At 34.3% G+C, this 72089-nt stretch overlaps 1 pseudogene; it reads right to left on the reverse strand.

The window, feature by feature from the left end:
- Window positions 1–12275: 12275 nt before the first annotated feature.
- Window positions 12276–32769, reverse strand: LOC112679160 (mediator of RNA polymerase II transcription subunit 21-like; annotated as a pseudogene).
- Window positions 32770–72089: the final 39320 nt, after the last annotated feature.

Genomic DNA, 72089 nt, shown 5'->3' on the forward strand with positions numbered 1-72089 from the left:
ACAAAATAATTTTTACAAGTCTTATTAATTGTGTTTTAGGTAAAAAATGTGCCACTAAACAATGAATGGATCAATCAGGAAATGAAAGAAGAAATTTAAAAATAAAAATACATGGAAACAAATAAACATGAAAACACACAGTCCCAAACCTTTAGGATGTAGCAAAAAGAGTCAAAGAGGTAAGTATATAGCACCTACAGGCTACCTCAAGAAGCAAGAAAAAACTCACATACACAACCTAACCTTTCACCTAAAGGAATTAGAAAAAGAACAAATGAAGCCTAAAGCCAGCAGAAGAAGGGAAATAATGAAGATTAGGGTGAATAAACAATACAGAAATTTAAAAAAAAGCAAACAAACAGTAAAACAAATTGATGAAACCAGGCGGTGGTCCTTTGAAAAAAATTAATAAAATTGATAAACCCCTAGCCAGATTTATCAAAAAGAAAAGAGAAAGGACCCAAAATAAATAAAATCACAAATGAGAGAGGAGAAATCACAAGCAATACCACAGAAATACAAACAATTATAAGAGAATCTTGTGAAAAATTATATGCCAAAAAATTGGGCAATTTGGAAGAAATGGATAAATTCCTAGAAACATAAATTACCAACACTAAAACAGGAAGAAATAGAAAATTTGAACAGACTGATGAGCAGCAAAGAAATTGAATTAGCAATAAAAAATCCTCCCAACCAACAAAAGTACAGGGACAGATGGCTTCCCAGGGGAATTCTGAGAAACATTTAAAGAAGAGTTATTACCTATTTTCAAACTATTCCAAAAGACAGAAATGGAAGGAAAACTTTCAAACTCATTCTATGAGGCCAGCATTTCCCTGATTTCCAAAACCAGACAAAGACCCCACTAAAGAGAACTACAGGCCACATCTGTGATGAACATGTTTGCAAACATTCTCAACAAAATACTAACAAATCGAATCCAAAAGTACATTAAAAGAATCATTCATTATGGTCAACTGGGATTTATTCCTGGGTTGCCAGGGTTGTTCAATATTCACAAATCAAAAGCAATGTGATACAACACATTAATAAAAGAAAGGATAAGTATCATCTGATTCTCTCAATAGATGCAGAAAAAGAATTTGAAAAAGTACAGCATCCATTCTTTTTTTTTTAAAAATTATTCTCACTTTTTAAAAAAGATTTTATTTATTTATTCATGAGAGATACAGAGAGAGAGGCAGAGACACAGGCAGAGGGAGAAGCAGGCTCCATGCAGGGAGCCCAACATGGGATTTGATCCCGGGTCTCCAGGGTCACGTCCTGGGCTGAAGGCAGTGCTAAACTGCTGAGCCACCAGGGCTGCCCTGGTGTAGCATCCATTCTTGATAGAAACTCGCAACAAAGAAAGGATAGAGGGAACATCCTCAACATTGTAAAGGCCACATATGAAAGATCCACAGTTAATATCATCCACAATGGGGAAAAACAGAGAGCTTTTCCTCTGTGGTCAGGAACAAGATAGGGATGTCCACTTTGACCATTGTTATTTAACATAGTACTAGAAATCAGACGACAAAAAGAAATAAAAGGCATCCAAATTGGCAAGGTAGAAGTCAGACTCTCACTATTTGCAGATGACATGATACTCTATATAGAAAATCCAAAAGACTCCACCAAAAAATTGCAAGAACTGATATACAAATTCAGTAAAGTTGCAGGATACAAAATTAATGTACAGAAATCTGTTGTGTTTCTATAACCAATAAGGAAGCAGCAAAAAGAGAAACCAAAGAAACAATCCCATTTACAACTGCACCAAAAGCCAGAAGATACCTGGGAATAAGCCTAACCAAAGAGTTAAAAGATCTATACTCCAAAAACTATAAAGCACTTATTAAAGAAATTGAAGATGATACAAAGAAATGCAGAAACATTCCATGATCATGGATTGGAAGAACAAGTATTGTTAAAATGTCTATACTACCCAAAGCAATCTATACATTTAATGCAATCCCTATCAAAATATCATCAGCATTTTTCACAGAGCTAGGATAAACAATCCTAATTTTTTAAAGGATTTTATTTATTTACATATTCATGAGAGACATAAAGAGGCAGAGACATAGGTAGAGGGAGAAGCAAACTCCTCACAGGGAGCCTGATGCGGGACTTGATCCCCAGACCCAGGATTATGCTCTGAGCCAAAGGCACTCAACTACTCAGCCCCAACAATCCTAAAATTTGTATGGAACCACAAAAGGTCCTGAATACCCAAAGCAATCTTGAAAAATAAATCTGGAGACGTCACAGTTCCAGACTTCAAATTATATTACAAAGCTGTAGTCATCAAGACAGTATGGTACTGGCACAAAAACAGACATGGAGATCAATGAAACAGACTAGAACACCCAGAAATGGGCCCACAACCAGATGCTCAACTAATCTTCAACAAAGCAGGAAATGGAAAAAATGACAATAGAAAAAAGGCAATCTCTTCAACAAATGGCGCTGGGAAAACTGGACAGCAACATGCAGAAGAATGAAACTGGATCACTACTTTACACCATAGACAAAGATAAATTCAAAATGAATGGAAGACCTAACTGTGAGACAGGAAACCATAAAACATACTCTAAGCTACAGAGAGCAAACTGAGAGTTGCTGGAGGGGAGGTGGGCAGGAGGACGGGTTAAATGGTTGACTCATATTAAGGAGGGCACTTGTTTTGATGAGCACTAGGTATTGTTTGTAAATAATGACTCACTCAGTTCTATACCTGAAACTAATATTACACTGTAGGTTAATTAACTGGAATTTAAATAAAAATGTGAAATATAAATAAATAAATAATTCTTAAAAACCCAACTCCTCCCCCCAACCCCCTCCCCCCGAGACACACAAGAAAGTGGGGTTTTACAGCAACTTCTGCAAATCTCTGACATCTGCCTGTGGGAGCTGGGACAACTGAGAGAGATTACCACAGTTCTTGGCCTTGGCAAGAGTAGCAACTTCCTGGTTCCCCGAAGCCCAGCGGTGAGGCTCAGAGCCTCAGTGACCTTTCCTGACTTTTTTCTCAGCTATTTCAATGAGAATGTAAGCACTTGATTTCCTGTAATAGATTTCTTCCTGTTAGAAACGCTTGTTGTGATTTCTGTTTTCACTACCTGATAGATTATTTTCCATGGTGATAGGCCATTTATATTTCCTTGTTCATCAAATCCCTATTCATAATCACTTTTACCCTATTGTTCTTTAAAATTAATTTTAGGATGATTAATTCTTCTTCCCTTTTGCTAACTTCTTTTTCCTTTTTTGTTTTTGACTTTAGTAATATTCTCTTGTCATACAGAAATTTTCATTTTCATTTTTATATATTCAAATCAACTATTGTTTTTCTTTACAGCTCTCGGTTTCCTTTAATGCTTAGGAAGATCTTCCTCACTTCAAGTTATAAATATACATGGCCGTGAATTTTTTGTTGTTGTTGTACTTTGTTACTTTATTTTTTTATCTTTTCTAAATTTGGAATTTATTTTTAAGTGTAGTCTAAAATAGGGCCATATATTTATTTTCTTCTGAATTAAGAGCCACTTGTCCTAAAATATTATTTTAATAACACTTTCTCTCATTTGTGAATTGTTTTACATATTCTTGAATCCATTATTAGGACTTCTTTTCTCTTTCACTGATTATTTTGGTGTATTTTTCTGTTCACTACTATATTTTTTCATCACCGTTGCTTTTTTAATTTTATTTATTTTTTATTGGAGTTCAATTTGCCAACATATAGCATATCACCCAGTGCTCATCCCGCCAAGTGCCCCCCTCAGTGCCTGTCACTCAGTTACCCCATCCCCCTGCTCACCTCCCTTTCTACTACCCCTTGTTTGTTTCCCAGAGTTAGGAGTGTCTCATGTTCCATCACCCTCACTGATATTTTCACTCATTTTCTCTCCTTTCCCCTTTATTCCCTTTCACTATTTTTTATATTCCCCGAATGAATGAGATCATATGATGTTTGTCCTTCTCTGACTGACTTACTTCACTCAACATAATACTCTCCAGTTCCATCCACGTCAAAGCAAATGGTGGGTATTTGTCTCTTCTGATGGCTGAGGAATATTCCATTGTATACATAGACCACATCTTCTTTATCCATTCATCTGTGGATGGACACCGAGGCTCCTTCCACAGATTGGCTACTGTAGACATTGCTACTATAAATATTGGGGTGTAGGTGTCTTGGCTTTTCACTGCATCTGTATCTTTGTGGTATATCCCCAGTAGTGCAATTGCTGGGTCATAGGGTAGCTCTATTTTTAACTCTTTGAGGAACTTCTACACAGTTCTCCAGAGTGGCTGCACCAGTTCACATTCCCAAGAACAGTGCAAGAGGGTTTCCCTTTCTCCACATCCTCTCCAACATTTGTTATTTCCTGTCTTGTTAGTTTTCCCCATTCTCACTGGTGTGAGGTGGTATCTCATTGTGATTTTGATTTCTATTTCCCTGATGGCAAGTGATGCGGAGCATTTTCTCATGTGCTTGTTGGCCATGTGTATGTCTTTCTCTGTGAAATTTCTGTTCATGTCTTTCACCCATTTCATGATTGGATTGTTTGTTTCTTTGCTGTTGAGTTTAATAAGTTCTTTATAGATCTTGGATACTAGCACTTTATCTGATATGTCATTTGCAAATATCTTCTCTCATTCTGTAGGTTGTCTTTTAGTTTTGTTGACTGTTTCTTTTGCTGTGCAGAAGCTTTTTAGCTTGATTAAGTCCCCCATAATTCATTTTTGCTTTTGTTTCTCTTGCCTTCATAGATGTATCTTGCAAGAAGTTGCTGTGGCCAAGTTCAAAAAGGATGTTGCTTGTGTTCTTCTCTAGGATTTTGATGGATTCTCGTCTCACATTTAGATCTTTCATCCATTTTGAGTTTATCTTTGTGTCTGGTGTAAGAGAATGGTCCAGTTTCTTTCTTCTGCATGTGGCTGTCTGATTTTCCCAGCACTATTTATTGAAGAGAGTGTCTTTTTTTCCAGTGGATAGTCTTTCCTGCTTTGTCGAATATTAGTTGACCATAGAGTTGAGGGCCCATTTCCGGGTTCTCTATTCTGTTCCATTGATCTATGTGTCTGTTTTTGTGTCAGTACCACAGTGTTTTGATGATCACAGCTTTGTAGTACAACCTGAAATCTGGCATCGTGATGCCCCCAGCTCTGGTTTTCTTTTTTAACATTCCCCTGGCTATTCGGGGTCTTTTCTGATTCCATACAAATCTTAAGATGATTTGTTCCAACTCTCTGAAGAAAGTCCATGGTATTTTGATAGGGATTGCATTAAATGTGTAAATTGTCCTGGATAGCATTGACATTTTCACAATATTAATTCTTCCAATCCATGAGCATGGAATATTTTCCCATCTCTTAGTGTCTTCCTCATTTTCTTTCAGAAGTGTTCTGTAGTTTTTAGGGTATAGATCCTTTACCTCTTTGGTTAGGTTTATTCCTAGGTATCTTATGCTTTTGGGTGCAATTGTAAATTGAATTGACTCCTTAATTTCTCTTTCTTCAGTCTCATTGTTAGTGTATACAAATGCCACTGATTTCTGTGCATTGATTTTGTATCCTGCCATGCCGCTGAATTGCTGTATGAGTTCTAGCAATCTTGGGGTGGGGTCTTTTGGGTTTTCTATGTACAGTATCATGTCATCTGCAAAGAGGGAGAGTTTGACTTCTTTGCCGATTTGAATGCCTTTTACTTCGTTTTGTTGCCTGATTCCTGAGGCTAGGACTTCTAGTACTATGTTGAATAGCAGTGGTGAGAGTGAACATCCCTGTCGTGTTCCTGATCTTAGGGGAAAGGCTCCCAGTGTTTCCCCATTGAGAATTATATTTGCTGTGGGCTTTTTGTAGATGGCTTTTAAGATGCTGAGGAATGTTCCCTCTATCCCTACACTCTGAAGAGTTTTGATCAGGAATGGATGCTGTATTTTGTCGAATGCTTTCTCTGCATCTATTGAGAGGATCATATGGTTCTTGTTTTTTCTCTTGTTGATATGATCTATCACATTGATTTTGTTGAACCAGCCTTGCATCCCAGGGATAAATCCCACTTGGTCATGGTGAAAAATCTTAATGTACTGTTGGATCCTATGGGCTAGTATCTTGTTGAGAATTTCTGCATCTGTGTTCATCAGGAATATTGGTCTATAAATCTTCTTTTTGGTGGAGTCTTTGGTCTTGGAATTAAGGTGATGCTGGCCTCATAGAACGAGTTTGAAAGTATTCCATCTCTTTCTATCTTTCGGAACAGCTTTAACCATTGCTTTTTAATAAGATTTATTTTCTGATAAGATGATTTTCTTTAATATTCTCACACATCTATTTTTTTTCTATTAACTTTAGAATGATTTTGTCCTGTTCAAAAATTTTGTTAAGCATTACATCAAATGTAATTTAATTGTATTAAATATGAGATAAAAATATAATATTGTAAGGAATAATATTACTTGGAAGTAGATTGGGATGAGCTAAACATATGCTCCCTAAATGCTGATCCAACCACTAAAATAACAGAAGTCAGTGATAGAACCAATAACTGAACAAAAAAAGATGAAATGAAGTAATAAAAAATACACAATCCAAAAGAAGGCAAATAGAGGAAAAAACGGAGAAAAAGCAGGTGAGACAAATAGAAAACAAATAACAAGAAAGAAAAAAGAACAAATGGAATAAATAGAAAGCTAATAGAAGATAGATGATAGATAGATAGATAGATACATAGATAGATAGATACTGCTATTCAGAAGTAAGCTGAAGTGGCAATATTAATATCAGAAAAGGCAGATTCAGATCAATAAAAATATTGTCATGCATAAAATCATTTCATAAAGGTAAAGGGGTCAATTTATAAACTTATGAGCAGCATTCCTAAACATTTATAAATTTGTGAGCAGAATTTGAAGCAAAAAAATCTGTAAGGAGAACTAAGAAAATTCATAACTGCAGTGGAAGATTTCAGTTTCCCTCTTGCAAAATGGACAAAACAGTATTCTATATTACAGAATACTAAATCAGTAAAGGTATAGAAATTTGAACAACACTCCCAGTAACTTGATCTAGTAGACATTTCTGGAACATTTCCCCCAATGACAGCAGAATACACATTATTTTCAAATGCACACCTAACATTTGCCAAGACTGTCATATTTGGGGCAATAAAACAATTCTCACTAAATTTAAAAGGATTTAAATCACATAAACTATGTTGTCTGACTACAGTGGGACAAATTAGATCTTTCAAAAATAGAAAGATCTCTGGAAAATCCCCAAATATTTGAAAACTGTTTTAGTCAAGATTCTCCAAAGAAACAGAACCAATACACTATATCTCTATCTCTATCTACCTTTTTATCTATCACTTGTGTATCCATATCTATTTATCTATCAACCTATGTATCTTATCTAAATGTTCATTCACTGTCATACCATATATTAACTCTTCATTCTTTTTTATTATACCAATGATCCTGGACCTCTTCTGGATTTAAGGGGTCTTTTGAGAATCTCCTGAAAGTTGAGAATCCTCTTCCTGCAAATAGATAGATATAGATAGATATAGATATAGATATAGATATAGATATAGATATAGATATAGATAGATATAATGGTTTATAAGTGTTCCTGGATCCCTTGGATCCCATCCATGGAACCCATATACATATGAGAGAGAAAGAGAGAAAGATTTTAAAGATTTAGCTCATCGGCTCATGTAATTATGAGACAGGCAAGTCCTGTCCCTGAAATCTGTCAAGCTAGCAGACTAAAAATTCAGATAAGAGATAATGTTGCATTTTTGAGTCTGAAGGCTGCAAAGTCAGGCAGGATTTTTATGTTGCAATCTGGAGGGAGAATTCCTTCTTCTTTGGGATACCTCTCTTTTCTCTTAAGACCTTCAACTAATGGTAAAAAGCCCACCCATGTTATCGAGGATAATCTGCTTTACTTTGAGTCAACTGATTGTAAATATAAATTACACCTAAAAATATCTTTCCAGCAAAATCTAGACTAGTATTTGCCCAACAAACTATAGTCACTGTAGTCTAGCCAAGTTGACATATAAAAATATAACTTTTTATAGAAAAAAGAAAGTAAATTCACAGAAAATTATCCATCTAAATTATCCATTGGTCAAAGAAAAAAATCAAAAGGGGAATTTAAAATATATTTTTATCTGAATGAAAATTACACACAATATGCTAAAATTGAGAGGATGAACCAAAAGCAATGTTTAGGGGGGAAATTATGCCACTAACCCTTTAATGGGAATGAATGAAGAATCTAAATCAACTGCTTCAGCTTCCATCTTAACAAACTAGGAAAAAAGGGAAAAACCAAATGAACCCAAATTAAGCAGAAGAAATAATAGAGGTCATGGTGAATATCAATGAAATATAAATCAGACCTAAATGCTAGGCCTGCTGTCATATCTGAGAAGATTAATAAGATCAAGAAGATTGATAAACCTCTGTTTAGACCAATAAAGAAAAAAAATACATTTTTTACATATATTACCAATATCAGGTAATTAATCCATCCTGTTCCGTCTATTCTTTCACCAATACCATATATTCTTTCTTTTTTTCGTTACTATGACTTACATGTCGTCCTGAAATCAGGTGGTGTGAGTCTGCTATTTTTATCTTTTTCAGAATTGTTTTATGATGTTTCTTTGTCTTTCTGTTTACATTTTAGAAGCTACTTGTAAATATTAAAAAAAAAAAAAAACCCTTGGGGTTTTGATTAGAATTGCATTGAATCTACAGATTAAATTGAAGAGAATTTACATCTTAGCCATATTGTGTTTTCAAAACATAAACACAGTGTATCTCTACTTATTTAGGTTTTCTTGATTTCTTTCATCAATTTTTTTTTTGGTTTTCTGCATATAAATTCTGTATAAATTTTGTTAGCTTTACTCATATTTAGAGTGCTAGTATAAATGGTATTTTTAAAATTTAAAATTCCGATTTTGCTGGTAATTAAGATTGTGATTGACTTTTGTTTATTGATCTTGTATCATGAGACCATTCTAAAACTGGTTTTTAGTTTCAGAAAATGTTTTTGCAGACTTTTGGGGTTTTCCTACATACATCATCATATATTTGGATATTATAACTTTATGTAGTTACAAAGGTAAGAAATAATACTGTCTTCCAAATAATTTGGAAGAGAGAAGGTTATCCTCTTTAAGAAAAAAGTAAAATCAATATAAAATTCTAAACAGGATAAAACTGTAGCCTAACTGATGTTTTTAAACATAGCCAAAGAAAATGTTAATAGATATGGGAATTTAGAAAATATAAGCCAAAGGGCAAAGTGTTGACATTTAGAGACTAGTAATTAAACAACCAGCACATTTCGGGGATGACAGACACTGAATTTTAAGGAAAACGAATAAGGTTTCTGTTGTAGACAGGAATGATTCATCATATCTGAACATGGCCTGGATGAAATTACCTCCATTTGTCTGAATTCATTTCCTCCAAGCATCATATTGATTATCATTTGGCTTCAGGTTCTAAAGTCAGAGGGTTTTGGTTCTATTCAGCCCCAGCATTCAATCGTTAGCTGCAGGCTTTTCAGTATCTTTAAGTTCCACTTCTCTCATTTGCAAAATAAAGTTAAAAATAGTACTTACCCCATAGGATTGCCATGAGCATTAAATAAGATAATATAAGCCAATATGCTAAAGTCTGCATCCCATAAGCGAAATGGACATGACAGATATTAGGTTTCCACTTTTTTTCCTGGCATTCCTCTTAAAAACATGGCCAGATGAGAGAACTCTAGCAACCGGAAGCTATGGAATATACTTCACAAAACCCGGGAGCTTCCCAGGTGTAATAGGAAACATGCTCCATACTGGGAGGAAGAGGCCTGAGAGACACCAAGGAAAGAGACCCCTCCACATTGGTAGGCAGAAGGCTTAATAAGTGAGGGAATTTACTTAGGAGGCTTACCTTGGGCAGCCAAAAGATGAGTAGATTTCCACATTTGCCTCCCAAATCTTAACAGTTCATATAGAGGCCTTAACTGTATTCAGTCATACATACTATCCAGATAGTCTCAGCAATGTGTTGCTCTCCTAAGGCCATGTCCTTGAAAATGGCTCCCATTGTGGGAACAGCATGGGAAGAACTTCTATTTCAAGCTCTGGGGAGGAGTTAGGAGCCTCTAATTGCCTGGGTCCAGTTCTCCAGTTAACTGGCAGCCACATCCTCTCAATGACCTCCTCTAATATGTACCAAAGGCCGTGGGAGCAGAGGGGGGCTGGAGATGACAGTGTGTTTTCCACATGAGGAAAGTGAGCAATGGCAATCAGACTCTGGAATGGCTTGGCAAGAATCAAATGGGCACCTACTTGTGTCAAGGACATCATCAACCAAAAGTGGACTATAACAACTAATAAGATCTTCCTTTACTCCTTCTCTCTAATGCCTCCTTTCTTTTCCCAACCCTGGAGATGCTTGAAGGAGGAGAGACATTGTGGGACAAGAGGAATAAGATATCCAGCATGTGGCACTTCTTTTCCATTTGATATCTCGCAGGCACTTGCAATGAGAGGGAGAGCACCGAATTATCTAGAAGATGCAATCAAATGGACTTTTAATATCTGAAAATGAATGCATGGTTATATATTCTGCCCAAAATATCTTAAGAGACCAAAAAGGAACAGTAAATTATTGAAGAAAAAAAAAAGCACGATCATATTTGTACTCTGCTAAAAACAGACTGGGCAATTAACAGGTTTTTGTAACTAGAAATATTTTGTTTTCCTAATTGGAAACTCTTTTTTTTTTTAAACTTACTTTTTCATGTCAAGAAAAGTGTTTCATTTTGCCTTTTATCATACTAATGAAGTGTTGTAAAATATATGTAGTATAAGGAAGCATCACTTTTTATGCTTTTAATAGTATTAAAATTAACAACACAAACCAGCTGAAATTTAAGAACTAGAAGGTCACAGATACATGCTAAGTGCTCTCCCCTATTGCATACACCTGTTTCTGCTCTAGAAGACATTGCTCTCCTCAACTTATGTTCATATGCCTTCGTGTAGCAGACATTGTCAGTGCCTCACCTGCATCCTCTTGGCATTCACCATTCCTGTAAATGCAGATGGAGTATTAACAGCAAGTGTCTGCGATGATCTACCTAGGGGATTTCTTTGGACTGGACCAGAAGTTCCAGAGGACTCACTTTTTCATTCAACATTATGTTTCCAGAATTCATCTGCGTTTTTTTTCGTATGTCCGCAATTAATTAATCTTACACTATCTTGTGAATAAAGTTGAATCAATATAGTTTTCTTCATGTTCATTCTTTATTTATTGATTGATTGCTACTTGGATTGGTTCCATATTCTTTCCATTATGTACGTAGTGCTGCTATAAGCATAGTTATGTAAGAATCTCAGGGCACCTGTGCAAAAGTTGTATAATAGTGCATGAGAATGTTCATTCCAAATTACCTTCCAAAGTGGTTGTAGTAATTTACACTCCCTCTGGTATAAGAATTCCCATTGAACCAAATCCTCTGCAACATTTAGTCTTGACAGATTTCTTCATTGTTTTGTAGTGCTGCCTTTATTGTACATTAAGTTAATATATATAGATATAGACTCATTGGAATAGTCTGGGGTTCATTTATATGTTACTGTACCAATAGCATTTAACAATTATTGCTATTTTGTAGAATATCTTAATATATCTGGTAGAGTAAGTTTCCTTTTTTTATTTTTCTGTTTTTTTTTCATTTAAAGTACATCTATTTAATTACAACCATTAATGTAATATCTGCCTCAATAATTTCATTCTGATAATAAAAAATGATAGTATAATGATGGTTTAAAGCTAGTTCAATTGGAGTTTTAGAGGCTTATTTATCAAGAGTTAAAATAGACTATTAAAAACAGCTAAAAAGATAACATGTGTCATAGTGCTTAATGTTTCTGTAACTGCTGGTAAGGCTTACATCTAGATTTGATGAAGAATTTTTTAAAAGATTTTATTTATTTGAGAGAAAGAGAGAGAGTGCACAGGTGGAGGGGAGGGGCAGAGGCAGAGGGAGATGCAGGCTGTCCGCCAAGAGGGGAGCTCGATGTGGGGCTCGATCCCAGGACCCTGAGATCATGACCTGAGATGAAGGAAGACGCTTATCCAGCTGAGCCACCCAGGTGCCTCTGATGCAGAATTCTTCAAGGCACTCAAATAGTTCTTTTCCCAGCCGCATGGTATATACTGGTACTATGAATCTGGAAGAGACTGGCTATGGGTATCACTCTTTGTCTTCAGTTGTGATTGTGCAATATCAGCAAGTACATTTTGTTTGTTTTCCAGAAGCATGTCCCCTGATAAACAATATCTTCCAGACATGAAGCAGCTTCGTGGTTTTCTTCTTCCAGTTTATACAAGCTAGCGGCCTGTAGAGCAGCTGCAGATTCTTCGCTGGGTAATGAAGCCATCAAAACATCAATGTCTTTGCGGCTCATGCCATCCATGCTGCAAAAACTGGACATATTCTTCGGTAGGATTAGCTGACTGATCTTGGTTAATTGCTGTCTGAATGTTAGTAAAGAAGCAGGAGGGCTACAGTGCTAAGACACTCCAATAGTATTAGAAAACTGATCTGCAAGTGAATTCATCACGTCCTGCACTGTACGAGCCCATCCACCACGTTCTTCCACAAGCCAAGGGAGGCTAAAGCCCCTCTTTTGTTTTTAAAGGTTGAATTAACTATTTGTAGGTCATTTCTTTCTTTAAAGTACACTATAGAGTATTCCTAAGAAAATACATCAAATTTTGTTTGTGGTTCCCTTGAATATATAGGTTGATTTAGACAGCAGAGACTTTTTATAATATTGAGACATTATCCAAGAGCATGGAACACCAATGATTTAAATCTTCATCTATGTTATTTAGAGCTTTGAGGCTTTGTCCACAGAGATCTTATGTATTCTTTTAAGGCTATTCCCAGGCAATTTATTGTTATTGTTGCCATTGAGTTATCCTCTGAATTTCTATTTGGCTCTTGGCGTAGAGAACCAAATCTCTCTTAAGTAGATGTTCATATTATCTGAAAATTATGTCAATTTTATGTATTACTTTCTAATGCTTATTTCTTTCTCATCCTTTATAGTCTTTGCCAGAACCTCCAATAGCATGTTAAATAGTAGCAGTGTTACCACTGTTCCTCATCTTAAAGCAAATGCATTAGAAGTATTTCTATTAGGTACAAAGTTTGTTGTAGGCTTTGGTATATATACCTTACTATGTTAAAGATAGTATTTTTCATTTTTAAAGATTTATTTATTTATTTATTTATTTATTTATTTAGAGAGGGAGGGAGGAGAGAGACAGTGTATGCTCGGGGTGGGGGAGAGGCAGAGGGAGAGAGAGAATCTCAAGTAGACTCCCCACTGAGCAAGGAGCCTGACACGGGGCTCCATCTCACAACCCTGAGTCATGACCTGAGCTGAAATCAAGAGTCAGATGTTCAAAAATTTTTAAAAATAATAAAAAAGTCAGATGTTCAACAGACTGAGCCACATTGGTGCCCCAAGATAGTCTTCTTCTATTCCTAATTTGCTAATGCCTTTTGGAAAACTATAGTTTGCTTTTTATCAAATGCCTCTTTAGCCTCAATTGTAAAAATTACATAATTTTTCTCTTTAAGTCTACTAATATCATGAATTATATTTGATAGATGAAATTCAGTTCATTTTAAATGATAATACTATTCATTGGATATGAAAAGAGACATATGATGTTTAGAGCTAGCTTAGGCTTAGGCATAGACCTTGTCTAACAATGAAACCAGCACACAGAATAAAAGCAAAATAAAACCAAGAAAGGAAGAGAATCAGATCTGGATAATACTGTATGTATTGTGGCATGGCATCAAGCCACACGGGAACTCAGTACTTCCCTAAACATTTGTTAGGTAAGCCAATAAATTATCTGAAACCAGTTTGAGTTTCCTTTTGAGGTACCTGATTTTGAAAAGATTACTCACAAAATTCAGGTCTTATTTTTTTCAACTCTCTAACACTGTTTATGAAATAGCCAATTCTATCTTCATCATTTGGGTGACTACTTTGATATCAATTTGCAAAAATTCATGAGTCTGTTGCTTAACAATACTCCACTTCTTTGTCTATTTTGTTTATTCATATACCAATGGCATTTTATTTTTTTTGAAAGATTGTTTTATTATTAGGTAATATCTACCCCCAACATGGGTTTCTTTTTTTAGTTTTATGGTTTTATTAACACAAATATGACACGCACATAAGCTGTGTATTCATTTTCTTCGCTATGCAGCCTGGCATTGGGATTTGTGACTCTGATGGCCAGCTGGGCTGCTCTTTCCACAATGGCTTTGTGGTTCTTGGAGAATACTTGTGAGCAATCTCTGCACAATAAGATTTGTTACACATTGGCAGCCCTTCCAGCTCCTTGAGCTGTGGACTAGGAACTTCCTGAAGCCACTGGGCAGCATGTGCTTTGTTTCCTTGTTGCTCCCATAACTAGTGTTGGGCACCAAGATCTGGCCCTTGAATCTTCTGTCAATGCCTCTGGGTTTCTGCCAGTTGCACTTAATTTTGCTCAAACTCAGAACCCTGAGATCAAGAGTTGCATGCTCTACTGACTGAGCCAGACAGGTGCCCCATATTGTCTTTTAATTCTATTTATTTTTTAAATGGTTAAAAGTCAGAAAGTTTAGAACTGTATTCATTAAAAATTCTCCTCCAACTTCTGACTCCCAGTGTTTTCCATTTAGAAGATCCCCCTGAGAACTTTAAGCACGCACAAGCAAATACATTATAAGCCCAACACAGTGTACTATAAAAATTGATCTGCACCTTGCTTTTTAAAAATAGTGTGTCTTACAGATTATTCCACTTCAAAAATAAAGGACATTGTCATCTTTTTTTTTTACATATATAGCTGGATAGTATTCCATTAAATGAATATATCCTCATTTGTTTTACTAACCAATCTTCTATTGACAGACATTTGGGTTCTTTCTTTTTTTTACTATTACAAACAGTTATGGAATGAAAACCTTATACATATGTCACATCGAACATGGAAGTGTGTATCTCTAGTATACATTTTTTATTCTGGAAGTACTGAGTCAGAAAATGTGTGTATATATATATATATATTTAATTTTTGAAAAATATTGTGAAAAAATATTATGAAATTGCCTCAGCTTAAAGTTACACATTTCATATATCAGGCAATATGTTTGAAACATCTATTTTCTGAAGCCTATTATCAATATTTTTTATTGAAGCATAGTTGACATACAATGTTACATTAATTTCAGGTGTACAACTGAACTGTACCAATAGCATTACATAGTAATTTGACAAATCTATGCCTATTTTCAAAAATTTTATCTACTCTAATATTTTTAAATCAACTTTATTGAGATATAATTTACATAACAAAATGTACCCATTTTAAGTGTAGACATCACTATGCTTTAATAAATTTGTACATCTGTAAATCACCTCCACATTAGAGATAAAAAATATTTTTACCTCTCCAAGCATTCCCTTAAGCCTTACCAAATGATTCTCATACCCATCTTTTAGCACCTGGAAGCCATTTATCTGGTTTCTGTTACTATGTAATAGATATGGTGCTTGTTAGGTTTCACATAAATGAAATTGGACAGTATGTATTCATTTGTACCCTGATTCAATCATGGTTTTGTATTTATTGATAGTTCATCCTTTTTTATTGCTGAGTAGTATTCAATTGTAAAAATACAATTCATTTATCAACACACCTATTCATGGATATGAGTTATTTTTACTTTTTGATATTTGAGTAAAGTTTTCATAAACATTTGTGTACAAAATTTAATGTGCACGTATTTTTCATATTGGGGGGTGCAGCAACTTAACAGTAGAATCTCTAGGTCAAACTTTATTGTCAGATGGATTGCCAAATGGAGCAAACAGGTTATACAATTTTATATTTCCTACACTAATATAGAAATTTCCAGTTGCTCAACATTCTTGCAAACACTTGGTATCATCAGTCATTTACATTTTGCCATTCTAGTGAATGTGTAAGTTATTTTATTACAGTTTTAATTTGCACTTCTCTGATGATGGATGTTGGGCATCTTTACCTGTTTTCATTGACCATTTTTATATCTTCTTTTCTGAGCTTCCATTCAAACTTATGCTACTTAAACAAATTTAGTTTGTTTCTTATACAGTTGTAGGAGTTTATAACTACATCTATATCTAGTGTCTATATCATTTATCTACCTCTACCTACCTACTTACCTACCTACTTACCTATCTTCTATCATCATCTTATCTATCTATCTAGTTTGGATACAAGTCTTTCATCAGATAAATGTATCGTAAATACTTTTTCCCAGTTTGTGGCTTGCTTTCTCATTTTCGTAACCATGTCTTTTGAAGAACAGAAGGTTTTCATTTTGATTAAGACCAATTTATCATTTTTAGGGGTGCCTAGGTGGTCAGTCTGTTAAGCATCTAACTCTTGATTCTGGCTCAGGTCATAATCTCAGGGTCATGAGATCAAGTCCCTCATTGGCTCTATGCTGGGTATGGAGCCTGCTTAAGATTCTTTCTCTGTCTCCGCCCCCCCCCCCCGCCCCAATCTTCTCTCTCTCTCTCTTAAAAAAAGAAAAAAGAACTTACTAGTTTTTAAAAGTGCTATTTGTTTTAGCTGAGAAATCTTAGTATGTCCCCAAATAATGAAGATTTTCTCCTATATTTTCTTCTATGTGTTTTATAATTTGGCTTTTATGAACTTTATTAAATTATTATTTTTTTGCATGTGGAGGGAGATAAAGTTCATCAAGATCAGATTCATTTTCTTACATATGGATATGTATTTTTTCCAGGCCCATTTGTTGAAAATATTATCCATTATCCACAAAATCACCTTGTCAACTTAAAAAAATAATTTGCTATACATTGTGGATCTTCTTCTAAATTCTCAATTTAATTGCATTGATTTATATACCTAACCTCATACCAATATTGTACTGTCTTCATGGTTGTAGCTATGACGTGAATCTGAAATAATATGGTATAACTCCTCCAAATTTTTTCTGCTTTTTTCAAAATTGTTTTGTCTATCTGGCTTCTTGCAATTTCAATATTAATTTTAGAATCAACTTGTCAATTTCTATAAAAAGTCTTGCTGGGCTTTTGATCAAGACTGTCTTAAATCACTTGATCAATTTGGTAGACGATATTTTAAAAATACTGGCTTTTACAGGATGCTTGGGTGGCTCAGTCAGTTAAGTGTCTGGCTCTTGATCTCAGCTCAGGTCTTACTCAAGTTCAAGCCCTGTGTTGGAATCCACCCTAGACATGGACCTTACTTAAAAAAAAAAAAAAATGAAAATACTGATTCTTTCAATCCACGAATATATCTCTTCATTTATTTCAGTCTTTTCTCAGCCATGATTTACAGTTGTCATTGTGCAGATTTTGTACATATTGCTACCCAGAAAATATTCGTGTTTTGTAATGATATTATAAATCGTATTTTTAAAATTTCAATTTCTAATTTTTCATTACTAATACAGAAATGCAATTGCGTTTTCTATATGAGGCCTCTAATCTTGTGACCATACAAGCTTACTTTTTACTTCTCCTGGATTTTTCACAGATTTCTTAGGAGTGTTCATGTACTTTCTATCATCTGGATAAAGAATAAGAGATTTCTACACTTTTATTTCCAAGCTGTATGCCTCTTTTTAGATTTATATTTTTTATATTTATAAACCATTTATAAAAATATACCTATTGTATATTTGCAGAAATATTTATGAAAATATACATATATGTTTCATACAGAAAACAAGTTGATAAGGATGTGGTAAAATAACAAACCTCACATGTTGCTGGTGGATTTGTAAAAGGTGCAGCTACTTTAGAAAATAATTTGTGTGCTTCTTTTTCTGTATTCTTATATATTGTACTAAATAAGACTTACTTGTTCCTAATATTAACAGGAAAGCATCCAGTGTTTCACTATTAATTATGAGGTTAAAAAAAGATTTAAATAAAACTCTATATCCAATTAAAGAGACTCCCTCCTGTTACTTTTTTTTTAAAGATTTATTTATTTTAGAGAGAAAGCATGGGATGGGAGGGGCAGGGAGAGAGGGATAGGGAGAATTTCAAGCAGTCTCCCCAGTGAGCAGGGAGCCCAACATGAGGCTCCATCTCACCATCCTGAGATCATGACCTGAACCAAAACCAAGATTCCCAGGCTTAACTGAGCCACCTAGGTGTCCCTCCTGTTTCATTTTTTTGTTTGTTTGTTTTGTTTTTCCAATGGCTCATCATCAATGGATGTCAAATTCTGTTAAATGAATTTCTACATCTATTGAGATTATTCTGTAAATTTTCTTCTTATTTTGTTAAAATGGTAAATTATTATTGATGTTTATCTTTTTAAAGAGATTTTATGTATTCATATGAGAGTGCATGTGTCAGAGAAAGAGAGAGAGAGATGGAACACACAAGCAGGAAGGAGAGAGGGAGAAGCAGCTACCTGCTAAGCAGAGAGCCTTATTGAGGGCTCGATCCCAGAACTCTGAGATCATGACCTGAGCCCAAGGCAAATGCCTACCTGACTGACCCACTCAAGCACCCCTACAATTGATGTTTAAATGTTAAATAAAACTTGAGATAAAGTTTTATTTTAAAGATAAAAACGACTTGATATTAATCACCAATGAAAGTTTCTGGGCTGAGAGTTTTTTGTAGGAAGCTTATGTATCACAATTCCAATTTCTTTAACAGATATGTGCGTATTCAGATTTTTAAGTTTTTTGAAGCAGTTTTGATAATTTTGTTTTTAAATGAAAGTTTTATTGATCTAGGTTATTGAATTTATTAAGTTTATAGCTTTCTATTATTGTCCTTCTAATGTCTATACAATCTGTATCAAGAACCCCTTTTATGTTCCTTAATTAATAAGTTGTGTTCTCCCTCTTTTTCTTCTTCAGTCTAACAGTTTATTAATTTTGTTTACATTTTCAAAGAAATAACATGTGGTTTTGCTTTTAAAAAATTCTTTATCTCTTTGAATTAGTATTTTTGTATTCTTTAGGCAAATAGCTAGTATTTTTTAACTTTTTTGAAGAACTTCCATACTGTTTTTCAGAGTAGCTGCACCAGGTTACATTCCCAACAGTGCAAGAGGGTTCCTCTTTCTCCACACCTTTGCCAATACTTGCTGTTTCCTGTGCTCTTGATTTTTCTCATATGTGGAACTTATTTTTTTTAAGATTTTATTTATTTATTCATGAGTGATGCAGAGAGAGAGAGAGGCAGAGACATAAGCAGAGGGAAAAGCAGGCTCCCACTGGGGAGCCTGATGCGGGACTCAATCCCAGGACCCTCGGATCATGACCTGAGTCGAAGGCAGATGCTCAACACTGAGCCATCCAGGTGCCCCTCATTTGTGGAATTTAAAAAACAAATAATCATAGGGAAATAGAGAGAGAGGCTAACCAAGAAACAGATTCTTAACTATTAAGAACAAACTGATGGTTACAAGAGGGGAGGTGGGTGGGTTAAACAGGTGATGGAGATTGAGGAGTGTCCTTGTGATGAGTACCTGGTATTGTATGGAGTGTTGAATCACTAAATTCTATACCCGCAACTAATATTATACTGTATGTTAACTAACTGGAATTTCAATAAAAACTTTAAAATTTTAAAAAAATGTTTTATTTTTTTTATTTTTATTTTTAGCTTTTTTTCCCCCAGCTTCTTAAGGTGAAAGCTTAGATAATTCATTTTAGGTATTTCTTTTTATAATGTCAACATTTATAGTTATATATTGCTCTCTAGTTACTGCTTTAGCTGCATTTCATGGATATTCATGTTGTATTTTCATTTAGTTAATTCATTTCAAAATATATTCTTTCTTTTAATTTCTTCTTTGATAAAAAAATATTTAGAAATATATTGTTTAATCTCCAAATATTAAGGTTTTCTAGGAAGATTTCTATTATGATTTTTAACTTAAATTCATAGTAGTCAAGTTTTATGATTTAATTTTTTTTAATTGCTGAGATTTATCTTATGAATGAGCATGAATATGGTCTATCTTGGTAAATGTCCCACGTAAAATATGAAAATAGCATATTCAGCTGTTGTTGGTAGATTATTCAGATGTATAGTAATTATAAATTATAATTCTTTTATTATTATATCACTTATTCATTATTATTATATTATATATTTTTATATATATGGTCCAGTAGGTTGATGGTTTTATTAGAATATTCTGTAACTTTATTGCTTTTCTGTTTTATGAATTGCTGAGACAATATGGTTGAACTCAAACTATAATTGATTTGTCTATTTCTCCCTTGAGTTGTCAATTTTAGCTTCATTTGTTTTCAGACTCTATAATTATGTATATAAGCATTTACGATTGTATATTTTTGGTAAATTGATCCTTTGTCATAACTGAACGAATATCATTTTCTCTGGTAATGTTTCTTGTTTTGAAATTTACTTTGGCATTAGTAAAGCCACTCCAGATTTTTATGCTTAGCATTAGCATGGTGTATCTTTTTCTTTTTACTTTTACCTATGTATGTCTTTATTTTCAAAAAGCTTTTATTTATTTATTTGAGAGAGAGAGAGAGCGGCGGGGGGCGGGGGGACAAAAGGAGAGGGAGAGAGAGAATCTCAAGCAGACCCTGTGCTGAGCATGGAGTCCCACGTAGGGCTTGATCTCGTGCTGGGGTCATGGCTGAGGTAACAAGGTCTCGATGCTGACAGACCTTATGACCCCAGCCAAAATCAGTAGTCAGAGGCTTAACCCACTGAGCTACCTGGGCACCCCTGTGTCTTTATATTTGAATAGGTTACTTAAATCAGTATGGAGTTTGGTCTTTTTTTTTAATCCACTCTAAAAATCTTTGTCTTTTACCTTCAGAGTATAGGCCATTTTCATTTACTATAATTATTGTTTTCTTTGGTTTACATCTACAATATTGCTATGAATTGTTTTACTTTTCTTTTCTAAAATAAAGATCTGGGGGTGCCTGGGTGGCCCAGTTGCTTAAGCATCTGCCTTCGGCTCAGGTCATGATCCGAGGATCCTGGGATCCTGTCCCGCATCAGGCTTTCTGCTCAGCAGGGAGCCTGCTTCTCCCTCTTCCTCTGCTGTTTCCCCTGCTTGTGCTCTCTCTGTCAAATAAATAAATAAAGTCTTTTTAAAAAAATAAATAAAATAAAGATCCATCATCTTTGCCAATTATTTTCTTTTTTTTTTTTTAATAAATTTTTATTTATTTATGATAGTCTCACAGAGAGAGAGAGAGGCAGAGACACAGGCAGAGGGAGAAGCAGGCTCCAAGCACCGGGAGCCCGATGGGGGATTCGATCCCGGGTCTCCAGGATCACGCCCTGGGCTAAAGGCAGGCGCCAAACCGCTGCGCCACCCAGGGATCCCTGCTAATTATTTTCTAACGAAAAATTAAACTTATTATTTCTATTTGATAAATTCTACTAAATATGCAGAAAAATTTAACTCTTCTGGGAAATTTTTTATTTTATTTATTTTTTTAAGATTTTATTTATTTATTCATGAGAGACAGTGAGGGGGCGGGGCAAAGACACAGGCAGAGGGAGAAGCAAGCTCCATGCAGGAAGTCTGACGTGGGACTTGATCCTGAGTCTCCAGGATCAGGCCCTGGGGTGAAGGCGGCACTAAACCACTGAGCCACCCGGGCTGCCCTGGGAAAATTTTTATTGCTATAAGTATTTGATATATCATTACAATTTTTATTTTATCTTACTATTAGTTGTAAAAAGTTAAAAATAGTATAATCATTCTTTGTGTGTAGAGAGACCTATGCTCTACAAAAGCAGTAATAATGATATTGATTGTTATTAGATAAAGGCTAAATCAATGGGAATTCCAGCTAAAACAATAACATGGAATTATTTAATAAATGTAAAGCAACTTGAGCTATATTATCAAGGACTGAAATTATATTAGCATATAATCTCTGTTTTTAAAGATCTTATTTACTTTTGTCATATTTTATCAATGTCTAAACAAATAACTTCAGTATGTTTGAAGGCAACTGAATTTTTCTCTACTACAGCACTTAAACGAACACTTATTAATTTTGACATGACTCTTGAAGGTTTCTATTTAATAATGTTTCTTTATATTTCATCTAAGATGTGAGGTGCGTTCTGGGGGCGACTGAATCATATTTCTAAAGGGTTGCGTTTGTCATTCATTCTTGCTATTCACTTTCAATGTTAAGCAAAACCAACAGTCTAGCTTTAAGACACATTTTATAATAGAGAAGTAATAAGGCTCTTTGAATGTTTTTCAGCATTTGCCTGACAAAAGTGACAAGAAGAACAGATCATTAAGATCCAAGCATATACTATAATCTAATGTACTCTTCTGTATTTTATCACAAAGGATTGTCCAGAATGAGCTAGTCTACATCTTTACATTTTATTTTGAACTTATTTTAGAACATTGTTGTTTAAAATAATGCTTATTAAAACAAACACCTCATCTTATTTCAGCTCCCTCTTCATTTTCAATAGAAGGCTTTACAGCATAGTCATTGTGAGGCTTTGAGTGAGATTGTCCGGCTTTGTTACATCCTACTTCTGGGACCTTAGTCAAATTAGTTGAGGTCTTGGGCCCCTGGCTTCTTATATATATTAAAAAGGAACAATAACATGATTTATTTCTTAAGGCTATGCTTCATGAAATAATATATGTTAGGGGCTATAAAGCTGACAGATAGGTAAAACCTAAATGAAATTAGGAACTTGTTATTACTCTGAATTCATACAAAATGTTTAGTCATACATTGTTGCTGTATTTGACAAAGGAAAAAAGACACTGTTAGGAAAATATTTCTTTTATTTACTCAACAAGGATATATTGAGAGCTTACTATCTGAGAACACACGGGCAGTGTGCAAAGCATTAAAGGAAGGAAAAAACACGGTTTCTGACCTCAAGGAGGTCATCGGTGTGGAGAGACAAGTGAACAGACAATACAGGATGGCCACTGCTAGGATAGGTAGAGCAGGGATCGGCAAACTGTTTTCTGAAAAGAGTCAGAGAGCTAATATTTTTGACTTTGTGGGGCACACATTTTCTGTTGCAACTACTCCGTTCTGCTGTTCCGTTAAAGCGTCCATGGACAATTTGTAAACAAACAGGCATTGCTGTGTTCCCCTAAAACTTTATTTATGGGCACTGAGGATTGAATTTTATATGATTTCCATGTATCTTCCTTTGATTTCTTTCTAAACCATTTAAAAATATAAAAAACATCCTTTACTTACATCCTATACAAAATAGGTAATAGGTCAGATTTGGTCTGTAGGCCATAGTTGGTGACCCCTGACATAGAAGAAAGATTAGGGTTCCTGTGAAAAGTGGTTGTAAGGGAAGACTTCCTGGAGGAAAATATGACTAGCTAAGGCTTAAATATCAAGTGGAGGATAATTCAGGTGAAAAAGAGTGAAGGAATACATTCTAAGCAGAAAAGAACGCGTGTAAATAATAGCCACCAGTAATAGTCACCCAAACTGGGTATTTATTTTGTGTCATGAACTTTAGATAAATTATTTAATTTACTCATCTCAATATCCATATAAAGTAGTCATTATTATATCCATTTTGCAGAGAAGAAAATTGAGAGATTTAGAAAATTAAGTATCTTGCTGTGGACAAGTAGATAGTAAGTACCAAGGTGGTATATTGAAACCAGATCTAAATGATTCCATGCATAAGCTCTTCAATATTATATTAGATGATCTCATTAGATTTTTAGCTATTTAGAAAACAGCAAATACCTTGGCTGGGTATTGAATGGATTTGAGTTAGTAAAAAAAATGGGGCAAGATCATGCTCTGTTAATGAGTTTGGAGTTTATTCTGAGGGTGTAAAAAAGAACCATTACAAGGATTTTAAACAACAGAACATCATGATAAGACTTGCATTAAAAAAAAAAAATGATTCTAGCAGCATGGTGGAGAAAAACTCCTTACTGAGCAAGGCCTCCAATCAATATTCATTTTAATTAATTAATTGATTGATTGATTTAAAAAAATGGACAGTGTATTTAAAAGGGTTGAAACAGGATTCACGAAGGCAGTTGGAATCTGCAGCAATGATCTAGGCAAGAGGCAATGAGGTCTAAATGGAACCAGTGTGACTGAAGAAATGAGAGACATATCCTAGTTCTCAAATTAATTCCCCAGCATAATTACTGTGGTGCTTTTAAAAATTACACCTAGTTAACCTCATCCCTGGAAATTCTGATTTAATAGGCCTCGGTGGGTATTAAGCATCTGCATTCTGTAAGGCTTTCGTGGATGATTGTGTCAGCCAGCACAGAGAAGCAGGTACATAGGAAACAGAATGAAGAGCACATAAAGAATGACACATTTACTAAGATTAGGAATAAATGAAAGGGGAGAAGAAATAAGTTACTGACTTACAGCTGAGTCACTGATGTTGCCTTCAAATGGTGACATATGACAAACACTAGATAGAGTGGCCCAGAGCTCTGGAAGAGAGCCAGAGGACTGACAGAGAGAGGCAAGCCAGTAATCATTCATAGAAAGAGTATGAAACACATGTTCTTTGAGTTAAGTAATGTTACATGCTGAATTCAAGATCAGAATAGCTCAGAGGGTAATCAGACATTTGAACTTAGGCCTACTGGCTTCCTGGTGTCTTTAAAACACATCACATTTCAACTTTAGGGCTGTCCTTAATTAGGGTCAGCAAGGTTCTGCATGCCAGCATGGCACCATAAAATTTCCAGAAAAGAGAAAATTTTCTAAGACTGTAGTCAGACACGAAGTATAAGCTGAGTTGGCCAAGAGGAGACAACCAGCAGCAGCAATAACACTCGGTGCACACCCACTGATCAGCAGCACCCCGGGGAAGGCGGTTGCCACAATTAGTGAAATTTCTTGCAAAGCCGAAGCAGAAGCTGGTACAAAAGGGAATGGGCTGCACACTTAGTCAACACCTACAGCAATTTCTAAAATGTTTCACTTAATAGAAATAGTTCATGACACCAGGATGAAGGATAATGTCTGTCTTTTGTTTGAGAGAAAACATATGCCCAACTCTTATAAAGTTAAGTAAAGCCATTTTGATTAATAAAGGGAAGACAAAGCAGAGACGGGCTTGGCCACTTGCAAGTTTGGACAGCACCTGTCTTGAAATGCTTGATACTGAGTCACATTAACAATAAGCTTTTGATAACTACTCTGAGGAAGCATTATCGAATTGTATTTCCATGCATTCTGGCTCAAGGATAATTATCTAGTAAATCAATGAGTGATGGTGAATAAATAATGCACAAAGAGCCTCTATCTATCATCTATCTATCATCTATCTATCTATCTATCTATCTATCTATCTATCTATCTATCATCTTTTCCACTTATTTGATACCCAAAAGAATTTGAGATGATTTACAATAAAAATGCTTAAATGAATATTTTAATATAAATTTTTAATTTGATCAAGGTAAAAATGAAACAGTTAGTGTTAAAAGGTCCTCTTTGCTTTATCTTTCAGTCCTTCTCCTCAGGAACAATCATTTTTCAACTCTTTCCCATGTTTTTCCCAGTATTTATATATAATATACTTTTGTTGCTATTACTTGGCTTGATTTTTAATATATAATTACCTTCATTTTATATTCATTCCCCTTCCCCCATTGATTCTCTTCTGCAATCCTTATAAAAATAGTTATATCACATTTGATTAAGTCAATAGGCAGTGCCGACCTCATGTCGATAGGAGCATTACTCATTGTGGAGCCGAGCAGCATGTTATGATTGTTTCCTTTCTAGCACAATCTTCTCTATCTTCCACATCCCTTGAAAAACAATTCTCTTGTTTTTTCATTTCATTTACCCTAAGTGTGTGTTGCTAATTCTTCCCAAAAGTACCAACAAGTTCATATGGCTTTCCAAATATTTAACAATGAAACTGTGTGTGAGTGTGTGTGTGTGTGTGTGTGTGTGTGTGTGTATACTTTCTTTCTGGAGAGTATCCTCCAGACCCTTCCATTTATCCTCTATTCTGGACAGGTTTTATCTATTGCACAGATGTCCCTTTGGTGACTTCTTTTTCTACTATCCTGCCTTCGATCCTTGTTTCTTGGATCCCATAGTTTCCAATTTGTGGATTATTGCTTTGTTTTTCTGTATAACGTCCTTCACTAGCTTTCAGGGAAATGGTGCCTGACAAAGTATACCTATTAGTCTTACTGTTTTCAAGGTATCTTTTGCCATTCTGTGGAATTAAACATTTTTTGTTATCATATTTTTAATTTCCAAGTGCTTTGTGTGTGTGTGTGTGTGTGTGTCTTTATCATAGAAATTAGATAAATCGTGTATTTTTTGGTGATATTAGTTGTAGTGATTTGCTAAAGTTTTCTTATTTGTTTCTTATCCCTGTGGAAGTGCTGCTGTCAGCACATGAAGAGAGTAAACCCAGGAGGTAACCGGTAGTGGCTAGAGAGTAGGAAGGTTAAAACTGGTGTTATGGAAGGAGTACAGTTATTGGTAGACAAGAGAAGAACACTTAGCTGAGACTGGGTTGGGGGGCAAGGCAGTGTGAGAACTGGGCATTGCTCCCTTTCTTCCTTCAGATGATTCTATCCCCAACCTTGGGTAGTTTCCTCACATGCGCACAGTGACCTACAGAATTCTCTGTGGGACCTTCTGTAGATATCCTGTGCCCCAGCTGCCTTAGTGTTTCCAGGCTTCAGCTCTGCCTCCTTAGCTCAGGAAGTCACCTGGATTCTGCTTCAGTCTCCCCTTTCAAGCACTGCCTCCCAGAAATTCAAAGCAGTAAGCTGTAGCAATTGCAGAGCTCATCTCTTTTTGTTTCCCACCCCTTGGAGATCACTAGCCTTTGCTGTATGGTGTAAACATACATATCATCTGTTATTTGTTTCAAGTGGGGGGAAATCTGGTCCCTGTTACTCCATCTTGACTAAAAGTAGAGGTCTCTTGAGAATATTGAACTGCACAATATTTTGAAAATTGAAAACAGAACAATATTATTTAGGTGCCTGCTTAAGAAGCAGAGGGGATTCTGCTGAGAGTGCCCAAAGGAGTCTTGAAACATGACCTGATTTTTATCTACGAGGTATCAAAAAGCAAGTCCTATTTGTTCAATGTAAAAGTTAGCACAAGTAATTTAACAGTGAGCATCTGTATTAATTTTCTTGAGCCTGTGTGCACAATTTGAGAAGCAGTTTGTTTCGGATGCTTTATGTAATCTAAGTCTACTAGATGTAGAAAAGATGTAGAGAAGGTGGTTAACTGAATTATAGTCAGAATTTGTAAAGAAATATCACCTATATATCTATCATCATCACCACCATCTATTTATCTGATCTGTCTATGTATCAGCTATCTGGCTTATATTCTTGGTAAATGAGTTGGGATATTTCCCCCTTCTGTTCCTTATAAAATATTATAGTGCCTAGGTTTCACACACAGAAAAATAATTCGTATGTCAAGTTTGACCAATACTTCTTTTATAATCTAGTCTTGCTGCTTTAGTTAAGGAAGGCTTCTTATTTTAGGTGTATACAATTAATCTCATATTTTTTTCAATTATTTAAAAATTTCTTACATTTAGGTTTTTAATTCAACTGGAAATTGTTTCTCTGCATAGTTTGAGTTAATGCTATGATTTCACCATTTTTTTCCCACAGAAAAAGCCAATTGGGTCAATGCTTTTAATGGAATATAGTCTATCCTTAATTAATTTGAAGTGTCCCATTTATCTTATGGCAGGTTTTGCAAGAATTATGACTCTTTCCAAGTTCTTTATTCTCTTCTATTGATCTAACTACTGACTCCTGTGCCAAAAATACACTGTTTTAGTACCTGTAATTTTGTAACATATCTTGGTATATGGTAAGTCCCTTTTCCACATTCCTTTCAGAACTTTCTTATTTTGTGTGAGTTTTAGAATGATTTTGTCAAGTGCCCTCAGAATGATTCTTTGAATTTCTAATGGAACAGCACTGAATTTATTACTTAATTTGAGTGAACTGACATCTTTACAGTATTGAATCTTAACATTCATGAAAAATGTTTCTTTCAACTTACTTAGATCTTTTTATATCACTTAGTAAAATTTTGTAACTTTCCCTATAATGTTATATAGTTTTTATTGCTAGTGAGTACATGATCTTTGTTTCTATTACATTTTCTATGTGGTTATTGCTGGTATACAGGAGATATATGTTTTCATATACTGATCTATGCTTAGAAATCATGCTAAACTCTCTCAATATTATTCCACAGTTTGTCTATGACATTACTAGCATTTACTATGTAGAAATATATATATATCACCTGCAAATAATGGTGATCTCATCTTTTCCTTCCCAGTCCTTATGTCACTTATCTCTTTATCCAGTTTTTATTGCATCAGTGAGGTCTGCCAATATAATACTGACTTGCATCAGTGATAGTAGATATTTTTGTCTTATTTCTAATTTTAAGGTAACTGCTTCTAAATTTTCACCAATAGGAATGATATCGTCTACATGTTTTTCACGTTGTAGAAATGCTCTCTTCTAGTTTGTTAAGTGTAGTAGTCCTGTCCTGTCTATACCCTTCGGTTGTAAAATATCTAGTCACATCAGCAATGTGTCCAGCTTCCAGCATATACAGACTTTTGTTCAAGGACTTTCTCTTTTTTCCAGTGTTTATGGCAAATCAGGAGCACCAGACAATGATAACATCTGGAGGCACCTTCCAGCAATGACTGATAGGAATTGATAGGAAACTATTCAGATCTCTTGCCCTTTAAGTGGGCTGACTTTGAAATGGGTGTTCTGTTATGCCTCCCTGAATTTCGTGGTGAAATTCAGTTCAACCACCCATAGCAGTAACTTTTTTTAATTTTACATAATTTATTGGCTTGCTTCCTTTTCTGCCACATTTTGTCTCTCCTCTATTAGTTTTTTTCTGAGATCCCTTACTAATCAAAAGATTTCTACTTAAATACTTGTCTCAGTGTTCTTCGGAGGGAATCTAAACTAAAATGCAATAAATATCTATATATGTCTTTCTATGAAATAAAAGGGATTTGAGTTCAATGAATATTGAAAAATACAGTAATGGTACTATGATTGTCATAACCAAGAATTAGAACATTACATTGCCCCCCAAAAGTTCACGTGTGACCCTTTCTTGTCAATCCCTTCCCTGCTTTTTAGTCCTTGACAATGACTGATTTGTTTTCTGCCCCAACAGACATTTCTTTTCCAGGATGTAATATAAATGACATAATAAAATATACAGAACATTCAAGTATAGTTCTTTTACAGATCATAATGCTTTTGAGATTTATTCATATTGTTGCATGTATGAATAGTTTATTTCTTTTTATTACTCAGTCGGGTTCCATTGTATGAATTTACATATGTTTAATCCCCAGTTGATGGACAGTTTAGGTTATTTCAAGTTTTTGATGACCATGAATAAAGCCACCATAATTATGATCACACAGGTTTTCATGTGAAAGTATGTTTTCATTTGGCTTGGGTTGGTTAACACATATTTTGCTGAGTCATACGGCTTTTAACTTCCACAAATCTACAAAATTGTTTTTAATTGTGAATCAAATTTCATATTTATTTAACCATTCAACTTGTCTAGTTCACCTTGAGTGAATGTCTCTCAGTGAACTTGTCCATTTCATTATTGTGAAATTTATACAAAAAAAGTCATTCATAATATTTCCTTATATTTTAATGTCTGCGGGATCTGTAGTGATGCTGTTCTTTTATTCCTCATATTTTTAACTTGTGTCTCCTCCTTTTAAGGAAAAATATGGCTATAAGTCTGCCAATTTTATCAATCTCAAATAAACAGGTCTGGTTACATTAATTTTTCTCTACTATATTTCAATTCCATTGATTACTGCTCCTGTCTTTGTTATTTCCCTCTTCTTGCTTGATTTTAGTTTTTCTCATCCTAGTTTCCTAAGGCGGAATTTTAGATTATTGATTTGGATATCTTTTCCTTTCCTAATCATTTAATGCTATAAATTTTCCTCTAAGTATTTCTGACGCATCCATTTTTAAATGTGATATGTTTTAATTTGCATTCAATTAAAAATACTTATTGATATCTTTTGATTTTCTTGATGATCAAGCAATTATTTGGAAGTACATTGTTTAATTACAATCTTTGGGTGTTTTCCAAGTATCTTTTGACTATTCATTTCTAGTTAAATTCTACTGTGATTAAATAATATGCATAGTATGCTTTTAATTCTTTTAAATTTTTGTTGAAGTTTGTTTTATGGTCTAATATGCTATTTTGGCAAATGCCTCTATATACCTGAAAAGCACATGTAACCGATTAGCTTTTGTTCAAAAAAGTGTTCTATACATGTCAATTAGTTCAAGCTGGTTGATGGTGTTGTTCAATTCTTCTATATCCTTATTGATTTCCAGCATATATATTCTATCAATTACTGAGAGAGATGTGTGAAGTCTCCAACCAAAATTATAGATTTATTGATTTCTACTTTTAGCTCTATCAGTTTTGACACATGCATTTTCAGAAGCTCTATTATTAGATGCACATGCATTTAGCATTATAGTACCTTCTTAATAAATTAACCCTATTATTAGTGATGATAATAGTTGACATTATGTAATTTCTCTTTATTTCTTGTTTTGAAACAAGAGAGATTTTTTCTTCAAAATCAAGAGATTTTGTCTTCAAAATCTTATTTTGAAGTCCACTTTGTCTGATATTAGTATAACATATCAACTTTTCTTTTGACTCTATTTTACTTGTCATATATTCTTTTTCCATTCTTTTATTCTTAACATATCACTATTTTTATATTTATTTATTTTAAATATTTTATTGATTATTATTTGTTTAGAGAGTGCACAGGGGGAGGAAAAGATAGAATCTCAAGCAGACTCCACACTGAGTGTGGAGCTCGATGTGGGGCTTGATCTCACAACCCTGAGATCATGACCTGAGCTGAAAGCAAGACTTGGGCACTTAACCAACTAAGCCACCCAGGTGCCCCACTATTTTCATATTTCAAGTTGGGTTCTTGCCACCTCTGCTTTTTAATTGGAGTGCTTAGGTCATTTTTATTCAATGTAATTATTATTATTGTTAGATTTAAATCAATACCCTTTTTTTCTATTTTTGTATCTGTTATTTGTTTCTTTCCCTTTATTTTTTGTGTATTTACTGTAGGTCTTTACTTTGTGGCTACCACGAGACTTACATACAATAACTTATATTTATAACAGTTAATTTTAGGTTGGTAACAAGTTTGAACACATTCTAAAGCTCTACATTTTTACCCCCCAACATACTTTATGCTTTTGATGTCAAAATATATACCTTTTTATCTTGTGTATCCATGAACAAATTACTGAAGATATAGTTATTTTTACTACTTTTGACTTTTAAGTAACTAACTTTCTAAGTAACTAACCCACAAACTCTGGAACATTAGGTTATTCTGAATTTTACTATATATCTACCTTTATCTGTGAAATTATTACTTCCATATGATTTCCTGTTACCAATTAGTGCACTTTTATTTCTGCTTAAAGGAGTTCTTCTTTCATTTCTTGAGAGACCTATTTTTTCTTTTGTTTTCTTTTTCTGTTTTTTGACTAGTTGAATATTTTCTATGATTATACTTTATTTCCACAATTGTGTTATTAAACTACCTCCTCCATTTTTTTAATGGTTGCCCAAGTTTACAGTATATATCCCTAATGTATCGCAATCTAACTTCAAATTTTGAATATCACTTTGTTTATCCTGTAAGAAACTTTTAACAGTAACTTTTAATTCCTCTTTCCCTTCTATTGTGTTATTATTATCATACCTTTATTTTACCTATGTTATAAATTAAAATACATTGTTACTGCTTTTTTTTGTGTTAGATAATTTTAAGTTACATTAAAAAATATTATTTTATATTGACTTTAATTTTCACTATTCTCAGGGCAATTAATTTTTTTATACATTTCTAAGTTTCTGTCTGAAGGACTCCATCTACTAATATTCCTTAAAGTGTATGAGTGCTGGTAATTAATTTATTATCTCTCGTTTATAATACAAAGATCTTTATTTTTACTTGGTCTATAATTCTGGGTTGACAGGTTTCTTTTCTTCCTTTCTGTCTTTTAATACTTTAAAGATGACATGGTCTTGTGGCTTGTATAATTTCTAACAAGGTCCGTTGTTCCTCTATGCAATTTGTCTTTTCTCCCTATTAGTCTTCAAATTTTGTCATTATTTTTATTGTCTTTCTCCATTTTAGCAATTTGAATATGTATTGTCTTTGGGATTTTAAAAAATTATTTACACTGCTTCAGTTTCTCTGAGAATCTTGGATACGCTGTTTGTGATGTTTTGCTATTTTAGGAAAATCTGTGGCTTTTACCTCTTTGCATATTTTTTTCTGACTATGTCCTTCTGTTGGGACTGAACAAGTTACAAGTTTGTTAGATATTGCCCCACAAATGTGGAATGCTTTTTTCTGGGTGTTTTTTTTTCCACACATCAAATAATTTCTACTGACTTTTCTTCAAGTTCTCTAATTCTTTCCTCAATCTTTCGAAGGATCTGTCTTCGAAAGGATCTGTCAGAGAAGTTCTTCATCTCTAATGCTCCTGTGTGTAATTTTCTAGTATTTCCATTTATCTGTTTTTTGTTCCTGTTTTTGTGCTGAAATTCCATATCTGTTTATACATATTGTCCATATTTCCACAAAATCTTTAATACACTAGTTACACTAACTTGAAGTCCCTGTTTCATAGTGCTAGCATTTGGCTTTCCTCTGAGTCTGGGTCTCGATTGCTTTGTATCTTGATAATGATTTATTTAAATCTTCCTTTTTAGTGTGTCTCATAAGGTTTTTAAAGATTTAATGATATATATCATAAGTAGAATAATAGTAGCTTTTATGCTTCTAATGGATACTCTTCTTCTGTTAGGGTGGGGGAATGAGTAAATGTAATTATGAAATGAGTTTGATTTTGTTACTGCTATGGTCATCTACAATGCACTACAAACTTCACATTGGTCTAGAAATATCTTGCACATAGGGTGCAGGCTGGAGTGCTGCTGAATTTTTCTCAATATTTGTGCTCTCTCTACCCTCAATATTTACGCATCCCTATATATCTGATCATGGGAAGGGGGTGGTGGGAGGTTTCTCCACTGTCTTACCTCTACCCAGTAGTAGACTATTATCTTTTGTTACTTTGCATTTGATAGCCTAGTTGTAGTCACAGGGGAGGTTTTCTGCTTTCCTGGTTTAACCTGAGTCTTAGTTTTGTTCTGTGCCTGGCCCTTAGAGGCTCTATTGTCTGTGTTACTAACCATTTCATTTTACTAATCTACTGTTTATTTGTACTTAAAAAAAAAATCTGTCCTTTATTTTAACAAGATATGTCTGAGAGACACTTTGTTTCATAATTAAGTCTATTTTACAAAATAAAAAAAGTTTTCTATTGTTTCTATTTTGTTATTTTGAGATTTTTGGACTATGTTATCATTTCTTTGTCTTTAGTTTTACTCTTTTTGTAACCCTAGTTTACTGAATGGAATGCTCCACTCATTTTTAAAAAATTTCCTTTTTGGAAACTGCTTAGCAATAGCCCATAAGTTTTGATACACAATGCTTTCCATCTTTGTTCAGTTTTTAACTATCATTTCATTTCCATTATCATTTCTTTTTTAAAGATTCTTTTCATTGTTATTTCTTCTTTAAATTGTAATCTTATAATCTTCAAATGTTTTTGGGGGGCCATTTTTTTAAATTGTTGAGAGTTTAAAAAGAGGAGCCCTGTTAGCAATGGGAATCAGATTTATACAGCATACTTGTTGAAAACTATAGACAGTTATATATATTTCATTTGTAGCAAACCTTGGCCTTGTAATTCTAGTCTTCTACCATAAGTGCACCAAATGTTCATATTCAAGTTAGTGAGAAGTTATAAAACAAAACATAGGAGAGGCCAGGAAATACAAAAATAGAATAAAAAATAAGGTTAAGAAAAAATTTAGTCTGTTAATGTTTTAGCTGTGGTCCTAAAGCTGAACTTCATGGTAGTCAAAACACAAATAGTGAACACTAATCTAAATTTTCTATGAGGAAAATGCAAACATATTCTTTAGAAAAGAAGTTTTTTAGGGCACGTGGGTGGCTCAGTTGGTTAAGTATCTGACTCCTAATTTCAGCTCAGGTCATGATCTCAGAGTAGTGAGGGCAGTGCGATTGAGCCTCATGTTGGGGTCTATGCTGGGCGTGGAGCCTGCTTAAGAATCTCTCTTTCCTTCTCTCTCTGCCCCTTCCTTCCATCTCAAAAACAAAAATAAGGTTTTTTCCCCAGTATTCATGAAATTACTTGTCTCAAAAAATTTTCATAAAAGAGACACTTCATTGTATAAATGAGTTATTCAAAAACACCCCCATAATAAATGCAGTAGTGTTATCATATGGTAGTTTCTATTTCCATGTGTTTCCATAGGAGGCATCACTGCAATGTCTTCTATGCCACGGCTCTCACTGACCTAGACTGCCCAACTGTACACATATGCCCTGCAATATGTAAGCCAAGGCCATACCACTGATGCAACTTAGCTAAAGGCATCATTCTTCAGTAGACAAAATTATTGTGATTCCTGAACAATGGTCCCAAAACTAAAGGCCATAGAAAAACTCTATTATGCAGAACAACCTAATTTCTTGCTCTTCTAAGTGGCTCCACAATTTTACTAGCTGTGGGGTCCTAGGGAAGTCAGTTACCTTTTTATGCCTCAATTTGTGTATATATAATGTAGAGATACCGTTTATACTTTCCTCATAGAGTATTTTGAGGTTTAAACAAGAACGATTACATAAAACACTGAGCATATTATTATTTTACAATTGAGGTAGTCCTTAGACTTCAATACATAGGGTTTCCAGATGCAAGTGGAAATACAAATATATAATTCTCTATACTCTCCTATATTGGTTTTACTTTTAACAAAGGTAGAATTATTTAACTAAAAGCAAATGAGTGATTAAACCCTATAAAGGAGGCATACTAGATTACTAACACATGCCCATATTTAGTGTAGGGAAAGTCATCTGTAGTATTGCACCCTGGAGAGGAAATCATAAAGCCCGATTTCTTGTGTGCTCGTCACTACTTAGTAAGTATGTATCCTTACATGCATAACTTAATATTTTTTGGTTCACTTCTTCATCTGTAGAACTGGTGGATATGAGTGGATGATTTCTGAGGTCCCATCTGTGCATTTACCCTAGAAGACTCTTTACCTCTTGCTCCCTTGTTACTTTTTAAATAGTTCAAGACAACAAGATCATCAAATTTGGAATCCATCATAGCCCAGAAGTCTGAGATTAGTGGGATGTGTGGTAGTAAAGTTCCAGTGTATCAACAAATCAATATCTAACTGCCATTTTGCTGTCTTCAAAATGCAGCCCTTTATATCAACAGAAGGATACACAGCTCTGTTTATTGGAAAGCAATCTATAAAAGAGTGATTTAGAGAGAAAAGCTCAAGGAAAGATAAGCAAAGTCAAGGAGAAATACAAAGGTGACTTATAAAATTGACCCAAATCAAGAATCAAATTGATGTTAGGATTTGAGCTAATATTTACTAGTTGCTTACAAAAAAATTTCCTTGCAAGAAGAAAACAAGGTTTGAAAGGAAATAAATTTGTTAGATGTCTATAAGTATTTATAAAAGGATGTAGAAAAATAAAAAAGGAAAAAAAAAAGAATTGAAAGCCCTGAATCTCTCAGGTTATTTTAGAGTAGAAATTAAGTGCACAGATTGAATGAGGCTTTTACAAGCAGCTGAAACAGCCACGCCTACCCAGCATTTTCCTTTGTTCCTCTTAGCCAGCTTAATTGTTTCATATAATAAAAACATCAGTTACTTTCAGTTTTTTTTAAGTTACAAGCAAAAGATATCATTAGTGTTGCTAATAATCCCTTTCATATTTCATGAACAAATAAATTGTGCAGGTGTCCAATCAGAATGAAATAATCCTGCGCCCTAGGGGAAATTCCATGTAATTCCCTCAAACCACCTTGCCTCTGTGACTCACCTTTCTAAGCAGAATTGACATATGTGTTCTATTTGGTTTTTATTTCCTATAACTCATAAAATGGTAAGATGGGAGAATGTGGCAAGTTCCCTTCTATTTTATTGTGAGGGGTAGATCTGTTGATATATGGTGAGCTGAAGGGGAAAAAAACAAACACATTTAACTGATTCCAAATACGTTATTTTCATTGATGATTCCTTGGTTTTAAAGCAGGGATATTTTGATTGAGCCTTAGAAGAATTGGACTTTTCATTCTTTAGCTTACCATGGAATTATCCCAGCTGGGGATCCAAAATAAAATTTGCTGCTTGTTCTTGGCTCAGCTTTCTGTAGATTTCAAATAGAAACATTGAAGCCCTGTGGGGAATGATGAACTGTCATTGATTTTGAACTGAATTATCAAATATGCCACTGGAATGATAGATAAACCTCTAGCATTGAATATTACCCTCAAAAATGGCAAGACTTTATTTTTTTTAAATGGCAAGACTTTAAAATTTTTCCAAATTCTCTCAAAAACCCCGAAAACAAAGAATCAGTGCCACCTTTAAGAACTCATTCAACTTGTATTATTGGGGAAACTAAGCTCATGTTTTCTCATTTAGTCTTTAGTATAAGAAGAAAAGATTATGGGACGCCTGGGTGGCTCCACAGTTTGGCACCTGCCTTCAGCCCAGAGCATGGTCCTGAGGTCTCTGTATTGAGTCCCACATCAGGCTCCCTGCTTGGAGCCTGCTTCTCCCTCTGCCTATGTCTCTGCCTCTCTCTCTTTCTTTGTCTCTCATGAATAAATAAATAAATAATAAATTAAATCTTAAAAAAAATAAGAAGAAATTACATTAGTAAATAATATGCATCCTCCCTTCTGACTTAGATAATTCTATTATAGGTATGATTATACAGCTTGTTTCTATAGATACTACTTTTATGATATTTTGATTCTGCACAGTCTTTGTCCATCTTAAGTTTAAAAGTCTGACAAATTTTAAGCTTAAAATGTTTGCCAGGTGAAATGCTCTCAAGTTCTTAATTTTTTTTTGGCAGGATCTGAAAACATTTGCTCTGACCCCCTAGAGCTAGAAGTATTGATTTTTTAATGGGTACACTTTTCTCAAATGGAGTCCATCGCTTAAATCCAACATCCGCTCCTTTGTTGAAGGAGCAGTTTCTTGTTTCCAAGTAATTACTGTTCCCTTTTTTTGCCACTGATATTGCTGTGTTTAAAAATCTATATATTCTCTCAAGGAAATTTAAAGTTAGTCTCTCATGCCAGAAAGCAAAGAGGCAATTGGATGTTAATAATTGATGTTATTATAAAAGTTATAACAGAGTTCTAAAATACAGAATTTTGTAACATAAAATTTTGAATTTTATTCTATAATAAACATATCTTATATCTTTTGAGATCAGGTGGGTATATCTCTCCAGATTGGTGTACATAGGCCACTTCTCTCTCTCTTTTTTTTCATTTTATACAGATTCTTTCAAGAAGTTAGGGTTTGCAGAAACTGCCAGAAATTAAGATTTCTTATTCTACCTTTATAAAAAATAAGAGTATTATCTTGAGAGTAAAAAAGTCATGGTACCCATTTAACCAGAAGTTCTAATCATTTACATTGTTGTTCACATAATATTAGGTATCTGCCAATAATCTAAGATGTATGATGGTAGATGGTGATAGAAGAAAGTAATCTTTTATGAATTAGCAATATATTGCCTTAGGCAAGATTGAGTTGAAACTTGCCTGTTCTCTTAGTTGTTCTGCAATCCTGGACAAGGTGTAGCTCATCCATCCATTTTGTCATCTACCTCTTAAGATGGCCTTGGTCATAGACCTAGGCTACTGGCCAATACTCATTAATTAAAAAATAGCTACCTGATAGTTTATTAATTCAAGGACAGTCTATTCCAGCTCTCCACAGTTTTGAAAAAGTATTTCAACCATAGAAAGGTGAGAGTACATGGTATGTTAGAAAATCAACAAATAGCTCAGTGGATCTAAAACACAGCATTCAAGAGTTTCATTCATTATGACAGATGAGGCTTGAGAAGTTGGAAGGAGAGGTCAGCAAAAGATGGAAGGCATATTGTTAGGTGTCTTATACTCCTTGGGGAAGACTTTGGACTTGATTCTGAAAGTTGGAGAGGCACTGAGTGACACTGAGCAGGACAGTAACATATTAATGAATTATTGCTTTTGTATGTTTTGTTATTTTGTGAAAGTTCACTCTGGAAACTCTATGAAGTCAAACTTAGAGCAGGAGAAACCAGAGGCCATCTGACCAGTTAGATAGCTCTGTATCAACTTATTTAAGAAATCTGAATGCATAATGGAAGCAGGAACTGTGGACTGATGTAAAAAGACTGGAAAGATGTTGAGAATAGAATAGGTAACACTAATTGCTTAATTAGGGGGATATAGAAAAAAGTTGATATCAAAACTGACTACAGACTGATTTCGGTAACTGAGTGGAACTCGAAGTCTGTTTCTTTACCTTATATATCAACACACAATTTTTCAAATATATTTAAGGGGGCTTACAAAGAATTGTAATTAAGATTACTAAATATCAGTGGCAAAATATTTTTAAAAGATCAAAGGAAAAAGAAAAGAAAAAGGGGCAAATAGAAAAGTATGGTCTTATAACAAAGTAAAATAAAACCCGAAGTGGCATGAGTACATGAACAAATTTAATGAATGCCCGAAAACTTGTTAGAGATGGGTCACAAATCAGTGTAGCACAAGGTTATTCAGTAAGAAGAACATGATCAGTTACAACATCCACTACAACTGTTTGTAAGGTAGCAACAAATCTACTGCCACAGAAACTCACAAGCACTTGGAGTCCTGCAAACAGAGAAATTCACATCCAGGAAGTAGTGCTGTTCCCCAAAAGAGGAATGAGGGAAGGAACCCACTTTAGAGGGAAATGCTAATTCAGTCTAATAAATGTTAATTTACACCCTCTTTATTAAATGGATTTCTTACTTCTTCCAAATACTCTTTCCTTATTGTCCATCACTTGCACTCTTTTTGACTCCTGACTTAGTAGACCAGGAAACAAACATTTTTTGAGCATCCACAATATATTTTGCCAAAGCAATTTCCCTTGTATGGACTGCTTCCCTCTTTGTCTTAACAGCCTTGCTTCTCTTTTAAGCCCTGACTCATTTCCTAACTTTTTTTATAGTGTAAGTAATCTGTACTACATTTTAACAATTGTGTGGGCTGGGCCTCTCAGGCCTTAAATATTTTAAGTCTTTCCTATCTATTTGTTATCATCTCCACCACCAAAATTCTGTAAATCAGCTTTTCTAAAATGTGAGATGTGTCCCCAGGTAGTACTTGAAACGATTTTGGGAAATATACGAACATGGTCTTAAATAAGATGGAACCACATAGCAAGAAAATATTACTCTTCCAATTCTCGTTCATATATTCAGACTATTTCAAGAGCAAAGGCTCATTTTTGTTTGTTTTTAACACTAAGTTCCTTTAAATCGAAAGCTAATAGAGCTCCTTTTACTGACTTTTAATAGTCAATAATGTATAGAGTTAAATAATTTATTTTAGTTTTATTATTACTTTTTATTTTAAAAAGATGATATTTAAAAAATTTAGGAAAGTGTAATAGAACTTTGTTTTAAAATAAAATTATTTTATAAAAAAAATTATTTTATTTAAGAAGTGAATTGACTTGTTTAATGAAAATACTAAGGAACAAATATAAATGATGTGCAAATATGGGAAAAAATCTTGAAAGTATTATTCTTGTTCTATAGATATGACAAAAATCAGAACCTAAGACACAAATCACTAAGTTTGGAAAACATAATTCTGATTCCCACCAAACCAGACTTACCTGCCATTCTGCAAATATACTTTGCTGTTTCAGACTTTTATCCTTTACTGCACTGGTACCTTAGCTTGGATATCTCCCCCAGCCTTTTCCACTTAACTTAGCTTCTGCATCTGCTCCCATATGAAGGCTTTACTTACCTTCTTCTATTTACCTTGTATAAACTGTCCTTTATTAAACTATAGTGCAAAAAATAAAAAATGAACTATAGTTCAAGTATTTGTCCAAATATCAAACCCCCTGATTGCAAATTCTTTGTAGGCAGGGACAAGATGTTGTTCATCTTCAAATCTCTAATTTCTAGCAGAGTGACAGATACAAAATAAACAAATGTTTGAAGAATGAATTAATAAAATTTTGCTTATCTCTTTCAGATTAATAAGTTTCTAAATTGTTAGTTTTTAAGTATTCAGTGAAAATAGTAATAATAATTCCAATCTGTGTGCAAGTGCTGTATGTGGTGTGATTTTTAACAGAACAGTGTGGATATACTTCATGAACCAAACTGTATACTTAAGAATGTTACAATGGTAAATTTTATGTTTATGGATACTTAACTACAATTTTAAAAACTTTACAGAAGATAAAAACAAAACAAAACAAAACGAAGATAAAAACAATATTTAAGGTTTTAATGTTATTAATTGGGTCATAATTTTCCATGTGCACACATGCCCTTTAAGGATGGACTAACTATAGATCAATTTAGGAATTCACCAGAAATTATTACATTAAATGTTAGAATCCAGCTGGGCTTGTTTTGGGGGATACAAATAAAATCAAATAATGAAAGGTTAATCACATGCAGTAGAGTCATTTTGTAAGTAGTATGAATAATTCTTTAGGCTTAAGTGGTGAGTGTGTTAAATGTTACTCATTTATGACTTTCATGTGCATGTTAAATTATTTTTTCAATATTAAGATGAAATATGCATTGTCATTAATATATTTTTTCAGCATAGGCTATTTGATAATAGAAACCAGTGGAAACTAGACTTAGTTTTTAAAAATACTCTTTTCTGATAAGAATTGGGGGTTAGAATGTGGCTACAATGCCTAACTAGGCTTGAATTTGAACACCTGAAGGCAGTTGAGACCAGTAACTCACTGAGAACTCTGTCCTCTGTTGATGCTTCTCTCAGCATATCTGCTTCATCTTTCTTCTTCAATTGGCTTCCACACGGTAAATCAAAGTTGGCGGCTCATAACTCCTATTCCATTTCCAACCATATTGAGGAATAAGTCAATAACTTGGTCTTGACCTAGTCCAATCAACTACGCCCAGGGCAGGAGGGTCTTATTTTATAAATATGACTATAAGACTCAAATCCTAGGGGTTGGGAAGGAACAATACAAGGGTCATTGTGAGTGAGCATAAAACCCAAAAGTTATCTACTATTTGTGTTCAGGTTTCTATCAAGTGCTAACCACCCTGACCATGTCTAATGTGCTAGGTCTGTCTAGCCACTATGTCTCAATAATATTAAGATTATTATTTCAATAATTTCAGAAAAAGATTCAGTATTCCAACATTCCAACAACAAAAGATTCCAAGATTCCAACATTCTCCTCCCAAAACTTGAAGAGATGGAGAAATATCACCTATCTGAAAAGTAATGTTTCCCACTCCATAAGCCAGATATTCTCTATCATACCCTTTTCCTTGTATTTCCTTCCTATGTATTTCCTGTATGTGTTTTTATAACAACTATCCTGTCTATATATGTTAGTTTACTGTTATCTCCACTTTCCACTCCAAGAATGTAAGCTTTGTGAAATACCTTACCTGCTTTCTTCACTATTAAATCCTTGGTGCCTAGAAGAGTTTCTGGCATATAATTACTATTTAGCAAACACAGTCCCCAACTTAAAATGATTCAATGTAGTTTTCAACCTTACAATGGTGTAAAAGTAATACATGTTCAGTAGAAGCCAGTAGGATTCAGAATGTTGATCTTTTCCCTAGCTAGCAATATGTAGTGAGATCCTCTCTCATGATGCTGGGCAGCAGCAGCCATAGCTCCTAGTCTCCTGGTCACAAGGGTAAACAACTCATACAATTACAACCATTCTGTAACATGCAACAATTCCGATTCTTACTTTCAGTACAGTGTCCAATAAATTACATGAAATTTTCAGCACTTTATCATAAAATAGGCTTTGTGTTAGATGATTTTGCCCAACTGTAGGTTAATATAAGTGCTCTGAAGACATTTAAGGCATTCTAGGTTAAGCTATGATGTCTGGTAGGTTTGGTGTATTAAATGCATTTTGACTTACAATATTGTCAATTTTAAGATAGATTTATTGAGACATTACCTCATCATAAGTTGAGGAAGATCTATATTTGTTAAATCAAGTAATTTAAAAATATCATATTCAAAATGCAACTTAAGAAATAGTGAATGTTAAAATAGGATTTACAAATAATAGAGCTATTAAAGTTTCACCAACATCAGAAAGGCCTACATGGCATCTCACTGAGCACTTTATAAAATTTATTAAATCACAAATTCTTTTCAGAGTAAAATTTATTATGTGATGTTTTAAAAACTTTTATATAAAAACTCTGCATAGCATATGATGAAATTATTTAAAAGCAAATGTTTTAGACCAATTTATTATTAAAGATTTTTATATGATTAGTTTTAATGTATTCATAATTTCTAGTATTCATAATACATAATACACAAAGAAAATTTTGAATTTGGTCTATTAAAAATTTTCCCATTCTCCTTACTTTAAAATAATTGTAACAGAAAGTATATGATATAAATATGCATTTCAAAATAAAATAAACTTATTCAATTTTTATCATTGTAAATATATTTATAATTTAACTATTTGCTATAGTATCAAGGTAAACAGAAACAGCTTTCATGACTTAATACTTGGAATTCTTATATTTTTTACTCTTGCAAAAACGAGGGTTTTTTTTAGTGTTTGCATCTTGTTCCTAAATAATAAAAAAAAGGAGAAGTTTTTTCAGGTACCCATGTGTAAGTACTTCTCAAAAAAAAGATATCGGGGATTCCTGGCCAAATAAGGTAAATTGATTATGTGCATTTTCCTCCTCTCCTCTTCCTTTCCCACTAAAAGATGAATAAAGGAACAAAAACATGTAGTCATGAAGACAAAGAATAAGAGAAGATGCTTTAATGGACCAGTGATTTCAACAAAAGTTTGTATGCCTTAAAGCAGGTGGATGGCAACTGAAAGAGCTGGACAGAAGGTTTTTCAATCTTGTGTTCCTGCAGATTGGATAAGGACTTAACCACAAGCAGCTCTTGACTTGCCACCAAGAACCGCCGAGGGGATTGAGGCTTGGAGTGAGTTGGTATAGCAGATATGTGACGGAGGTGCCTAGCTGAACATAAACAGATTAAGACTCTGTAGATGGAATGGGACCTACAATGCCCTCTTCTCCTACAGACAAATTCCAAATCTCTTGGGGATAGTCTGGAGGTGTGTTCTTGGTATAAAAAATTGAAATAGATACCTTTATTGTCTTATACAACCTGAATTTATTATAAGAACAATTAATGTTTGAGAATCACAATTTAGGGTACATTGTTCTAAGGCAACACCTTTATTTTATAGGATAAAATTTGGGTCCAGTGAAGTAAACTGATGTACAAAAGACATGTATTATAAATTAGTGGTAGAGCTGAATTGCAGTGGAAATCTTTATTCTGTGTTCTTTCTTGTAAAACATTATTGAACTATGTTAAATTTTAAGGGAAGAATTTCATTGTAACCAGAACCTTTGGATTAAAGTAATTTTCTGTGACAATTTTCTCCTCTTATTTAAGAATTGCCAAAAATTGCATGGAACATATTTACATTCATTTTTTAGGATTTTACTTCAAGTTTAAAAAGTAATAGAATTAGGACAGATATCTCAACAAAAATAGTGAAAATTAAAATGATTTTATAAAGATCAGTGATATTTCAATTTCAAAATTTATAAAAATAATTTTCAACTTTACAAATTAATTAGGCTTGCAAGTTTCAGCTTTCAGTAGATTTTAAAAGTTCAGGTATTTATTTGATCTTTGGCACTATAAAAAACTCAGGCAATATCCTATTTTCTCCTACTGTAGGGAACTTGTACTTGATTTTAATTTCCTTATCAATATCAAAATTCATTCTAAATTCTTAATGTCATCAAAGGCACTTTGTCAACTGAATTTCTATCAATTTCAAAATGGTATGCATTCAATACTAAGATTTTTAAAATCACAAATGAAAGTTTCAATGATTAATTTTTTAAAAACCCTGAACTTGTTGCAACTTGTTGAACTTTTTGAATATATATTATTCAAAAATCCTTGAATAATATATATGACAAGGCATGACTGCCTTTGGAACACATTTCAATATATACAACATATCTGTGTGTTTAAAATCATGCATCTGTAGTATTTAGGGAGAAATGCATCTTTACAATCCTGCTGTACATTTCCTATGTTTTACATGAAGAAACTAAGCATAACAGACATTATATGGCTCATAAAAGGTCACAGCATGATGGGATCATTTTAAAGGACTGCTATACTTGAAAGTTTGTAAAAATTCTAAAATTGATTTGACACTATTCTGTTCTTTCTTTCTTTTTATCCATGAGAAAAGAACAAAGTCACTTAGGGCATCAAGTGACTTCTTTTTTCTAAATTTTAAAAATGTTTTAAATATGACCGAATTTGCTTTTAACGGGGCCATTTGATTCCTGAAATGTCAAAAGTGGCAATCATAATAGTAATAACAAATACTTATTGAACACTTGCTGTTGAGATCTTTGGTCCTGGGGACAGTGGGTTTTATTTTGAACTTAACACTTCTTTGTCTCCCTGTCTTTTTAATACTAAGTAGACAAAACCAGTTCAATCATCCAAAGCTCAATTTAGCTTATTTTGCAAGGCTAACTTGACCTAGATCACTTCTTGCTTGTGCCTCTGGAAATAATAAGCAAAACTTGAATGCTTTCCCAAGGTTGATATGAAGCAATCATTGAAAATTGAAAATTCTAATATTGTAACCAATATTAGAATAAACAGTGACTGCTTTCTCACAATATAAGCTTTTATTTATTTATTTATTTATTTATTTATTTATTTATTTACTGGAATGAGAGAGAGAGAAACAGAGAGAGAGCACAAGCAGGGGGTAGGAGCAGAGGAAGAAGCACAAGCAGACTGCACTGAGCGCAGAGCCTGACATGGGGTTGGATCCGATGACCCTTAAGACTTGAGTTGAAATCAAGAGTTGGATGCCCAAGCAATTGAGCCACCCAGGCGCCCCTAAGTGGCTTTATAACAATATACCCCTGAGCCTTACTGCATGTTCTGGTTTGAGGACTCTGAGTCTGCAAACTTTTTGGTGTGTGTACAATTTTTACTAATTATTTCTTCAGAGATCCATTGGTTTTACTCTGGCTGTTTTGAACTTTTGCTCTTACCACTTTTCTTAGAAACAAGGACAAATTCAGGTAGTTAAGCTGGAAGGGAGAGCTGGAGGGAAAGTAGACCTTTACTGTAAAACAAGCAACCAACCTACCACTTTCTGGGATTTCTATCCATACGTATGCTATTCATTCCTTCATCCACTTTAAGTTCCCAGTACTATTTCGTTTTAAATACATGTAAGCAGGGATACCTGCGTGGCTCAGTGGTTGAGCATCTGCCTTCGGCTCAGGGTGTGATCCTGGGCTTCCTGAGAGCTTTCTTCTCCCTCTGCCTATATCTCTGCCTCTCTCTGGTGTCTCTCATAAATAAATAAATTAAATATTTAAAATAAATAAATAAATAAATAAATGCAGTCAAGGGAAAATACAATGTAGAAACAAACTCTGTTCCAAACATCCTGCTGGCTCACTCCTTTGGACCCCTGAGCCAACAAGATTGAGAACAGGTGGTGGAAATCTAAAACCAAAGGTATTAGGGAAAACTAGAAGTGATGGAGATGTTAAGGAAGGACAGCAAGAGTTTACCAGTGGCAAGTGGATGGACCCTCGGTATTAGAGCCAGGCGTGGTTTAGGAATTGAGGCAGACAAGACAAAAAACTGAAAGAACAAACACTGACCAGAGGTCAAGTCTGGCAGGCAGGCATGTCCAGAAGTAGGAGGACCTTTGAGATAATGTTGAAAAGAATGCAGGTAAGGCCCTGTTCTGTACCAAACAGGTAGTACATATATGTTCACTACTCACATAGAAATTTAAATAAATGTCAGCAAATCAGACAATTCCAGGTGTTGGATAGGCTAGAGCCCACTGGTGAGGGCAAGTAAGAGAACCAACCTGTATGCAAGAGGGCTAATAAGGGATCCCATTATACGCTTATAGTCCCTGCTTCATGTAGGATGGGGTAGTTGGCTCCGCTTTATGTAAGGTGTGTTGCTCTGTTATTAACAGTCAATATTTGTGCAGCAGCCTCTGAAAATTCTTCTACCAGATGACAACTTTCTCAGACACAGTTTATGTGGCCAAGTCTCATGGCCTTGATATTTCTATTTGTAAGTATAAAAAGTTGGTGTTGCAGAATTCAAAGAGCTCTACCTTTTAGTAGATGTTCAGCAAAAGATGTTGGGATTGTCAGAGGGCCACGATAACTCTCTGTTAAATGTTGTAACATAACAGGCACTTGGTTTGTCATTTGCTGGCCTAATTTTTGTTCCTCTGAAAAGATTTTTTTAACATATGAAAAATCATTGCTACTATTTTCCAACCAATACTTTACAATGGTGATCAGAGAAAAAGTACAGTAATTTCTGTTCTTCCAAAAATTAAATTCAGGAGCTGTATGCAAGTTTAGTAAAGGAGTGAAGTTAGATGTGTGATTAATTCAGCCTCTTAGTAATACATCCTTTTATCCTTTCATGCTAAGGTTTCTCTTTTGAGTGTGTAAAAATGTACCCTACATTGTGTTCGTAAAGCCAAATGTGTATTTGCAGTCCAGAGACACTAACCAGCTCACCTGATACTTTTTTAGAAGACTAATTTTTCTCAAGCAATATTTTGTTGCTACTGCTAAGGGACCAGGGTCTTGGACATTTTTAAAGTTGGTGGTAAATGTGATATCATAATTTCTAATTAATGCCTTGTAGCATCCATAAACTAATAGGTGAATTGGAAGCAGGTACTTATGTCAAAAATGGATTTTTATAATCTATGTAAAGGGTTTAATGTTAACCTGCTCTACTTTGAATTATACAAAGTTAGTTGTTTGGGGGAGACTTTTTTGCCAGGAAAAATTAAATGTGAAAAGCATATTTTATTTTCCACAAAGAGGTTACTACTGTTTAAAGAATATCATTTATTGGCAGAACAGTGATTCAAATTTTCCTGATTGAGAAGAGTGAAAGTATAATCCAAGGATAACTAAGTAATGTCATTATTTGCCTTATAAAATTTTTCCTGAGTTAGCATGTGATTTAATATTATACAAGTGATCTGGCTCTGTGGAGATTAAGGATGGGGAGGTGACCCAATATTACTTAAGTTAATCAATATCCAGCTGTAGCAGTTACATATACTCAACAACAATATTTTAAAAAGTGGGGGGATCCTGAAGTCAGAGAAGCAGTTTTTACAAAGTCATTGAACAGAATAATCAAAAGGAAGACTTTATTTTAGGCCCTCATAGCATTTTGCCACGCAAGATTGTTAGCTCTGCTTCCCTTCAAAGGATTAACTCAGATCACTCCTAAACCACAGAGCTTTGTAATAAAGAATATGACTTTACGGAGAAGGCCAAGAAAGGCCAAAAGCCAGGAGTACATGAAGGTACCAGCACTTAGAACCTTGCCCTAAGGCACATAGTAGACACTCAATAAATACTTGAGTATGAGTGAATAGATACATGAATGGAAGATTAAATGGTGGAGAGAAAAGGAAAAAAGAAAGGGTTGTGGACAGAGAGTAGCTCTGAGAACGGATGGAAAACGTGTTCTGAGAAGTAGCAATAAAGGAACTTTGACCACCATCCTGGCTGCAGGGACTCTACTGGCATTGAGCAGAGTTCTTTAAAGCTAGCGAGAAGGAGCCTTTACAGCATTGGGGGGGGAACCCCAAAAATGAAAGAGTCTTGAAGGTTTACATAGGAGTAACCACTTGTGAACAAACAGCCTCTCCTTATTCTAAGGAGATTTGTTGCAATGTCAGGGAGCTTCCAGGGGCACGTGGGTGGCTCAGTCAATTAAGTGTCTGACTTCTGCACAGGTCATGATCTCATGGTCCTGGGACTTTGGCTCTGCACTCAACTGGGAAGTTGGCTTCTCTCATTCCTTCTCCCTTTGCTTCTTCTCTTGCTCAGGGGCATTCTCTCTTTCTTTCTCTCTCTCAAATAAATGAATAAAATCTGGAGAAAAAAGAAGCCTCCAAATTTCCCAGGGGGGGAAAAATGCACATAGGATATTAAGTCAAACAGATCTGGTTAAAAAATAGTCTTTGTTACTTTATAGCCGTATGATTTATCTCTTAACAAATGACTTCACCATTGAGAGCTCAAGGGAGGAGACTATATATCATACGCAATGGCCCAAGATATTTACTGGTAACATGGCAGGCATTCAATAAATATGTACTTAAGCAATGTTTACATATAAATTTCCACTGAAAAATAGTATTTTTACATTCTATAGGTAGAATTTTACCTTACATATGCTGATGTAGTTTTATTTTACTTCAGGTATTTCTGGTTTTCTCTATTGATGAAAAAATTTCTAATTTCTGCTGACCAAATGTGCAATTAACAATGCATTCTTTGCTAGTTTTGTAATCAGGTAAATCTATAGATATAGGGGATATTAGTTATGATTACCTGCTGAAATTTTTAAAAATAAGTGTAAAAGAAAATCTGTTCCTATTACTGATCTAAGAAAATTTTGATCTTAGAATTGTATTTACTTGTGAATAGTTCACAAAGAGGGGTTATTTACTCAAATTAAAATGCTACTGCTCATTCCTCTAAGCATCCAGACCCAACAAAGGCATTGAACATATTTATTTTCATGTTTATCAAAACCATTGTTATTAGAGGCTACAAATTATTTAAACTTTTTTAAGCTGAAGTTTTATTCTCAGTTTTAAAAATGGAAGTCTTTTCATGCTACTCTTTCGTGCTTACCTAGCAACTTGAGAGCTTGAATTATTTACAAGTTACTGAGATTTCAGTGTCTTTTCAGGGGCGCCTGGGTGGCTCAGTCGGTTATGAATCTGACTCTGGCTCAGGTCATGATCCCACTGTCCTGGGATAGAGCCCTGCAGTGGGCTCCCTGCTCAGTGGGGGCCTGCTTCTCCTTCCCTCCACCCCATGCTCTATCTCTCTCTCTTTCAAATAAATAAATAAAATCTTAAAAAAAAAACTAATGAAACAAAGTGTCCGTTCAAATAAACAGAAATAAACATCTCATTTCACAATTTAAAAGCTTAATATTATAATGATACAAACTCCAGCCAAATTAATTTTAATTATGTAATACTGATCAATTCTCAATATTCTTAGAACTTGGTAAATGATACGAAACACTAAACAAATTTTACCAGCCAGTATATTTTGAAAATCAAGATTAATGAAGGAGGCTGTGTCCTACCAGATATTAAAAATGTATCTTATTGTTATAATTATTAAGACAACTTGGGATTGTTACATGGGAAAGAATGGCAAATACAGAATCACAATCCAATACACAGCTTGCACAAACATGCAGCCTTAACCTTGTACTAGGCATGTTTTTAAGACTCTGACAACATTAATTCCTTTCCTCCTCACTGCGACTCTGTGGCGTAGGCACTTGCGTTAGCTCCTTTTTTTGCAGATATCGCTTGGTAGGGTGTAAATAACCTTGGTGAAGCCATCCAAGTCGGTTGTGTAGGCTCTGCTCTGTATGTATGTAGGCAGTCTGGCTCTTGGAGTCTGCAGTTCTAAACACTGCATTAAACCACTTTTACTGTAGGCTAAAGCAGTGGTTTTTAAAGTGTGCGTTGAGGACCTCTCGGGTCCCTGAGACTTTTACAAATATAAGACCAAAGGTATTGTTATAATAATACTGAAATGTTATTCTCTATCATTCTCTTACAAGCATGTAGTAGAGTTTTCCAGAGGCTACATAGCATTTGTTCAATGCTATGTAGATTCAATACAGATGCAGATTAGAGAATCCCGGCTGCCTTCTACTAAGCCGGGCAGGAAAGATATTTGCAAAAATACAAGACAAGCCACTCATCTCATTAAAAGCTTTTCTTTCGGAAATACTATTTTTTATAAAGTGTCATTTATATTAGCATGTAATGCATCTATTATTGTTTCTAATAAATAAATATTATACAAATTTCTGGGTTTTCATCTCTAACACAGTAAATACTGAGAGATGTAACCTATATTTTTGTTATTTATATTCCACACACAGGTCTGTGAAATCATCAAAAATACTTAAGAGTGTAATGGGGTTCTAACACTAAAATGAGAATGTTAGCTAATTTAAGCATTTCAAAACACACAGCAGAGAACGTTTTACTGGTCAGTTTATTGAACACAAGGTTCAACCATTTTGAAAATTAAAAGTTATATTCTTCTCAAAAGTCTACAAACTTCTAATAGGAGTAGAAATTGGTACCAATCTTTTTCTGGAGCATGCTGGCAGTAAAGAACAAAAGCCTAAAATTATGACCCTATTTATCAGTTTCAAGATTAGCAATATATCTTAAAGAAATAATGATTAATGTGCTAAAATAATTTAATTTAAAAATACTAATTATTGCTTTCTTAAAATACTGAAATTTTAATTATACAAAAATAGGAGATTGATTAAATAATTATGAAATAATAAAGAAGTTCTAAGCAGCCATTAGAATGATATAATCAAGGACTATTTTTGATGCAGAAATACTTCCCTATATCCTGCTAAAAATATATATATACACGCATACATACATGTGCATAATATAAATATGTAAAATATACATTTGCTATGACTATGTTTTTGTAAACACATTTATATAAATCTCTACTATGCACAAAGCATAGCAGAAAATATACATCAGCATGTAAGCAGAGCTATTCTTTAGCTTTTGTCTATATTTTCTGATTTCTGTGTTATGAAATATACTAATTATAGGTAAAATATTTGAATTTAAAATTTTACTTATGACAGGACAATTATTCAACAATGAGGAAATGTTAAATTGAGCCACTACATGATCTATTACACAGCAACCAAAATGTTCAGGAAAAAGCATGAAACTAAATGCAATGAATGATGTTTGATTGCATTTTGCAACAGTAGAATAAAAAAAATAACAAAAATAGCTATAAAGGACATAATTTGCATAGTTGTGGATATAAACTATTCACATTAGATACCATTATCACCTTCATATTATATTTCTTAGGCATGAAAATGGTTTGTAATTATGTAGGAAAATGGCGTTTTGTGACGATGTACTTAAGGGCAAAGTATCAAGAAGTTTCAAACTTGCTTTCAAATGGTTCAGAAAAAAAGTATATATAGATTTTTTTTAAAAAGAGCAAATGCGGCAGAAGGTAACAATGAGTGCAAATAGGTGAAGGGTAGATGGGTGTTATTACTCAAAATAATAGGTTTAAAATCTGTTCAAAATAAACTTTTGGTGGGGGAGGGAAGAGGGTAAATAATGCTAAAGGCTGCAATGAGGAGTGGCAATTAAAAAGGAAGAGATATAGCAGATAATTAGCAGTTAACAAAGGTCTAGGTAGTAGATCTTTTTAACATTCATTGAGCATCCACTACATGCTCAATAAATGTGTAAGTGCTATGGAAAGATGATCAAGAGAAAGTTTTAGCGACAGGAAGAAATGTTTAGGCAACACATAGAACAATTTACAGTACCATCACAGTTATTATAAAAATCAACAACCATATATGCATAGAAAAAAACTGTTAAGAAATGTACCCAGCTGTTAGGAGAGATTATCTTTGGGAGTTAGATGCATGGGTGATTTTTATTTATTTCTATATAGTTCTCTATATTCTAAAATCCTGGCAATGATAAAATATTACTTTTCTAATGAGAAAAACATAGCTCAGAAATTAAATGCACCATGCCATCTGGAATCTTTGCACTCCTGATTCATACCTATTACATTTTATTGAAACAAGATGGTGATAAGCCATTTTCCACTCTCTAGCCTGTGAGAGCCTAATGGCCATAGCGGAGAAGGCACATTTCCATGAACTTATCCATCAGTTTGTGAAAGTTTTATGCATAATAAAAAGCCAGCAAATGCTGTGAGTAGACTGTATGGAGAGATGTCCAGTGCCTGGATATTAGGCTAAATAATATTTTACTTTGACAATTAATCAATTAGATAATAATCTATTGGAAATAAGCAACTCTCCCACTTGACCATAACTAACAATAGCCATTAATGTAACCAAAGAAAGAATATCAATATGTGACAGTGGCCAGTTTACAAAGGCAGTTGTAAGAAGTAGATTAGCAGATTGTCCTCCATAATCCAGTGAAAGCTCTGTGGTCATCAAGTTTTCCTTCTTAACTGGAGCAATGAGTCTGAAATCAATTACAGTGATCATTTTTATCTTGATATCCTTGCTGATAGAATAAGTTCAACTTTGCATGTGCGGTCAAAGATAAAGGATTGATTGTAGTGCACAAATAAAAGATTGTCATTATTGGGATCCCTGGGTGGCACAGCGGTTTAGCGCCTGCCTTTGGCCCAGGGCGCGATCCTGGAGACCCGGGATCAAATCCCACGTCGGGCTCCCGGTGCATGGAGCCTGCTTCTCCCTCTGCCTGTGTTTCTGCCTCTCTCTCTCTTTCTGTGTGACTATCACAAATAAATAAAAAAATTAAAGAAAAAAAAAGATTGTCATTATTGAAATGGGAGCATAGTGTTCAGGTACTTAGTTGAAAAATTCTGCATATTTATGGGCCAGAGATTCTGATTCAAGATGAAAATTTTTGTTTAAATAAAAAAAAAAAGTGAATTTCCATTTTTAGGTTCAGACTTTAAAATTGGTGTTTATACGTGTCTTAGTCTGTTTCTTCGGGCTGCTATAACAAAATACCAAAGACCTGGTAGTCATAAACAACAAAAACTGATTTCTCGGAGTTCTGGATCCTGGAAGTCCAAGATCAAGGTACCAACATAGTTGTGTTCTCTGGTGAGAGACCTATTATTTCAAAGCTGGTACCTTTTCACTGTGTCTTGTTTGATGGAAGGGGCTGGGGCTCTCTCTGGAGCCTCTTTTATAAGGCACTAATCTCATTCATGAAAGATCAGCCCTTATGATTTAAGTACCTCCCAAAGCCCTACCTTTTAACATCAACTTTTGGGGTTAGGATTTCAACATATTAATTTTGAGGCGACACATTTAGACCATGACTACATGATAAAGAAAATCAAATTACATTCCTTTTTATAAATAACCACCACCATTATCCACAAACATCCCATCAATTAGAAGTTTTAAATGGAGCTCAACATTGGGTAGTAATAAAGGTTTGAGTCACCTGATGATATTTCTCCAAATTGCAAGATACTCGCTTTTAAAACTTATTGTGCATACCTTATTTTTAATATGGTAGATCAGCCCAGATCCAGATGAATCTTAGTAAATTTATATTTTAGTACATCAAATTTCATCAAAATTTGTCATATAATTAAAAATTAACTGAAAGAATTAAATTACCAGAGACACCAAACTGAATGAAGAAGAAGCAAATCTTAGAATTGAAAAAGTAATTCCACATTTTATTTTTTGGTTAGTTATTATCACTCAAAAAGATCTCATATTTAGTGTCATTATTTTCCTGTACAATTTTCCGGTGAAATAAATGAATATAGATTAATTACACTTAGGCATTTTTGTTTCATTTTGACTAACTGATCTCATATTTATCTGTCTTAATGAGGTGATATTCCGAATAAATGTGGAGTACAACTAAAGGGCATTAAGATGTATTTCAATACATTTCTTGGTAAATGGGTGACAATCTACTATCTTAAAAGTGAAGATACTGACTGCAGCATTTATCTTATTTATAAACTGCCTTCTCTAAACATCAGGTTTTAAATTTCACCTAGAAATTTCAACTCTTATAATCTATTCTAGAAGCAATCAGGAGAATTAATAAAGTGCATACACAAAATATTTATTCCAGCATTTTCAGTAATATTTTAAGAAATAGAAGCAATGCTGACATAGAAATTGACTTAATTAATTTTGATACTCCATAAATATAAAGTGCTTTTATATTTATACTTTTTGGTATAAATAAAAGCCCATTACAAATTTTCGGGTACATGTAGAACATTTTGCAGTATGAATTTATCTGAGATGGTTATGTGTGTTCATAGTTTGATAGAAAAAAATTCTGTCAGATACCCTAAACTGTTAGCAGTCATGGAGATTGTAGAGATATTATACTTTATATTTTATATCTCTTGTACTGTTTGCATTTTAAATCAAAACAAAATCATTTTATAATTTTAAAAAGTAAAATTCCAGAGTACCTAGGTGGCTCAGCTGGTTAAGCATCTGCCTTTGGCTTAAGTCATGATCCCGGAGTCCCTGAATAGAGCCCTGTCAGGCTCCTTCCTAAGTGAGGAGTCTGCTTCTTGCTCTCACTCTGCCCCTCCCTTCCCCTAACCCTACCCCCAGCTCATGTTCTCTCTCTCTCTCTCAAATAAATAAAATCTTCTTTTTTAAAAAAGTAAAATTCCAACAACACTAACAACACTAACAACACAACCAGCCCTCTAGCCTATATTAATTGATATGTGACCTATGTACATTAGTGACCTAAACAGTCTCCTACTCCATCTCCAATCCCATCTTCATTTAATTTGTTCCTACTCACCTTCTTTGGACTCAACCTAAATGTCACTTTCCTCAGAAAACATATCTAAGCAGATAAGTCTTCCCCATTACAAACATGCTGCACTTACATTTTGTAATAAAATGTACAATTGAAGTGTCTTGTTCCTGTCCATTTTCTTTGCTGGATTATAAAATTCATTATGCAGTGACTGTGCCTTTGTTGATTATTGCTATATCCCTAGTACCTAGCCCAGTGCCAGGCTCATGCAAAAGTTCAGTAATTATCTATTATATGCATCAGTGAATGAATTTAAAAATGTGATGCATTATCTGAGAAAAGATAATTTTCCTGACCTCCAAGTTTTATATAAAATATTATAAGAACATATGTATTAAATTCACATTTAATAATTTGACTTAATTTTAAGAATATGTTCCATAGAATTGTCTTGAAATATTGAGTATATATATATATACAGTATCTATATAATGAGTATATATAATATATATATACAGTATTATATATATAGTATATATAATGTCTCTAAACATGTACTGAATTTTGTTTGACTGAAGAATATTATTAGACCACCAAACCCATAGAATAAAGCTTAAGAATATTTATAGAAAAATAAAAATATCTAGTACCTTACGATGTAAAACATATAATGCTTAATATTGAACCAAAAATAATTAGATATTCAAAGAGACAAAAATAAAGATCATAATGGGAAGGATAAAAAAATCTATTAATAGAAACTAACCTTGAAATGAAACAGATGATAGAATTAGTAGATAAAGATTTTGTTTATTTATTTATTATTTATTTATTTATTTATGTATTTATGTATTTATTTATTTAAAGATTTTATTTATTTATTGTTGAGAGACACAGAGAAGGAGAGAGGTAGAGACACAGGCAGAGAGAGAAGCATGCTCCATGCAGGGAGCCCAGTGTGGGACTTGATCCCAGGACTCCAGGATCATGCCGTGAGCCAAAGGCAGATGCCCAACCACTGAGCCACCCAGGCATCCCGGATAAAGATTTTAAAACAATTTTTAAAACTGAATCGTATACGTCAAAAAAAGATAATAGAAATGATATATGGAAGATGCATTAAGCAACACACAAGATATAAAAAAAAAGACTCAAATCAATCTCCTAAAGACGAAAAATACAATTTCTTTAGTGAAAAAATAAAAAATGGAGGGGATTAGCAGAAGATTAGAAACTGTGGAATAAAAGATTAGTTAAGTTGAATACACAGCAATAGAACCTATCCACAATAAAACACAGAGAAAAAAAAGACTTAAAAATTAACAGAACATGAGCGAGGTGTATGATAACTTCAAGCAGGCTAATACACATATATTTGGAGCTACTTATGGCAAAAAAGAAAAAGAGAAGATAGAAAAATATTTTTTAAGGTTACGGCTGAAAAGTTCCAAATTGATGAAAACTAGAAAAAGAAGAAACAAAAATACCAAGCACAGACAAACCTAAGATGACTACTGCAGGGTACCTCATGATCAAATTATAGAAAGCAAAACAGCCAAAGAACAACATATATAATAAATTTAAATCAATGGTTCAGTTAAACTGGAGACAATTTCACCTTCCCTGGAGGAAACTGGGCAATGGCCAGATACATTTTTGGCTGTCAAAACAGAGAGAACAAATGCACTACTGGTGTCTAGTGAGAAGCCAGAGATGCTGAATGACAACAGACTCCTTGTCAAAAACAATGCAAGCCAGAGGATAGTGGAGCAACAACTTTAAAGAGCAGATAGGAAAATACTGTCAACCTAGAATTCTACACCAAGCAAAAATTCATTTCAAAACAATGCTAAAATACAGACCTCCTCAGACATAAAAATGTTGGAAGAATTCATTATCATGAATAAGCACTACAAGAAATGTTAAAGGAAGTCCATCAGGCAGAAAAAATAATACCAGTGAGAAAACTGGATCTATAAAAAGAAAAGAAAAGCCCTGGAAATGCAAAGCATGTGGAAAAATGTAAAATACATATTTTAATATTTTCTAATATAGCTGCTTAAAGCAAAAAAAATGATGTATTATGGGGTTCATGATGTAAATTTAGGTAAAATATATGACAACAATAGCACAAAGTCTGAGTTGGGAAGAGAAAAGAAAAATCCTGTTGTAAAATTCCTATATGTAAAATGATAGAATACTACTTGAATGGAGGATACAATGAGTTAAACAAGTATACCATATGCCTTTAACAACTACTGAAGAAAGAATTATAGCTAATAACAAACAAATGAGATAAAATGAAATCATAAAAAAATACAGAATTGTCTAAAGGAGGCATAAAAAGAGATAAAATGGAATAAAGCACAGATTATATACAAGAGGCAAGAACTAGCTCTTGGTTTGAATCTTTGACCAATGAGAATTGGGAACTGATAAATATATTCTCTCTTTCTCTGTGAAATGCAGGGATGCCCCAAAGAATGGAATAATCAGTCAAACTTGAAAGTAGTCAGGTCCATGATGGATCCTTGTTTTGATTCCCCTTAATGCCTTGCTTCACTTTCCTATGTCTCATTCTTTATCCTTAAAATAGCATTCCATAACAAAGTAATGGAAAATAAGCTCCCTGCCTCAGGCTAAGACAACACCCAAGTAGAAGTGTCTAATAAGCAACTAGTTAAGCATATCTTGCATTTTAGAGAGAGGTCTAGAAATAGAAATTTTGGAGTTGTTAGCATATTAATGGAATTTAAGATCCCAAGACTAGATAAGAACCTAGAGAATGAGAGTAGATAAAGATGTATGAGGACTGGGAGTTGGGACACTACATTATTCAACATTTACAAGATGAGGAAATATAGCAAAGGAGGCAAAGAGGGAGTAGTTAGTAATCAATACAAAAACCAAAAGAAGATGTGGTATCTTGAGACCCAAGGGAAGAAAGTATTTCAAGGAGAGCATGATGAAGTGTGTTAAATGCTGCTGAGAGGTTGAGTATGAAGACTGAGTTTCAATCATTTTGTCATCGTGAAAATCATTGTGTTCATAGTAAGAGTTCATTTGCTGGGGTTCTGGATAAAATTCAGATTGGAGTATGGTTTTAGGAGAGAATGAGAAGACTGGAAGTAGATTCAGTGAGTCCAGATAACTCTTCCAAAGCACTTTTCTCTCTAACCTCTCTGCATTCATTCCCTTGGTGACTACAACCAGTCTAAATGCATTAAATACCATCTACATATTGAAAATGCCCAAATGCATATATCCAGCCCAGGCTTCTCATCTTATGTATAAATTATATTTTTAAAAACAACCTTGACATATCTACTGGGATTTCTAATAAAGAATGTAAATCTAATATATCTAACACAGATTCCTGAACTCATTATCATCTCTCGAAAAGCTTTATTCTCTTTTAGTCTTCTACATACAGGCATATAACAGGCATTTTATTCTTTGAGACTTTATGTCCTAAAATCTTAAAGTAATCTCTACATTTTGTCAGTAAACTCTGTGGATTCACTTTTTAAATATATCTAAAACCCCATCAGTTTTTCACTTCTTTCATGGTCACTATCCTGGTCTAGACCCATCATCATCAACTTTTAGTGAGATTATTGCAAAAGCTTTCTTTCTGACCTCCTTTCTTTTTTTCCATTTATATGCAATAGAGCAGCTAGGAGTAGTCTTCTGGACAAGGAATCACACTCGATTCTCTCCTCTGCTTAAAACCTACTAATAACTAATAACTTTTTGCCCCATCAGTGTAATAAGTCAAGGTCAGTTCAATGGCCTACAAGGCCATATTCCTTCAGGCTCTTCTTACTTCTCTAATTTTATCTCCTGCTGCTTTCTTCCTGACTATACATAATGTATGATACTAAGTATCCTGGCTGCTTCTCCAAAAATCTGGGCACATTCTAGCCTGAGGGCCTTTGCCTTGACTCTTCCTTCTGTCTGGAAGACTCTTCCACCAGATAACTGACAGAATCATTTCCTTACTTCTACAAAGTCTTTGTCCAAATGTGACTTTCTCACATTTGTAAATCTTAATACTATAACTCCAACCCTGGCTCTCTATCCATCTTCTACTGGTTTATTTTTTTCTATATTACTTAACATTTTCGAACACATTTATAATTTAGTTATTATGTTAATTGGTTATCTTCTTCAAGTAGAATGTAAGTTCTTTTTTTTTTTTTTAATTTTTATTTATTTATGATAGTCACACAACAGAGAGAGAGAGAGAGAGAGAGAGAGAGAGAGACAGAGACACAGGCAGAGGGAGAGGGAGAAGCAGGCTCCATGCACCGGGAGCCCGACGTGGGATTCGATCCCGGGTCTCCAGGATCGCACCCTGGGCCAAAGGCAGGCACCAAACCTCTGTGCCACCCAGGGATCCCCAGAATGTAAGTTCTTTTGACAGAAATTTTTATCTGATTTATCCATGATTATATTCCGAAAACCTAGAATACTGCCTGGCATAGAGTAGGTACTCAAAACATATTTGTTGAATTAATAAAAATTATTACTGATACAGCTACATATATACGTATATGTATATATATTTCTTCAGGCAGACACGTTGATAAAAATTTTTAAATAAGCTTGATATCATCCACATTTGAATCCAACTTCCTTGATTCACTAGCTTGCTTTAAAACTACCGTAATCTTTGGATTGATGACAGAATTTTTTATATAAATGTTCAAAGGTGTGCATAAGTTCTGCTCCAGCATGTTAGAATGTTCTTATTGATGTAGAGAGCCAAAGATAAGGCAACACCAAGAACAAGATGAAAGGAAAGGTTTAAGATGGGGATATTTTGGAACATTTGCTGATAGAGCACAGGATATGGGTATGTGGATATGAATTACTTATTCAGAGCCAGGTTGAGCAACATGACCCTTTGCCAAAGCTTCTTAGACTTTCCTTAGATTATTGATGCGAAGCTTCTGTTTTATTGAAGCTTATGGTGATAAGAATGTTGGGCCCAGATTAATCTAACATCTTCTTTTTCCTTGAAATTCAATGAAAGCATTTTATCACTTAGAGAAACATCATACTTTTGCATTCAGATGAAAAAAAGAGAGAGAAAAAAAAGCTTTTTTACTCTGGGCATTCTGAATTACATATCAACCTATCATTGTCAAAGAACATTTTCTTCCATTTTTTTAAACAAAATATGTTATTTCCAAAGACATGCTTTATTTCTCCTTAGAGATGTTCTGAAACTGAGCAGAGAAAAACAGATTGTGAGCACATGACTTAAAAATAAAACAACAAAAAAGTCTCTAACACAATGTCAAAAGAAAACCTAAGAAAATGTGCTGCCTTGGATTTTTAGCTTGCTTAGATGAACAAACACTGACTTTGAAACCTAAGAAATCTTCCTTTTAAAAAAAATCATTGCTTGCACATTTAGAGAAAATTTTAAAATGTTACATAAAAAATAATATAAAACTGTAGGTGGATGATTGGCAAAAACAACCTAACATTTGAGATCAATGACCTCTATTGTTATTCTAGAATAAACATCAAAGGAAAATAACCATTCATTAGACACAACAATAGGCAGAAACCACAGCTGGCATCAAGGTTGTATTTCCCTTATGCAGAATCTTTAAGCAGTGCTTTAGATTTGCTTAACAAGACAGACTGATTTACATTTCCTTATATTTCTTTTTCTTTCTTAGCTTTCACTAGAGTGTACTGTTGGGGCCATTTTTCCTTAAATTTTAATTTGTTTTCTGATATATGAGCTCGTTTTCTGAGTTGAAGGAATGGAACAATGCCCACAACACAGTGAAAAATGAAGCTTTCAATCAAGAATCCCAGTTATTGAGGAAAACAAATGGCAATATGCTTAATAGACTGCCATATCCAAATATGTTGAATGGTCAAATTATTGAACATTTTACTCCCTATCACCATTTTACTACTTTTTCCCTGTGATTCTTTTTTCTTATTTTTTATTATTCTTTTTCTCTGTAATTTTCTCAAATATTTTTATTTGTCTTTTGGGAAATATAAATTTGACATGTAACAAATATAAACGCCTATAACATTTATAAACTAGAAATCCACCACAGGAAAATGGTTGGTTTAATTAAAAATATTACTTAAATATATAAAGATCTTATTATACAAAATGACTACATTATTACACAATGCTTTTATGAATGATTATTATATCAGATACATTAAAATATTTTATATATTCATTTAATAGTAAGAATTATGTTTAGACTTGGCTATAGCATATAAAAAGTTATTTCTATATTATGTAAATATCTGCTCAAGTAATTTGAATAGTGAATCCAGTTCTGGATAAGATGAAGTAAGCACACTCTACTCTGTCTCTCCAACTGAATACAAATATAAACTTTGAACAGAAGGCATAGATAGATAGCTCTGAGGACTTAAATGGTAGCAAGATTTGGGAAGGAGTCCAGAATTTGATGTACCACCAAACTAGAGGTGAATATCCCTTTCTCTTCCCTTTGTTATCACCTGCCATAGACTCAAAGGCAACCTGAAACCCAGAAAATGTGCTCTGGATTGAACAAAGAAGGCCTTATTCTCTATACTGAGAAGCCAGAAAGAAGCTTTCAAAGTCCAGAAAGAATAAAGGTAAATCCCCTCTTCCTTTTCCTTTCCACCTCTCCCCTTCTTTCCTTTCCTTTCCTCTCCCTTCCTCTCCTCTCTTCTATTTTCTTTCTTTTCTTCTTTTCTTTCCTGCCCCAGCCTCCAGGCAATACCTCAGTGGCACAGAGACTGGGCAGGCCCTTAAAATACTGAAGGAATAAATACTGACAAAAGGAATTATGATTTAAAACACAAGGGATGAATTTACTTTGCTTTTTATTCCCCTCTGTCCTCCCACTACTTGGCTCCAGATAGAGAATCAATTGCAGAAAGTGGAAAAATAAAGAAACTAAAGGCCTGGCTTTCTGATTAGAGAACTATAAAATGAGGACCCAGAGAACCAGAAGGTATTGAGGAGATTACAAAAGAGAAGGGAACTCTGGAGAGCTATTGCATAAACTGGTATATAAACTGCTGGGCTCACCTCTCCATGCTGCACATGCAAAGATCTGGCCCACAAAAGCACAGCAAATGCTTTGGGAACTATGGTCCTAGACTGGTCACTAAGTTAGTTGTGCAAAGTATTTTCCTTGGAACCAAAGCCCACAGGAGGTGGATACAAATTGTAGCCTGAAACTAAGTAGGTTGACTGCCTACTAAAACAAAACCAAACAAGCATATAAAAAAAACTATCACATAGGATTTAAACAAGATGCAGAGTTTCATAATCTAATATTCAAAATGTCCAGGGATATAATCCAATGAAGAACCAGGCATATAAAGAACCAGGAAAATATCAGCTCATCAGGGAAAAGACAGTCAACAGATGTCAATGCTGAAAAAAATATGTATACTGGAATTTCAGACAAAATCTTCAAAGAAGCTATTACAACTATGTCCCAAGAGATAAGCCTGAACACTTGAAACAAACGGAAAGGACAGAAGGACTCAGCAAAAACATGATCAAATAAGGTTTTCTCTATATGTAGATTTAACATATATGAAAACTGCAACATAAAGGGAAGGTTAAAGGGTCTTACATGGTGGTAAGTTTTCTATATTCCACTTGAAGTAACAAATATTAACTATAGAGTGTAAAAGGCTAAGCATATATATTATAATCCTATGGAAATCACTGAAAAAAAAAACCCTACAAAGAAATATAGTAAAAAATCCAATCAGTAAGTTAAAAATTGAAACTAAAAATATTAAATAATCACCCCAAAAGCAAGGAAAGAGCAACAGAGGAAGGAAAAGAGAATAAAGAAGCAGAAAACAAATACTAACATAGTATACCTAAAATCTAACATATCAAAGTACATATCATTAAATATATGTAAATGGTTTAAACATACCAATGAAAAAGATTGATGGGTGAATGGATCCATTTTCAAAAGGTTATATGCTGTATAATTCCATTTATGTGACATTTTAGGAAAAGCGAAACTACATGCTAAAAAATACTTGGTGGTTGCAAGGGATAGGCATGGGGGGAGGACGTGACTATAAAGTGATAGCACTAAGGAGTTCTAGGGAGTGCTGGATCTGTTCTGTATCTCAATTGTGGTGGAGATTATGCCAATCTATACATGTGTTAGCATTCATAAAATTATTCACCAAAAAAAGCTAATTTTTAACATTATGCCTGATGGTGAAAAACAGTGCTTTTCCTGTAAGGTTTGGAACAAGACAAGTATGTCCACTATCACCACTTTTATTCAACATACTTGCAGAAGTCCTCACCACAGTAATCAGACAAGAAAAGGAAACAAAAGCACTCTATTGCTAGGGAAGGAGTTAAACTGACACTATTTGAAGATAACATCATACTATACATAGAAAACCCTAAAGACTGCCAAAAACCTATTAGAAGTCATAAATGAATTCAGTAAACTTGCAAGATACAAAACTAATACCCAGAAATTGGTTGTGTTTCTACACACTAATAATGAAGGACAGGAAATTAAGAAAACAATTCCATTTATAATTTTTTATGACAAAAAGAATAGAATACCTAGGAAGAAACTTAACCAAAATGATGAAAGACCTCTATTCTGAAAACCATAAAATGCTGATGAAAAAAATTTGAAAATGACACAAATAAATGAAAAATGTTCCATGCTCATGAATTAGAAAAATTAATATTGCTAAAATGTTCATATTACCCAAAGAAATCTACAGATTCAATGCAATTCCTACATAAATCCCAACAACATATTTCACAGAAATAGAACAAATAATCCTAAAATTTGCATGGAAACCCAAAGTCCCTAGATAGTCAAAGCAATCTAAAGATAGAAGAGGAAAGCTAGAGACATCACAATTATGGATTTCAAGATATACTACAAATCTGTAGTAATCAAAACAGCATGGTACTGGCACAAATAGACACATAGGTCAATAGAACAAATAGAAAACACAGAAATAAGTCCAGGCCTACATGATCAACAAGCAATCTATAACAAAGGAAACAAAAATATACAATTGGGAAAAGACAGTCTCTTCAATAAATTATGCTGAGAAAATCAGATAGCTTCACACAAAAGAATGAAACTGGACCACTTTCTTACACTCAAAATGGATTAAAGACCTAAATGTGAAACCTGAAACCAAAAAATCCTAGAAGAGCACATATTTGGTAATTTGTTTGACATCAGCCACAGCAACATCTTTCTAGATATGTCTCCTAAAGCAAGGGAAATAAAAGCAAAAATAAAATAGTGGGACTACTTTAAATAAAAAGAGCTATTACACAGTCAAGGATCAACAAAACAAAAGGCAATCAACTGAATGATAGAAGATATTTGCAAATATATCCAATGAGGGGTTAATATCCAAAATATATTTTTAAAACTCATATAAGTCAACACCAAAAAAATCTCATTAAAAAAATTAGGGCAAACAATCTGAATAGACATTTTTTTTTCAAAATAAGACATACAAATGGCCAAAAGACACTTGAAAAGATTCTTACCATCACTGATCATCAGGAAAGGACAAATCAAAACCACAATGAGACTAATACCTGTCTAATATCTATACCTATACATCTAATACCTGTCAGAAAGGCTACAATCAAAAAGATAAGAAATAACAAGTATTGGCAAGAATGTAGGGAAAAAGGAACCCTCATGCACTATTGATGGGAATGTAAATTGGTATAGCCACTGTGGAAAATAGTATAGAGGTTCCTCAAAAAATTAAAAATAGAAATATCATAGGATTCAATAATTCCACCACTGGATTTTACCCAAAGAAAACAAAAACACTAATTCAAAAAAAGTATATGTACCCCCATGTTTATTTCAGAATTATTTACAATAGCCAAGATATGGAAGAAACACAAATAACCATTGACAGATGAATGAATAAAGAAGATGCGGTATATATACACAATGGAATATTACTCAGCCATAAAATTATGAAATCTTGCCATTTGAGACAACACAGACAGACCTTGAGGGTATTATGCTAAGAGAAGTAAGTCAAAGAAAGACAAATACCTTATTATCTCACTTATATGTGGGATCTAGAAAACAAAACAAATGAAGAAACAACAACAAAGTAGAATCAGACCTACAAATACGGAGAACAAACTAATGGTTGCCAGAGGGAGGATGATGGGAGGATGGGCAAAATGGGTGAAGGGGCATGGGAGATACAGGCTTCCAGTTATAGAATGAATAAGTCAGGGGAATAAGAGGTATAGTATCAGGAATATAGTCAATGGTATTGTAATAGTGTTGTATGGTAAGAGATGAGAGCTACGCTTGGGATGAGCACAGCGTAATACACACAGTTGTGGAATCACTATGCTGTAACACCTAAAACTAATGTAACACTGTGCATGAACTATACCAAAAATTCAAAAGCCAATTTACTAAATGCAATTTAAAAGACAAAATTAAAAATAATAATCATGTATTTAATGCTTGCTATATGCCAAGCACTGTCTTTTGAGACAGTTTTATATAATCTTTAGAGCAACATAATGAATTAGATAAATTCTTTTCTATTTCACAGGTGATAAAGATTCTATAGATGAATGCCTTACTAAATGCTTTACTAAAGTTCACAACAGAATATTACCAAAATCTGATTTCAAAATCTTACTTTCTATGTGATGATATTTATTTACTCAGAAGCAGTAGTCCACATCTAAAAGGGGGGGGGGGGAATTTAGCTTACACAAATTAGAGAACACAGTGAAGCAAAGACATTTTAACATAACAAGTATGTTTTCTACTAAATTATTTTAATCTATTTTGCTGTGCTTTGTTTAAATATTAATTTTCTGTGGGATACCAGCCAGCCATGTAGGAAGTATCTATGTATTCACTTAATAAATATTTACTGAATTCATATGCAAAACATACTGTGCACTATGATAGATTAAAAATGAATCAGATACAGATCATGTTCTCAAGGTATTTATGATCTACAATGGGAATTAGAACATGTCTATAGAAAATGTTAAAGTGTCTGTTCTGATTATATCCCCATGTGTAACATACCACACCAAATGTAGAAATTTTTAGTGAATTAAAACAAAAATGTATTATTCTGACAGTGATGTTTATGAACTATGATCAGCTGGGTGGTTCTGACTTGGGATCTGTGATGTCATTTGCCATCTGTCATCAGCTGGGTTGAAGATATCTAAAGGTTACAGTCAAGTGGGTTTTCAAGGTACATCACTCAAATGGTTACCAATAATAAAAAAGATCTCCCCATTGCCTCCAATAACAATTTTCTCACTGTCTTGCAAGAGTTCACTGTCTCCTGAAGGCCTTTATAATTTCCATCTACCACTTAGATTTTGGGTTGTTTGTTGCTACAGCACAGTCTAAACTCTCCTTGATTTTCACAAGAAGCCTATCAACAAAGGCGTCTCTCTCTCTCCTTTTGTTTTTTAAAATTTACTTGACAGAGAAAGCAAGAACAGGGGAAAGGGCAGAAGGAGAAGGAGAAAGAGAAGCAGATTTTTCCCTGAGCAGGGAGCCCAACGCGGGTCTTGATCCCAAGACCCCAAGATCATTACCTGAGCTGAATGCAGACACTTAACCTACTGAGCCACCCAGATGCCCCCAAAGATGTGTCTGTTATTGTACCATGTTTCTAATCAAGAGTTGTCTGGAGGCTCTGCCAACACCACTGTGGTCCTCAATATCTGGAAGAGCCAGTATCTGGAATATTGCTAGCATATGGCAGAAGGAAAAGAGAATTCTACAGGGCTGTACAGAGGCAGTTAAAGTTCAGCACAGAAGAGACACGTGTCACAGAAGACACTCGCTAAAGAAAGTGAGATGGGCATATTGAGTTCAACAAGGTAGGAAAGTACAATCCTATCTCATACTCAGAGGGAGAAAGAGAAATATTTGTGACCAATCCAAATGACCACCACCTCATGGAAAAGCTCCCAATATAGTTCTTATCATAAAGTGGATAATCAATAAATAATAACTATTGTAGCCATTATCATTATGGTTATTGCATCTGCTATTGCCTACTCTTAGGCATGCATACTGCTGGCCATCTGTCCACCTGTAGCCTTGTAATATGATACAAAATAAATGGAAATTTTGTCTGAGTCTGAAGTTGTCATTTACCAGCTACACAAAAGTAGACAAACGTTTGATTTCTATGTACTTCATTTAAAATTTATTTTGCTGATTTGAAAGCATGATTACAAAGGTAGGCCAATCCATAACAGACTGAGTCATGCATCAGCCTGGAAGCTCTGTCTAATTTTTTTATCTTATTCACCCCACTGTAACTATTGCCTCCATTGGAATTCTGTGGTAAATTAATTCTTAACCCTTTCAAAAAACAAGAACTGCTCCCTGGAACACCTCTTTCCAGTAAATCTCTGAACAATTTCCCAAATACCACCCAGTGCAAATTACCTATTTCCATGCTGTCTTCCACTGTGCTCTCAATGGTGATCCTCTCTACTGTTCCTGAAATGATTCCTTAAATTGCGTCCTTTTGTTGTAAGTAAATTTCTCAATAATCTTGACTTGGTACAATGTTCCTAACTGATGCACTTTAGGCCATTCTTGACTTTGGCACCTGATAGAGTTTTCTTGTCCAAATCACCTCAGGCATTATCCTTTTTCACATCAATGCTCTTATCATTTCTACCAGTACCATGACTCTACAGTTCCTTGCAAAACTCCATCTTCTTCAATTTAACTTATTTATGTTCATTTTCATTCAATTCGGGACCATGTCATCAACCTTCCTGTCAAAGTACCAACCAAGCCACTTTAAATTACAACTCTGTAATGAAAGGCAAATGTAATTGTGCTGCTCTAATTGTGTATATAAACGAATTGACCTAGTTAGAAAGGTGAAAGGAGGGCTTCCTGGTGAAAGCATGATTAAGCAAAAATCAAGGAAAAAACTGGGATAAAAAGTATGCTTTGTTATTATTTAGTGTTGCTAGCATCAGTCTTTTTTGAGCCATTCTCTTTAAATAAGTCAAAAAGTGGACACCAATGTGATACAATGACCTTGACTTTCACTCTTTCATTTATTAGCTCATTGATCAAAAATGTTTTGATGTTCCTTTGCATGAAACAGGGATTATCGCTTCCATGAAGAGGCTCATGGCAGATCACGTTCTGTGATAACCTAATCCTAACTCTAAACCCTAACCCTAACCCTAATCATGTCCAAGGCCCCTAATGAGGATCTGTCTGGGGTCTTTTTCTCTATATGCTCAGCTCCAGTCTTTGTCCTACAGCCTAGTCCATATAGTACATCCATGCACTGTCCAACAGAACTTTCTAAGAGGATGAAAATATTTTCTTTTAGCACTATCCAATACAATAGCCACTACCTTTACCTGGCCATGGAGTATCTGGAGCATGGCTAGTGACACTGAGAACTGAACTTTGAATCTTATTTAATATTGATTTAAGTTTAGATTTCAATCTAAATACACATGTGAAGCACTACTCTCTGTTAGACAGCATGTCTCTAGCCAGTTTCGTCAGTTCTGTCAGCAAGTATTTTCCTTCTCAGGATCTTTGCACACACCATTTTCTCTGCCTAGAGGGCTTCCTGTTTGCCCCAGCACTCTCTTAGGAAACCATTCACAAGATGTCCATTTCTCTTCTGTTACAGCTTGGTTTAAGGATGTTCTCCTCTTCTTCCTGACCTTCCCATCTAAAGCAGAAATCTTTTCACTCCCTGACCCCTTATGTTGAAGAGGCCTTCTGCTTGCTGTTTCCTTCAGGTCACTGATTAAAACTGAAAATATTTCACTTATTTGTCTGCTTTCTTGTTTCTAACATGTCTCTCCTATCAGAATGTAAGCTTAATAAAGGCAGAGATTACGTCAATCCTATAAATCCTTGGGATTCCACGGACTAAAACAGTGTCTGTCTGTTTTATAGTAGACATTCATAAATAATTTTAGACTATTGAGTGAGCCAATGATGGCTATAATTTTAGCATGTATAAAGTATGTAGGAGTATTGAAGTAGTGAAAAAAAAAACTCCTTAGACGGAAGTAGATATGGAGTTCAGTGGAGATTTTTATGAGCTAAGTGGAAAAGACGGCGAAGAAAATTCTAAGCAAGAGAAACATTCTGTGTAAGTGCACAGAAGCATGGAAAGCATGACCTGTGTGGGAACAGTGAGAAATTATATGTGACTCAAGTGTTTCACTGTTTCTTCACTTGAGACAATCCTCTCCTTCTCAGGAAAAAGAATTATTCCTTTCCAAGAGAAATTCTTCCACTAAAGTTCTTGGTCTGATACTTTTCCATTGCCTTGTGGAGCACGTCTCATCAATTATCCTTTTATATTTGCTCCATTTCTTTATTTTCACTGACTTTCTGGGCTGTCTAACATATATGCTTGGGTAACATTCATGGTAGGGGATAAAAGGTCCTTTCCATTAAATCTATATAATGCCTTAAAACTTCTATATTCCTTTCCACTACGCCTACTGCCTCGACTTGCTCACCCCCTGGTCATGTCTTTTGTTCCACCACTTGATTAAAATGCTTTCCTGAAGGCAGTACATTTCTGATCATTTTTCTTCCTTGACAAAAACTTTGAATAGCCTTTTAGAGTCAGATGGATAAAGGGTGAACTTTTAAGCTGTGAATGTAAATCACACTCCACTCTTGAACGGTCCTGGCTTCGTCTTTCAAAATGTTTTTGAAACTATTATGCCATAATGCAGCTGAAATGGATTATTTTGTAATATCCTTTTATAACTGGTGAGCTTGGCTGTCGCCACATATGAGAAGTCATTCTTGACCCTCCTAGACCAAGCCTTTTGATGACAGGAACTATCTCTCTGCTGGTCATTCTATCTCTATCACCTAGTACGAGGTCAGCCCTATGATGGGTCTTGACATGGTGAATAAGTAGTTGATGCACTAGAGCTTGGTTTTTGGTTCTCAGGGAAATTTCCCTTGTGCATGCTAAATCTCAGAGTTCGGATGCCCTCAGGAATAATATATAGGGGAAAAATGTATCATTTATTATATTCTCTAAATGAGAATAGGCACAAGGTTTTGAATAAATGAGTGAATAAATGAGAAATGAGTGAGAAAACAAAGGCATAACCATCCTCAAATATGCTTTGTTTGGGACACCTGGGTGGCTCAGCTGTTGAGTGCCTCCCTTCAGCCTAGGGCATGATCCTGGATTCCTGGGATCAAGTCCCACATTGGGCTCCCTGCATGGAGCTTGCTTCACCCTCTGCCTATGTCTCTGCCTCTCTCTCTCTCTCTCTCTCTCTGTCTCTCATGAATAAATAAATAAAATTTTTAAAAAGGAAATATGGTTTGTTCATATAAATAGGCAGTTTGTATTTAATTATAGTGAACATCAATAGAGAAGATAAAAATACAGAAAAACAGGGCAGCCTCCATGTTTATAATTTAAAATTTATTTCAGATTCTCTTCTACTTTAATTAAAGAAATATGCATGGCTTAAGGACTCAACTTAGGCTGACTCCTGTGTTAGGCACCATGGACAACAACAAAAAAAGGGAATATTAATTCAATGACAGTTGTAGATTTTGATTTGAACTTGAATGAAGCTGAATACATGTAAAGGGTCATTTCATGGACATTTGAGTCTTGACAACACTCCCCACTGCACTTTGTCATAATATCATTTTATACTTTTAATTAATAATTTATCTCAATTGCTTTTTCCTCCCAATTAAAGATACTTTCGACTTCATTGGCATAAAAATCTATTTTACAGGTTACTTCTACTCTCCCTGTACTTTTTAAAAAATGAATGGCTCAATTTATTACAGTTTTCTTGTATGAAAATAACTGTCCTAGGCTGCAGGTTTGCCTTCTCCATCTTTCTTTAATAAAAATTTGTGTAGATGTCCCTCCTTTCCCTATTGCTTATTTCAAATATTTCTTCTGAAACACACTATCATTTGTTTATAATTATTGTCCATCCATATTCCTCAGTGTACTGAAAGGATGCTCCAGAGAATTCTGAGTAGAGCAGACATTCTCTTTTTTGGCCTTTTCATATGGGAAAGTCATAAATGGAATCAGAAAATTTATGAGAATTTGTTCTAATCAACTGAAGAATGCCCTTTGAAAAGAGTTTTGCAAAATAAATAATAATAATAATAATAATAAGTATATAAAGATTTTGTATAAAACTCCATAGCAAATTTTTATAATAGTAACTCTACAGTTAAAGATCAGTACCATGTATAGCATCATGAAACTTTTATATCATGAGTAATTGCTGACCTTACTAACTTGTTCACTCTTTCTCTGGGCAGTTAAACATCATGACTGCTATGGTTTTGGAGCTGATACTGTCATTAATGGTCAAATATTCTGTAAATGGCCACTGGGTCTCAAAAGCAGTCACATTTTATCAGCAGTCTGTTCATAAGTGTTTCTATAATTTTGGAAGCAATGCACAAGTTCTGATGCCAATCCAGGCCAGGATCTTGTGCCTTTCATTTCCTCAAGCCTAGGAGAGAGATGGACAAGAATTTAAGACTAGGATTAGATGATTAATACCTCATCTTCAATACACCTATTTTTTCCCAAAAGACTCATGTGTCCAAAGTGAAGACGGAGGCAAGGGCAGGGGGTTTGTAGGGAGTAGGGAGATTAAAAATGCCACTTAAGGAATGCAAAGAGAAGGAAGGAATTAGTCCTTTAGGATTCCAAATAGATCCATTTTCTTACAAGCCAGCTAGCACCCTGAGGAAATATTTTCTAAATTTCTTTAATCTTTTTTAAGTAATCACAGTTTAAGCCTCAAGGGTTTCTCTCAAGTGTGTTGGGAAGACCTAATACCACCTGGGGCAGCAAGGCCATGGGGCATTCTGCTGTTTGGCAAAAGTATGTGGTAATAGGAGGAGGGAGTGTCAGAACTGTGACTGCTAATTCCTCCCAAGGACTTCAGCTCAGAGTAACTGTGTGTGTGTGTGTGTGGAGTTGGGAGGAGAGCAAAGGAGGAGAAAAAGGAGATAAGTCAGTGGGAGAGGAGAATGGAGAGCTCTTGTCCTGACTCCCCAGCTGGTTACTCTAGGAAATGTCTAGTATGTAGGTGATCTAATAACGAAGAT

Source organism: Canis lupus, chromosome 6 (genome assembly GCF_003254725.2).
Source record: "Canis lupus dingo isolate Sandy chromosome 6, ASM325472v2, whole genome shotgun sequence".
Lineage (NCBI taxonomy): Eukaryota > Metazoa > Chordata > Mammalia > Carnivora > Canidae > Canis > Canis lupus.